Genomic DNA, 72,089 nt, shown 5'->3' with positions numbered 1-72,089 from the left:
ATGGATTTCCCTCTGGAGCCTTCAGAAAAATAATGCCACCTCGCTGACACTGTGATTTTTTTTTTTTACCCTATGAGAATGGTTTTGGACTTGTGACCTGCAGAACTCTAAATTCTTGTTGTTTTAAGCCACTAAATTAGTGGTGAGTGGTTATAGCAGCAATAGAAAATGAAGACAGTCTTTGTTCCCCAAAACTGAACTTTAGAAGCAACTCAAGAGAAACATAACATTGCTCTTTTGTCAAGTGCATTGCTGATTTTGTAACTACAGGAAAAGGATTTTCAATTAAAATTGCAATTGAGAAGTACACCTTCCCAAACTGACTCAGTTGTGAGTACTGAGAACTAGTCAAACTGAGCCCTCCGGGCAGTTTCCAATTCTCCCCTCATGTTTCTTTCGGGTGAGTTCTGTGTCCAAAACATGGGACTGTCTCGGGCCAGTCAGTTTCCAAAGTTTGCTGGGGTCGTGAAAGCCCTTTGTTTCCCTTTCCACACCAAATATCAATGACACTTGAAAAGATAGGGAATTCTATAAATCACCTATACTCAACCAAATATGTCAGACTTCAAAAAATATAAATACAGGGGAAGTGACAGTGCGGGGAATGGAGATAACTGTACTTAATAAAACATACATACATACATTATTTAAAAAGTAGTTTTCTGTAAGCAAGAAAAATAGTTGAAATAACCGTATGGCACTCATATTAAATATTATCCTTTAGCACAAGAATAAGAATCTTAAAGGCTGAAGAAAGAAGTGCATATGTAACTTACCTAAAGGATGCTCCGAAGAGTTCTGAACTATTTCTCTTCCACCAACGAAGAATGAAAATGGCAGGGGGAAGAAGAGAAGAGATGTGCGGATAGTAATGCAGTGAAGTTTAATATTAAAAAGGAGCTGTTTGGCCTTGACCACTGTAGTTCAGTTGGTTGGAATGCCATCCTGTAATTGAAAGGTCATGGGTTTGATTCCCAGTCAGGACACAAGGCTAGGTTGCAGGTTTGGTCTTCAATCAGTTGGGGTGCATACAAGAGGCAACCAATAGATGTTTCTCTCCCTCTCTCCATCCCTTCCCCTCCCTAAGCACGCCCTCTCTGTGGGTCCATTTCCTATTTTATATAAAAACTACCTTTCTAAATGACAGTTTCTATTCTGACATTACCCTCACTGTACGTTGCTCAGTAGCAGAGAAGTCATTTGTTCTTCTGTACTACTTGGTCATGATATGCTTTAAATATTCTCTTTGGTGTCCTTCCTTTTCTCTCATGGTTATTCTATGAGAGATGAGAAAAGATTCTTAAAACTGCATTAACTAAATACAAATCTCTGTTGCTTACTGCTTGCATACATTCTATAGGATAAGACCTCAACAGACCCACTGTGGAGAGAGGCAGTAACTGTCAAGTTCACCCATGGCATATTGTGTGCTGTTGGGAGGAACCAGAAGCAGCAGGGAACTCTGGGCCTCATGCCTCCCTGTACTGAGCACAGGCAGTAAGTCCCCTGCAGGCCCAAAGGTGATCAACACTGGGCCGACAAGGCAATAGTCACACAATGTTCTGTGGCCAGTTCTTGATTTAATAAAAATGCTCATATCAGTCTTGGAAAAGTTACCTTTTGGCTTCAAAAAAGTCTTATCTGAGTAGTTTAAGAACAGAAGAGAACCTTAAGCACAAACCCCTACCAGGGTCCGTATGCAGGCATTTTTGTTTTGATGATCTTTCCTGCCCTTTCAAAGTAATGGAGATTTTGCAAATCATGCTTTATTTTCTATTGATCTGTAAACTCCCTACTAATGGAAAGAGGGATACACGTAAGGATAAAGATGGCTCCTTTTTGGGGACACTGAAAAAGACCTTGAACAGAGTAAGTTGTCTCACATAGGTACATTCTCCTGTATTCCAAGCCATAAGCACACTGATTTTCCCATTTTTCATATCACAGTAATGTCTGAGTTCCATAATATGTCTGTCTAGCAATTTTGGACTCATTTAAAAACATCAGCAGGAAACCAGCAATAGCGCCTCAAATTTACCAAGGAAACAGGTCAACTCCAGTGTTTAAACAATAGTGAGAGAATCAAAATTCCTATGTCCAACCTTCATTAAGGGAGGAATTAAAACTTACTGTTACTTACTATAAATGTTTTACACATCGAAGGCTTCTGAACCTGAAGTGTGAATTAATGGGAGTGTTGGCTTCTCCCATTAGAACGTGATCTCCATGGAGGAAAAGATTCTGCTTACTTGGCCCTTTGCTGCTTCCCACCATTTAGCATACTGTCTGGCCAGAGGAGACAGCTGATAAATGCGAGTTGAATAGTTTAGAAAATTTTTCTTTAAGTCTGAAACATTTAAAAACTAATAAAGACTACGACAAATATAATTTTACTTACACTTAATGCAGACGTTATTGATTCTTGAGTACTTTATACCTAGATAAAATTTTTACTGTGGCTGAGATAAAATCTTGTGGCTGAGCTACAGCTTCGTGTGGTTATTATTCAGTATGCGCACTAGTGCACCTGCATTGAACTCCTGCTAAACGCATAAAAAAGTGTGCCTTTCAGTTGTATCAGCTTGCCCTCCACGTGCTCAGCATTTGTCCAACCTATGAATGTAAGGTAGGAGTGAAAATGTGGATGAGTAGCTTTTTGTATGTGCTAGATATTGTCCCTCTTACAGACCCACAAGAGTAAGATCTTAAGGCTTTTAGGGGTACCATCAGCTACCATACTTCCCTCTATACACTGTTGGTCAGTAGGGGGAGCTGTTGCCTACCTCTGCAGCGTGACTAGGTGCTAAATCATGTTCCGTGAGGACCTGTATGTCAGTGGTTACCTTGTACTGAAATAAAAACTGTAGATTTTGATTGCTAAATATGTCGATAGGCCAGTCAAACAAATTAAGACCCAGGAATAAGGAACATAAGACAGGTCATAGTATATATTATAGTTTTTTTAAAACAAAAAGTCAGTTATAATGATAGATAATAAATTGGGTCAATGGTAAGTCATTAGTACTTATGTACCACAGATGTTTATTCTTTTTTACCTTCTCTTCTTTACTCATAAACTCCATTTGTTTGGTTATTTGCCTTTATGTTGCATTTGGTACATGCCCTTTGCCATCTAAAAAAATTTCAGAGAAAAATGGAAAAACTAACAAGCAAAATAGAGACCAACTCACTGATAACAGGATGACAGGTTAGGGGATGAAGGGACTGAGCAAAAAGGGCCCCTAGACTTGGACAGCGGTGTGGTAATTGCAGGAGGAGGGGATAAAAGGGGACTAAATGGTAACGGAAAAAATACAATAAAATTAAAAAATAAGTTAATTAAAAATGTAGAGAAAAAAGCCCATAGGACATGCAAACCAACTTTTAAAAATGTTTTCAAGGTTCATCGCAAAAATTTTGATCCTTTATTATGTAGAGGTTCCTTCTCGAACACTTATCGGACATTTTCTTATTTAATTCTCAAAAAATCACCTTCATAATTGGTCCTACTAATCAAATATTAAAGGTGAGGGAATCACTGCTACTTCTGATGGCTTACACTACTAAGTGGTTAATTTGACATTTGAAACTTTGTCTTTTGACTTTAATTACCACATAATTATCTCTTCTCCTAAATTACTCCTCTGATCAGCTGTTTACCTAGTCTCTGGTACCTGCCAAGTGTATGAGATCATGCTCTCTTCAGAGATAAATTCCTCTTCCTCTCTCAAGGTCTATACTTAAGATAAAAATCTTTGCTGAATTCCACCTCGTGCTTAAACTGCTGATGTCACTCAAAGGATGGTCTCGCCTTTGAGTGGAACTTAATCAACAAAACAAACAAGCAAGCAAAATATAACTAGAGACATTGAAATTAAGAACAAACGACAGTAACCAGAGGGGAGATGGGAGGGGGTAATGGGGGCAAAACGGGAAGGGTTTTCAGGAACAACTATAAAGGACACATAGACAAAACCAAGGTGGAAGTGGGATCAGGGGAGGGGAGGAGGGGATGGCTGGGAGAGGGGGAATGGTGCGGGGACAATGCAGACACTGTACTTGAACAACAATAAAATAAAATAAAATTAAAAACAATAGTATAAGGAGAGTCTGTGCTCTGCTCTGAACTGATCTGGCCCGGCCTACTGCACAATGTTCTGGGACCCTCAGGTCAGTCAGTGGTTTGTCACCTGTCTGGAATACTGGGAAACTGCCAGAAGCTAAGAGTTGATTCATGAAGAAGGTGACTAGGGAACACTAAACAAGATCTACCTATGTGTCAGGGAGGACCTAAAAAACAGATTATCTTCTGGAGGGTGGGTACATTGTAGTACAGGCTTCCTCCCCCTAGGTGAGTGGTCTAGGAACCCATCTGTATCAGTGTACCAGCTGAGGCTGGTTATGAGAGGCTGCATTCAACTTCAGTGAATCTTTTTGAAGACTCTTTCAATGCGTTTGCCCATCATGATCAGCACTTTACAAGCGCACCTGCCCACACCTCGCTGAGTGTTCAGCAGTTTTTGACCAAAACAACAGGACCTCCATGCCCCACCCTCCCTATTCACCCAATCTCACCCCAAGTGACTCTGTTTTGTTTCCTCAGATGAAAAATATCTTCAAAGGGAAGTGTTTTCTAATGTGAAAGAGGTCAAAAACTGATTTGAGCAGTGGAAAAAGAAATCTTGATAGATATAGTGCATCGAATGGAGAGTACTTTGAAGGTGACTGAAGTTTAAACATGTAAGAATAAATACAAAACTTTTTACAAATAAATTCTGGAGTACCACCTCCTATCTCCACTGTGGTTTTGTTAATGATACTGATTCTGCATTTACTACACTGTCTGACACAATTAAAGTGCCTTATGATTGCATTTTGGGGTATAAGGAAAGACGTACTATGGCTAAACCTTTTATTAGTCAAGATTACCAGCAGTATATGCTATTTAAAAGCTAAGTTGTGTCTTACTTATCAACATTGTTATCAAAATGGGAAATTATTAAATAATTTCACTTGATTCTTGGAAATTGCCCACGAAATACATTTTAATAAGAAACATGCAACAGAAGCACAAGCCACTTAAATGAAGTCATTGTTCATGAGGTTTTTTTGTGTATATTTATATAACAAACTGATGTGAAAGATACTGCTATCTGTATTGGCAACTCTTGCATTTTGATTTTGTTTATTATGGGTGGATTCCCATCCTAATTTTAACATGTAATCTCTAAATTAGCACCATTCTAACTTCGTTCAACAGTTGTTGCTTAACCAGACCTATATCATGTCCAAAAAGCTAAACGACTGATTCTTTAAGGATCATTAAATAGTTATATTAATTTTATCATTTATTTAAAACTGCCTAACCACCACCTCTTCACATTCCTGTGGGATTGCCTTTCTGCCTCCACTTTGACTGGGGGTGTGATATGAAGTGAGCAGGAATGTGAGGCTGGGCATTGGAGGAATGAGGATCTAATCTAATAAATTGTGTCAATAGCGATTTAAAACATCAGGTGAGATTTCAATTTATATTAGATCATTTTTGAAATCGGATGGAGGCCATGTAGCATGCTGTTAAAGAGCATAGAGCTCAGAGATGGCTGAGTTGAGTTTAAATCCTAGCTCCCCAATGCTTACTAGCTGTGTGACCTTGGGTTGGCTGCTAAACGCTTCTGTTTTCTCCCTATCAAATGGGAATAAAAACAACACCTACTTAATAAGGTTGACAAGTTTAAATGAGTTGGTATAAGTAAAGCACCTAGAACTTGGACTGGCACAAAATGAGAGCTTCATTTGTACCTGCTGTGATTGTCTAATATGGCCCCAATATTTACAACTTTGTAAGATTCTGAGCAGCTTGGCAATTATTCCTTGAGCCTCTATGACATTCCAGGTGCTGCACTAAATTTAGAGCTAATCCATGACCAAAACAGACAAGGATTCCTGCTTTGGGTTTTTATTCACACCAGTATAAGGGTAGCTTCTATAATATTCCAATTTACTTAAAAAATATTTGCTAGTTCAACCTTATTTTTGCCTTTTAATCTTAGTTACTTATGTGTCTAGTTGCAGAAATTGATTACAATCCTAAACCCAATGCTCACTTTATACATTTTTGCCAAACACAGTGCCTAATGTACCAAATGCTTAGTTAATGCCAAATTCCTATATTATATAAAATTGATTGTCTCATGATCTACATTAAATATTTACATCAATTACGAGATGTATCCCAACTTAGAAAAAGTTAAAATGTGAAAGATAAAAGGCACTTTAGCACTGAGAAAATATAGTATTAATATTTTTATTTTTAAAGATTATATTATCAGCTCTGGCTGGTGTAGCTCGGTGGATTTAGTGCCAGCCTGCAAAGTAAAGGGTCACTGGTTCAATTCCCAGTCAGGGCAGATTCCTGGGTTGCAGGCCAGGTCCCCAGTAGGGGGCACGTGAGAAGCAACCACACATTGATGTTTCTCTCCCTCCCTTTCTTTCTGTCTAAAAACAAATAAATAAATTCATTTTAAAAAGATTATATTACCAACTGGGCATAAATATAATTTTTCATAATGTAATACAAAGCAAAGAATTTCTGTTGTCTATAGAGTCCTTTAATATAATAATTAACAAAACATAAATCAATATTTTGGGCCATCTCATAATGTATAATGAGTGAAAACATTTCATTTATATTAAATTTAAACTAAGCTAGAAAAAATATTTGATTTAACATATATTTACACTTTAATAAGATTTTGGATTTTTGGTTATTCTATTCAAAGTAACTATCTTTTTACAAATGACCCCAAATGTCTATAATCTGCAATAATGGCCTACAGGTTTGGTATATTGAACACATGTATTGTGTATTTAATTAGCTTGTTTGACTTCCTTGGCATATTCTCATTAACATTGGTTCCCTGTTTTCATTTACAAGCCAGCTGTTACATGGAACGATTCTAGAAAATTCTAGAAGGTGGTGTAGTGGTGTTCTTAAGTATTAAATTGCAAATGCCTCTGGATATCATGATTCTAAGATCCCACGACCTACTCCATAAACATGTACAGTGACAGGATAAGATAACCTGACTCATGAGACTATTATTACTTTTCTTCTAATAGAAAGATTCCTCACATCAATCACCAAAACATATATTTATCAACGTCTTTGTTACTGACACTAAGTTACTTGCCGGTACTGCCTAACCCATGAGGCGGCGACTCTGCTGACCGGGGCCACAGCCATCCTGGAGAGAGTGTATTACTTTACTAGTGGGTCTAGTACTTTCTTCTGCCAATGTGATTAAATGGTTAATATCTCACCACAGGAGGCTCAGTCACGAAGATCTTCTGAGATGGAAAAGTAATAAATCATTAAAGAATAAGAGTAACAAGTCATGGTGGGAAGTATTCAAGCCCAAGTCAGTACTCACTGATTTTCAGAGGACTAATCTTGTCTATCAATTATGAAATAAAAACAAAATGTGAGGTAGTGACATTATTTTAGAATATATTAAAAATCTTTGGAAGGATGAAAATTGCCTGTAATTTTAGTGGAGGGATTTACCAGATTGGAAAGAAAGATGTCATTTTTATCTAAATTCATTGACCTGTATTTTAAGAATATTTAGGGTATCATGAGTCTGGACCAAATCCCCCAAAGGAATATTTCAGTGTATCTTTGTTATTGGTCCTGATTTTACATATTTGCCAGATATTTGTAAGGGGAAACTCTTGCTGATAGTATTTGCATGAGTTTTTAAGTTAATTTTATAATATTGCATGATAATTCAATACATGAATGTTAAAGAATTGCTCATATTTCTGAGTTATCTGTATACATTTATGTGCATTTATTTTTACACAAATCAACAAAAATAAAACAAAACAAAATACATTTGCTAGACAGTTTCTTTTTGTGGAAAATTCACTTACCTTGGTGATATGAGATATAGCTAAAGTAATGAAATATAGGGCTGATTTCTTAGGAAGACATTTAGCTCAACTGATCTCTAGTTACCTTTATTAGTTACTCTCAAATTATTTTCATTGGCCACTGTTGATATATTAAAATGAACATAATAAAAGTTCTTTATATTATATTTCTTAGGTTTATTATAAACAAATACATAAGAAATACATAATTATAAATTTTTAGAAATTCAGAAATCACATTAGCAGTTTTTTTATTCTAGCATATTTTTTATTCAGAATTTTAATTAATTATTGCTTAAATAATAATATCTCCATTTGAAAAATAATCCACTAATCCATGATCAGTGAATTATACTTATATGCATTATTATGGTCATAATTATAAAGACCACAGAGAATCCTTCTAAGAATTCAAAATTCTTTCTACCTACTCTGCCTAACTTACATATCTGTGAATTAGAATTGGAATACATTACTGTAGAATTCACATAGCCTAAGATTTACGTCTTATGTATGAAAAAACAGAAGCCCAGAGAAGGTACATGATTTGCTCAAGACTCCAAAGACAATTAATGAAAAGTCAGGAAACAGAATTTGGTTTTTTTTTGACACTGACTTTCAGAAAATATTTTCACTAAATTAGTATTTTAAAAACATTTTCAATACTATGATTGAAAAAGCCTAACTTTGAGGGTTTATTTTTGTCACCTAGTATAGATAAAAGGGGTATCTCTGGCACATAATAAAATATTATGTTACTTATACATTTTTTTTGTAATTTATATCTTTCCACCATATAGTGGGCTAAATAGTGTTGCCCCAAAATTCGTGTCACCTGAAACCTCTGAATGTGACCTTATTTAGAAATAAGGTTTTGCAGATGTAATTAGTTAAAATGAAATCGTACTGGGTTCCCCTAAATCCAGGGGATCTGTGTCCTTACAAGGAGAGGAGTGGACACAGGGACAAGGGAAAACCATGTGGATACAGAGGCAGCGGTCAGAGTAATGCAGTTATAAGCTAAGAACTGTCACAGGCAGCGAGGAGCCGTCAGAAATTAAGAACAAGGGGGTAGGGGAGTCTATTTTTTCTTCTGTTTATTTATTTTTAAGTTTCCATTCAAAGAAGTAGAACTATTATTTATTGTTATGAATTAGCTATCTTTTGTACAGTGAGGGTATTTTTTTCATTTATCATCCTACTGTGAGTATTTTTACTTACAGATATACTCTTCACAAATTTTAATGGCTTCAAAACTTTTTCTATTATAAAAATGCTTCAATAAGCAGATATTTATAGGTAATTTCCATTCTTTTTTCACTATTTTCTTTGGGTACATTCTAAAGGTTGACAAGGAGAAATAATAGTAGTTAAGTAAATCAGCTTTGAAGTATTATACCTGAGTTCGGCTCCTAAGTCTACAACATCCAATCAGTTTGAGCTTCGGCAAATGATTGCTCCTTTCAGGGTACATTTTCTTCATTTTTAAATTGGTGAAAGCAACATCTACTGCTTAGGGCTGATGTGGGAATTAAACGGGATAGAGTAAAGTTAAAATATATATATAAGTATATATATGTATATATATGTATATATATACATATATATATATATATATTGGTGATGATAAACACATTTATGGTCTAGATTGTGGGGATGCTTTCACAAGTGTATAGTTACCCCCAACTCTGCAGGTTGTACTCATCACACAATGTTTTGTATGTTGGTCATCCCTCAATAAAATGATTTTTAAAAATAAAGAATGAAAATGTATCTGTTACCCAAAGTTTATTAAACTGTTCAATAAAAAGTAAATATTATCATCCTCATTATTATATTTAACTGTCTTACTGTATCAGTAGAATACCTCTTTGTGTATGATTTATTTATATTCTTACCATTGTAGACTATTTAAATTCTTGCCACATTTTGATTTTATCAATGCAAATCAAAAACATTTGTGAATACCCTCTGTAATAATAAGGAAATTGAAACATTATTGTGCTAGAATTAGTAAGAAGAATAGGCTAATTGTATGTTAGACATCTTGGTTTGGGTGTATTTTACCAAACTTGTTCTACAAGTTAATACAAATATTTGCATGTTGTGTAAGAAGATACCCTTTTCACAGCTGGATTCTTTTCTTCCCTCTAATGAGCCACCTGAAAACACTCAGCTTTCCGTTGATGCCAAGTTTACCATTTGGGGCACTCCCAGCTCTTCGACTTCGGAAGACAGGTAAACTCAGTTGAAAACACTCAGGGGAGTGTATCTGCAAGTGATCAAGGTCTGGCCTCAAATCAACCCTGAATGGCAGATGGAGCAATGGCAGATGTTATCCTCTCCCATCGTCACGAGCTATAAGAACCTGAGTAGTTTTTCTACCATCTCCTGGACCTACCACTGGAAACATAAGGGAAAGGTGGAGAAAGTACGGTAACAAAGATGTGGGCATGCCTTCACTGAGCTGCTGGCAAATGCCAACAGATGCTTATGTTCAGATTTCTTGTGAAATGAGAAAAGTACCTCTCTTGTTAAGCTCCTGTTAGACTATTTTCTGTCACTCCGAAGTGGAAGCATTTCCTGCTTAAATGTATGTCCTGATCCCAGCCTGTTATTGTGAGAATTTTCATGAAGTGATTGGCCATAGTGATCTCTCATTTTTTCCCCTATTGCTTTAATGTAGCAAAATGATATCTGGCTCACTGTATTTTTCTAGAAAATTGAAATATGTTTTAAAAGTCAGAATAATGTATGAGGCTGGTTAGTGTTTGGCCCACTCCAGCATTTTATTACTTTTAGGATGATCATGTTGAAAGAGAAAATGAGAGAAAGAGGGAGGGATTCTTTAATGTCTACTGAATCCTGTCTGAAAGAAAGCTTCCATTCATAACACATGGCCCAAGACCAAAAGTGCTCATCACCTACCCTGAAGACTCGCCGCTCAGAGTAGCCAACTTTGTCCCAATCTTCTCCATCAGTTTCTGAAATTTTCTTCAATGTCTTCCTTTAACCCAGCCCAACCTCTTACCTCTCCTGTTCCTGCCCTTTCAAACTTTTCCAGAAATAACTCCTGCCCTTGAGCAGTGAAAATTAATCAGATGTGTTGCAGCTCACTGTTTTTACAGTGAACAGAAACATTATTATTCCAGGCTGTGCAACCTCATTATTCCAGGCTGTGCAATCTCATTATTCCAGGCTGTGCAAACCTCTTTATTCCAGGCTGTACAACCGAGCCCCATATTATGGGGACAAAATAAATCCTCCTAGTACATAAGAGATGTTAGAAGTTCTGAACGTTCATCTGCCTTTTTTTGTATCATAGAAAAGTGGGCTATGTTTAAAAGACATGTGTATTTAAAAACAATTATTAAAGAAGTATAAACGAGGGGAGAAATGTTTTTATTATCAGTCACTGCATAAGAGAGGCCTTTAAGATTTCTCCTTTATGCTGCTTTGGGTGTTGAAAATTCCTAGGTTTGTAACAGTCCTATAAATTTAAAGTAGCACTTACACATTTTGTTTCACAGTGTTAGGGGCTTTGAAGGAGAGGACTTGAGAGTTTAGCAATGCTTTCTGGTAATCCATACTAAACTCTATAGCTAATTGCCCATTGCTTCTGATTCATTGCATGAGAAGGGAAAAGTGGCTTTCTTAGTCATAAACCTGACTTCTTGACGGAAACCAAAGGATTTAAAACTCAGAGCAAAATCAAAAATGCACTTCTGTGCTTTCTCTGACTGCCCATTTTCCAGTCATAAGTCTTGGCTGTCGCAAAGGGGAGGGCATCTGTCTCTCATTAAGTAATTTCAGACTATGTATAATTTATATTTATATTAAAATGTGCAGCGTTGTGAAAACTAGTTTTATGGCCTTGCTTCTGCTGGGAAAATCTAACATGAATTGTTTCCGGTCTTAGAGAGGGTCAAGCCCATTATACTTGTAATATCTGAAAACACATCTGAAGCCAACATATTTAAAAAAATGCCTTTTGTGTAGGAGTACAATCATGAGTCAGCAATTCTGTAATCTATATCATGTTCAATTAAAAAATATACCTGGAATTATTTTTGAAATGTCAGAATAGATGATAGGGAAGACCTGTTTTCATAAAATAACTGAGTCCATGGAAGTTCATTGTTTTTGATTGTGAGGAAACAGCCACTCTGGTCTATCATGAAAACATCTGTTGGCTGTCAATTAAAGACATTAGCTGGGTTTTTATAGATGCTGAAGGAAAAGTGAAAAAAATGGTTAGGGGTAAGATAAAATCTGTTCTTAGGAGAATTAGCTATTATATTTAAAATGTATCACTGCTTCTCAACTGTATAGACACATGTTGAACCACATAGCCTATGCTTGTTCCAGGAACCCTGTTACTTTTGGTTGTAGTACCCAATTTTCAACAATAGTATATTGGATTCTAGGAAACTGAGCTCTTCAGAACCCACTCCACTGGAGGGCTGAGTTCTGAAGCACTCATCTTCACTGCAGTATCTGTAAAGATAGGGCTGTTTTTTTTGGTTTTTTTTTGTGGAAACAAACTCCTAATCTCAAGACTCAGCAAATATAATGTTATTCCTCTCTTGTCCAGCCGAAAAGCCTTGTGTGGGCCCAGCTGCTCTGTAGGGTAGCTCCCTTCCAAACAGTGACTTAGGGACTGAGGTCAGTTTTTTGTGTATTTTATTTCATCTCACAGCTCTGTGGTTTGAGATTTTAGTCACACAGCCGGGGAGAGAAAGCTTGCAGAACACCTGCTGGCACTTAAAAGCCACTGCTGGCAGAAGTAGTCTGACTGTCCCAAACTCACAACTTGGGGACAGGGAGATGCAGGAAGGCGCAAGCAAGGACTGTTCTGTGAGTTCTGTGGTCTGTGCATTAGCAAAAGTGTCCCCTTTGAGCCTCAGTAGTGACAAGTCCAGGCGCAATCCCAGGTCTTTTCCTCACAGACACAGCTGTGCTGAAAAACCAAGAATTTCAAGGCAGATGTAGCATGAATGTCTGTGCTACTGTTGCCAGAGAAATATAGACTCCTGTGGTGTCACAAGAAAAGAGTTTCGGGAGCACACATGTAGGAGAAGTTTTAACATAGTGGCAAGATATGCTGGGGTGAAAAGAAATACTGTATTCTCGGGGATGTAGAGAAAGGGAAGCCTTTAGTAGCAACTGCCCGAGGTCCTTATTAATCCTCCATATATTTTTTTCTTGTTTTGGGGGACATGCAGGCTGCCTTTCAAACTATTCAACCACTTTTCTGATTTTTTCCCTGGGCCGTGCTGGGCCCTCCTCCTAACTGATCTGTTTCCTGTATCTTCCTGGGTTTTATGCCCTTATTGCTATTCAATCCTTTTCCCAGATTTTCCTTTTATGGCCACTATTTTGGCTCCTACTGTGCATGCCTCAAAGTTCTGCTTCATCATCTGGCTCCTACCGAGGGTGAATTCGGTAGAAGAACCTCCCCCTGCACCATCTTGGCTTCTTCTGCACATAAACCCAGCAAAGGAATTTCCCTTTTATTGTTTATTCTACTCCCTGCCCCCACCTCCCATAATCCAGCAAAGGGGCTGGTTGTTCCCTAGGGAGATTGGAAAGCTGGTCTTTCCCACCTGCCCAAGGTTAATGTCCTTTTGTCCCAGAGGACTTGGCTATCCCTGGGATGTCGGTGAAACTGTAGCTTCCTAGTTAATCCGGCTTAATTAGATGTCTGGCTCTCTCCTCTTGTTAACATCTAACTAGCTCCCTATTGTAACAGTACCACTGTGAAGGGCACAGCTCTAGAGGAAGAGCTACCAAATTATAACCAACATAAACTTTTACATATTCAGCTAGTGAGATTTCAAGGATCTCTTTATTACTGCAATATATCCTCTGCTACCCTGACTAATATAAGTGAATTGAGAATGTCTTCTGCCTTGCTTTGCTCATCCAAATCATCAATGTTGCACAAATTTTACCATTTCTATCATCAAATCACCCCTCAGTTTTGTCAGAAACTATTGCTACAACCTTGCTCTGAAGCTTTCTTGGCACTTGTCAGCTCAGTGCTCTCTGATGTTTTGACTTATATATGGGAACATGTTCTCCTGTTTGCTGGAGCAAAGCCGGAAAACATTTTAAACTACTTAACCCAGAGGAAGCTCTAACTGAATACTAGTATAATTAAATCTCATCAAAATTGTTCATGCTAGATGAATGTGACAACCTGGGAAAGTTTATACCTGATTAATTTAGAGTCTTTAACTTCTCTAGAATCATTGCTATTATTGAGTCAAAAGCTCACGAGTGGAAATTTTTAAGTAGGTAAAAGAATATATTTGCATAGGTGGTTTAAATATATAGTAAAATACCAGAGATATTTTTTTAAAAAATAATGAGCATTAAATACTGGGATTCCTGCACCTTTTAAATTAGTTTCATCACAATAACCAATTAATCATGGTTTACTCTCTCCATATTCTTCATTGCTTTCAATACCATTAGTCACACAGGGTGGATAAGTTTGCATTTCATCAGGAACAGTTCCGGGCAAAGGAGCATCGGGGACAATGACTACCTATTTCATGGCTCGATGACTATCCTTTTCAGGTAATTTTCAGATCCCTGAGACAGTCATTGAATTTCCTGGAGTGGCCAAGATTTTGTAAACAGGTTAATTTTTGATTATGTGTAAAGAAAATAAAATGTTTAAGTTTGAAAGTTCTTCAGAAATAGCCTGTCTGATTTTAACTTTATTTTGAATATTTGTATTAAATTCAATAAATAGGTATTGAGGTCCTAATATTTTCAGATCATTATGTTAGGCCCTCTGGGAGTTGGGTGAGTAAGGTAATACTTTAGGTATCTTTTCCTTAATGTACTCATATTATTATTGTTAAATATATGTTTTTTTTAATTTATCTTTTTAGTGTTTAGTTCTTACCTGTTTTGTTTTGTTTTTCATTTTATTGTATTATTTTTAGCTAGATTTAAACACACTTACAAAATGGCTCGTTAAAGTCATTAGGTAAAAAGTAGAAATTGTACCATGAGGAGGGGAAATTTTAACTATTCAATAAAATAACCCTTCTTATTCATTTAAATACATAGGTCGTACAAACTATGTAGTCATTGAGCTATAATATAGCGAAACATTTCCTTCCCATACTTTCACAAGGGGTGAGTCAGGTCCCATAATCTTCCTGCAGTCTCTGGTTGCAGGTCAGAGCAAGGACACCCTGTCTTTCTCACTCGGGAAATTGCTTTAGCTTTTGAGCAACACCTTAGTTTGATGACCGACTCAGGATGGCCTGAGGGGCAAGGATTAGACAACCTAAATGTATCCTGGTGAATTCTTGATTTGAGTTATTCCAATAAATGGTTTTGTGAGAACAAATGAGTAGGGAAAGATTTTCCAGAACTTTTACCCAACCAGGTAATGCAACTGAAGACCCCGCTAACATCATTCAACCAAAATACACCACCAGATTTTCATTTAATGTAACTGAATCCAGAGATGGTGTTCACAACATGGAACCTGTTTGCAGCTGAAATCTGACTTAGGTGCATGTGAGACACCTCTGGTGTCTTTACACTTTCATGGTCTTACTTCCTACCAGTCAAGTAGTGGGCCTATTGCCATCTTGATTTAGAAATAAAAAGGAAAATACTACTTAAATCTTCTTTCTATGGTCCCAGGTCAGTGAAATCTGAGTTATCTGGGGAATTTAAATAATATTTCTTATTTATAAAAATATCTAAAGGCCTGCTGGGGACCTTTATGAGTGGAATAAACAGGAATACAAATGGAATGGAACAATGCAATGTTTAACACAAGGTCACGTGAGCTTGTCATTCCTTTCCTTTGCTGCTATGTTACTACCAATATTTGTCCTGGCTTGACATGGGTTTCCCTTTTGAACCTGCTTTAGTAACTCTGTCTTCCCAATTTAATATAATTATTTTCTTCTCTAGATTTTCTCAGGTTACCATGTGAATGCTCATGCCTAGTCTGACTCAACAGTACCTTCTGAATTTGCATGAACGAAGGTAACATGAATTGCTAGGGACCTGTCTTCTATTTCCTAAACTTGCTATTTCCAGCTTCAAACAGACCCTCGCCTACCTTTGTACTCCCTGAAATTATCTCCAGATTCAACCACATCCTCTAATTCTGTTTCTTGACATGTTCTTGGAACATGCCAGTGGCTGCCTCAGGTTGGGTAAATTCTGACAAATTTCACTGAGAAATTAGATTGCTGACAAATACAAAAACAGGAAGATCTATTTATAAGTTTAGTGTAAGGAAAATGTTGCCTTCTGCGCCATTCTTACTCTTCAGTGTCATCTTACTCTTCCTTATCTCTTTCATGTCCTGCAATCCAATAAGCAACCCTATTTAGAAAGTGAATGTCCTTTGGCACCTCCACTGACCTAAATGCATTAGAAAGACTAAGAAAATAAAGTTCTAGTGGCTAGTTACTGGTAGAATATTGAGGTTTGGAAGATATTTTAGGGAAGTGTTATCTCCAGAAATCATATAATAAATTAAGCCAGCACCTCTCTCACTAAGAAACCAGACTTGTAGTAAAATATTATTTGTACTTGATGTTTAACCTTCTCACTTTTTTTGTTTGCAGGATTTGAAAAGTTAACTCATTCATTTAGTCAACAAATATTTATTCAGTGTGGATACTCTGGAACAAAAATAAGAACCAGATATGGATTCTTTCTTTAAGGACCTATACTCTACCAGGAGAGAGAAGGCAGGTCTACAAATAATAGTGCTGGAAGGTAGAAGGTAGAAAGCGATAAAGACGGAAAGGAAAGTAAGAGGAGAGAGGAAACGTCTTCTCCGCTGAAAGGATTATGAAGAAGAGACATGTGGAGGGAGTATGACTATGGGCCTTTTAGGGGCGAGGCACTGCAGGTAGACGAAAACTCAAAATTGAACAGTAAGAAGATTCAGAATGGTAAGTGTGTTTGTTTACTTACATCTATCATACCAATAAAAATATAACCTTGGTGAAGACAGGTATATGGACTTCTGTTCACTTTTACATCATTAGTACTGAAAATACTGCCTGGCTCAATTCATACTGGTTGCCCAGATGAGAAGGCAGGTAGCTAATCCTCTGAGCAGCTATTCTCAATCTGCTGCTTCGTGGGAGAGACTCAGAAATATTATGGGGTGTGGAATAAAGGAGGGGTTCTACAGGTCTGAGAAAATGAGGTGTAGGTTTAAATGAGATAGATAAGTATCTCATTTAAATGAGATAAGTAAGAGTAGGTTTACATGAGATAGTATTAGAATATATACTAACTTATGTTTTCACTAAATTGTTCTATCATCAGTTCCTAGTTTTTCCACTTATGCAAGAATTACCTGTATGTAACTTTTTTCCACCTTTCATCATGAGCTAATGATCCGTAAGCATGAAGTTATTCAGCTTTAAGAATTTTGTTTAATCCACTTTTTTCCTGAATGTACTTTTTGGAGGTTGACTATCTTGGGAGGTTAATGCTTTTGTCTATATTCTATTTATTGGCTTGAAATTACTAAGTTAGCTTTGTTCCCTGTGAAGAAAATTATCTCTTTATTTGTATTACAACAGAAGATTCTGCTGTTTTAATGAATATTTAAAAGGTAATTAACACTAAGCATGAATGAAACATTTGTGAAACTAATGTCAAAATAATTTTCCATATAGAACAACATGTAAGATTTATTTAGATGTTTATTTTAGCTCTGAAAATGCTGAAAATTTTTTCCATCAAAAGATGAGTTGTTTTGGAGTATTTTTCATTTTATGACTATAAACAATGCCACCGAATTGATTCATTCCTGCAGATAACCTATATATCACTCAGAGCACCACATGCAAATTTTAAATTTTTCTTATAAAAAATAGTGCTAAGTGATTTCACATTCATTTTCATTTTGCCAGAATCAAAAATATAATAGCTTAATTTTTGTAAAAATTTACACATAGTATTACTATTTTTTAAAAAATTACTATATCACATTTATCATTTTGTTTCTTTTTCTAAAATGAGAATTACATCTCTATATTCTTAAAAGTTGAATTATCTTATTGCAACATTTTTTAATGTATAATAAGAAAGGTATTTGATATACTAATTTGTGAGTCATAGATGCATAGTAAATCTTTTCTCCAGGCAATAAAGATATAAAATTACAGCCCCAAGTAAAGATAAAATTATACTAACAATAGAGTTATGATAAGGAATGACTAAAGTAAGATCATCTTTAATGTTACATTATATAGTAGAGTTCCAGTGCAATAAGACATTGTACTAATTAGATTTGGAAACATAAACGCATGTAAAGTCAGTCTTAACTTCATAGACTATAATGTGATTCTTATAATAAGTCCTTTACAGAAGCAAAAAGGTTCTGTCAATTGTGTGACTATTCAGTTTATTTTCCCATCTATACACAATTCCTCAAAGGTGGCTATGAATTTTGTATTTTTAGGACTGTGATGTAAATTCCTTGGATGTGCAGATATGAAAATAGTGTTTATGACATACTGAACTACGCAAAGACTTTTTATCAGTAATCAATCAACTAAGAGCTTCTCATTATATATTCTGGATTTTCCTCTCCTTAGTTAATTAACAATGTACCTGGTCTAGGTTGATCGCTTTGTGAAGTGACCTCTGTCTGCAACCTTAAAGACCTGTGCTCTTCTTGGCACCTTATCCTCATCTTACAGCAACTGCTGCATTTACCTGTTCAGTTATCAGCAGGGGTAGAAACAACAAGATGTAGTCAAATGAACATCCCTAGATCCAGAAATACTTGTTTCTGCCACCATTATGTAAAAGCAAGTCTAGGTAAAATTTTCAGAGTCCACACTGACAAGGTAGGTATATGCCACAGCCTTGGGTTCCAGGAGAACCCTTATCATGTCTAATGGAGCAAACAGTACAATGGCGGAGACAAGAAGCACAGGTTCTAGAAATGGTTCATTGGGAATGAAGGGGTAAGTCCAAAGCATACACCGTTAGTGGTCTCTCTGCTTTGCCTCAAATTCCTTTTCCACTCCTTGCACGCCTGCCCCCAGTGTGCTCTCATTTTTACAAGCCACACCTGTGTGCTTGTCAGTGGGTGCTGTACTGTATGAGCTTGCTGGGGTTGCCAAAACCAAATGCCACTTTTTCTGGAAGGTAAAAGTCCAAAATCAAGAGGTTGGCAAGTTTGGTTGCCAACTTAGATTTTCCAACTTAAATTGGTGGCTGTTCTTAATTTCCAAATAAGTCTCCTTCCTTTTTAAATTGCATAAATTACAAATTATAATATAGTTTGAAATTGTGTTTATTTTTCAAAGGAATTGTTTTAAACCCGTGGAAACATTAATTCTCTGTGTTGATATTTATCTGCCGTGATAGCATTAGCCTAACTAGACTCACTGCTAATCTACTGGTGAGGTACATGCTGCATATATATTTATAAAATTTCTAGTGGATGTTCTATATAAAAATGTGTCTTTGGTTTTTTTCGGCCTCTGTTTTACAAAAAGCAGAGGATTTTCCTAAGTTACTTCCTAGTTAATTATGTAATCCGGGTCTTCCAACTGCTTCGCCCTGTGACTGAGCGTTCTATAGAAAATTCATTAAAGATTGTTTTATTCTGTTGACTTCACAATTTTTTTCTGTCCCCAGAACTCCGTGGCTGTGTTGAGCAAAAGTTATCCTCAGTCCGATGCAGCTTGATAATAAACCCTTGATTGGTCTTCTTTCTACTGTATTTCTTCACGGGGCGGGGCCATGTACTAATAAATCACTTACACAAAAATTTCCACCACAGGGTTTGTCTTTGTGAAACTGTTTTGGGTCCACTTGTATCTTCCTGAAAGATATGTTGAAATCCTAACATATCAACATAACCTTATTTGGAAATAGGGTCTTTGTAGATGGACTCAAGTTAGGACAAGGTTTTTGCTTCATCAGGCTAGGCCCCAAATGCAACGAGTGTTGTCCTTAGCAGGAAGGAAAGTTGGACACAGAGTCAGAGACACAGGGAGAATGTCATGTGAAGACAGAGGCAGACATTAGGGTGCTGAAGAATCTATAAGCCAAGGGGAGCCAGTGATTGCCAATAAGAAGCCAGGGGCGAGACCTGGAACAGATTCTCTCACGGAGTGCCCAGAAGGAACCCGCGCTGCTAACATTTTGATTTTGGATTTCTAGCCTCCAAAAGTATGAGGCAGTAAATTCCTGTTGCTTTATGCCACCAAAGTTGTAATACTTTGTAATGGCAGTCTTAGGAAACCAGTGAGGAAACCCAACTGAAAATAGCTAATTGCAACAAGTGCTCCTAAGAAACATATCCTTAGAATGTGATTTTGTAATTAGATCACCTGCCATTTAGATAGCAGTAGAGATCCTATTGTTGGAGATAAAATATTAAAAACTTCCTGCTCACTCTAATATTACGAGTGCTGTAACTTTCACCAGTGGCGAGCTGGGAGGGGACACAGGTGACAGGAGATGCACTGACTTGTGTGCTGTACACAGACCACTTCAGAGATGTGCGGGGATTCATTATAAGGACTGAGTTGGCTGGTTGTTGCTGAGTGCTGCTGTTGCTTTGAAGAAGAAAACCGACAGGTTTAAACCTGTCCATTACCAACCTCGGGCCCTGTGTGAACATAGAAGGCCTCTGAGGAAGCATTTAAAGAGATTCCAAAATTTTTATAGATAGAAGGCAGACTGAACTGCAGATTGGCTGCTGCATTTTATTGAAAAAATAGTTGAACTATAAAAAAAAGCCAAATTCATCATTTTGGCTAGTCTTTAGTGCTAAAATCTGAACCCTGATATGGAAGGAGTAGGGCTATATTGAATGGGGACACATGGATGGATATGCATAAGACCATGGGATCCCCAGATTCCTCTGAACTCTGAGGCTTCCACGCATGGCCAACTTGGTTTTGCTGGATTAGCAGCCTTCTCTCACCAGAAGATCATGGCAAAACCTCAACTAAGATCAATCTTGGAGGAAAATAATTTTGCTCTTGTAGTTCTGACCTCACCTCCTCTAATGTCTTCTTGTCCTGTAACCAAGGTCTAGTCTCAGTATGGGCGAAGTAGGGAAGTGCTTCCCCACTAGAGATAAAAAAGGGATTATACATAAAAAGAACTTCAAAGCAATTGGGGAAGAAAATGCCAAGAAGTAGAACTTGATGGGGTTTGACTGGAGTGGGAGGGGTGTAAAAAAAGTTCAATAAAAGGGCACCGGCCAATAGGGAAGCATTCTCCCAGAACTGAAAACTCCCTGGCAAGGGCATCTGAACATGGTCCTAATATACTGCTGGAATGTGGGGGACAAAGGTATCACGTTAAATTAAATTCAAATGATAGAACTGCCTTGGCAGAGTTTTGAGGAAGGTTTGGAAAGTCTCAGAGAAGTGAGCATGCTAGAATGACTCTATTGTATGACACTGGAGATCCTACCAACTGGCTACGCTTTTGGAAGGGCCAGAAAATGCTCTCATCACTAAGCTCATAAGAAATGTGCTAGTGGTGGAAGTACCAGCCTATTTGAGAAGCTCAGTGGCAGCTGCGCCAGGGTTGATGATAAGCAATGGACCCCCTGTTGTCAATGGGCATGATAGGATCCCAGAAGAGCAGAAGTCTAGTGACAATGCTACACCACTAGGAGTCTAGGGGGGCGGCTAACACCCCAAAGTGCTTCTAGAGGAAAAATAGACGGACAAACAACAAGAGCATGATTCGAGATGCATAATAAGAAATTATTAAACCAAAGGAGCAAAAGCCTGATATTAGTATCCATGGAATGTTATTTCCTTATTTAGTTTAAAAACCTAAGCTAGTCTTCACACCCACAGAATGGCCCTGTAATGAAACAGGTATATACTGTAGACATTTTTGTTACTTAATTTTACATAATTTGCATGTAATTCATTTATCATTTAAAGTTATAATCAGCGAGCCCACTATTCACAGTCTAGCCTCTTTGTATTGGCTAACGAGACTTCTCATCTCCGGAACACACTTCTGTACCTTTTCTCTCTGTGTGCTACTCCTTTAAGGCTTCCGCAACGCCTCTCCCAGTGACCTCCATCTCTCCGTGGTGATCCCTTCCTCTGAACAGCTATCCCGTTTACTGAACATTTGCTTTATTTATACTTGACTGGTTGCTGAAATTTCAATATATAAAGAAAGGTCCCTTAGATCCTTGCAAACAGAATCAATCTTTTACCTCAGAACTTAGTACAATGCTCTATGTTTAACAAATTCCTGATTAGCATTTTTCATTTAGCATTAATTCTTTCCTTTTTCTGAACTAGGAACCTGTTTATCACAGTTTATAAAAATGAAAATATTATTATGTCCATATATTTATCTTTGACTTATGGGCAGAATTGCTTGAAATCATCGAGATAAACTTAGATAGGACTAGTTAACATGGAGTGCTTAACTTGGGTATAATGTAAATTACATTCAGAGTTTTTGTAAGGTGGAATTGTCAGTTTTCAACACCAGATGAGTCAAAGGAAAATGAATAGCCACTGTGGGAGAGATACACAGTCTCACAATTTGGGCCCCTTGTAACCCTGTCATTTATTAATTCATGATGACTAAAGAGCCCCAGTTGCTATCACAGAATCTTTCCATAATTTATCAGGCCAAAAGGGGAAACGTGGCTGTTTTCTAATTGCTGAAAATTGTCAGGCCTTGAACCAGAGACACTGGATGAAAGATATGCTTATCTTCGGTTTCTTGATTAAAATCGGTCCTTCCCTTGCCCCTGGCCCTTACCTCCTGTTCCCCTCAGCCTTTGCTGATGACTCTGAGGACGGCAGCAAACTGCCCTCACCACTGGTTTGTTGTGGTTGAACTGCGAAATATTTCTACATTTTCAATTCAAATAACGATGGGCTTTTGTTTTTCATTTTATCTCCTTTTCAATCCTGGGGACTTTAGAACAAACACTCAAAAATCACAGCATTTCTGCTTTAACATCCATCTGCTTGGCAGCCTCAGAGTTCTGTGGTGTAATTATTTCTATAGCAACCAGCTGAGGAAGTGCCTTGGCAGCACACACACTCCAACGTGCGCTGGCAGCTGAGAGACCCACCGCAGGGCTTCCTGCCTCCTGGTTTCCAGCACCAGCACTGCAGCTGCAGAAGTCCTTGCCCGTTGTCCTCTCCTTGGTTTCTTGTCTTAGCAGTATCTCTGATCTCACTTTTTCCTGACATGCTGCTTCTTTGTCTTCAGTGTTTTTCATTGGATAGCTTATAACACTCCCCTTGTACCTATTTTACAACGTACAGTCTTCTGATAATAAAATAATACACATGCTGCTTGTTCTCAATGGCAGCTCATAAACACAATTAGAACAAATGAAATAAGTAATTCACTTGTTTTCTTTCAACTTCTTAAGATTTCTTTTAATCTATTTTTCTGAGGCACCAAACTCTCAGGGACATTGAGTCATATGTCTTTTAAAATGCAGAGAGAAGTTCAGAGAATATTTAAAATGTACCCCCTAAATAATTCAATTCTTCAAAATAACTTCATTTTCAATACAATAGAAAACCTAATCTTATTTTATTTTAAAACTCACTCTTACCTTAGAAAATAATTTTTCTTAATATGGTCTAATTAGGGCAGGGAGTCAAACTCATTTTCACCAGGGGCCACATCAGCCTCGCGGCTGTCTTCGAAGGGCCGAATGTAATTTCAACTGCTTAACAGTTAAGGAGCAGTTACAGTTATACAGTCCTAAAATCATCTCGGTCCCCTGAAGGGATCTGCAAGGCTGATGTAGCTTCCATTGGAAATGAGTTTGACACCCCTGAATTAGGGCCACTTTTTGTTCTTCTTTATGGTCTAGTCCTTAGTTCATTTGTTGTGAGGAAACAAAAGCAAATCTTTATTAAGAAATGTCTATTTACTAGACATTTTACTAAGCTTTCTACACAGACTGTCCCATGTGATCCGCTGACAAATATATGGAATAGTAATTGTTACATGTGTTTCACAGATGGAAAAATGAGCCTCACATTCAGGACTCTGGCCAGCCTCCGGCTTGTGTTTGCACTTTGTGTGTGATGTGGTTCCTTCTTGGTTGACTGTGATGGCCCCACCCTGATGAGCCAGTTGTAGCAAGCTCCGCCACTTGTACTCAGAGTATGTTCTGCCTCTTGCTTACAAAAGCAGCATTCCTCTGTGCGTGACACCTGAGAAAACCGTCTGGTTCCACACAGGTCCTGTCATGTGCTCAAAGAGGACTCAGGTCATGCTACTGTCAGCCGTACACCAGGTGAGAGAGCACAGAATGTTTCCTGGAACATTTAATTGCACTGCTCCTCTGCTTGGAACTGTGCTGGAATGCAAACCAGTGACAAAGCTCCCGCAGAAAAAACAAATCTCTCATTAGAGAGTGATGAACTCATGGTAGATTGGTGGTGTATTTTCTTTTCCTAATTTATTTCTTTAAGAAAAAATATGGGTTTTCTTAAATTTTGCTGGTTTCTTTAAAATTACTGCTATAATTTAAGCCCAGAATCTGTAGATTTTGAGTTTTTTTAAAGTTGTTTTTCTTTTTGAATCATCATATTGATGATTTTTAAAATATAATATTAGTAGTTTGAGAAATATAACAATAAAATAATTCATTTTTTCTCTTCAATCATTAGCAAGGTCTTCAAGATGGGATTTTTTTATTTCTTCTCCCAAATTATATCTTTAATGTCATTGATATAAGAATTTTACATTAAATTTTTTTAATTTCTAGAAGAATAAATAAACATGAATTCCAATCAATAGTGTTATCAGTCATTTAAATATATAGCAGATATAGAGTGACAAAGTATTAAGAAGTTCATTAACTGGATTACTCTCCAACATAAAGGGAGATCAGAGTAAAGCATATCTATCTGACTTAGTTCATGCTTTAGTATTTTTCTGTTTTTTTTTAAGATGGAATAATGACATTTGTATTACATTTGGTTTAATCAACAGAATTTATTCTGGTAATTTTGTAGGGGTATACCTTACTCAAAACCAATAATACAAATAAAGTTGTGTGGAGAGTCAGCTTATTTATTTATTTTTCTGAAGAACACTAAGAAAATGGGAATATTTTTAATAAGCATTTAAAAATGCTTATTAAATATAAGCATTTAATTACACTTAATGATTTCAGTGAATAGAGGCAAAAATAATAAACACTTAGGAACTGAAGGGTAAAAGTTAATTCAGGGATAAAAGAATTTCCAAGTCAAAGGCAATTTTGAAAAACCGTAGAATTCAAGAACAGTCAACCCAGAGAAAAGATCTTGAGTGGACAATCACTGGGCATGCGCGATAGCTGCGCGCTCTTTTCCTTTTGTTGCAAAGACAATGAATAAATCAAACCGTCTCATTATTCCGTCACTGAGCTTTGTTTCAGCTGTCAGGTATGAAAAATTACTGAGAATCACAAAAGTTTCAAAAAGAAAGAAAACTTTGAAAAGCATGAACACGCCATGAATGCTAACTCCTGAAAAGCTTGTTTTTCAAGAATCATCCAGGAAATTAAAATAATGATGTACCTGTCAGAAACATAGTGTTCTTTTGAGGTTCCCACACCCTCCCCAAAAAAGGAGAGCAACTGAATGCCTGTGGTTCTATGTACTCTGGGGACAGGACTATAGATCCAAGACTTTATTGGATGACTTCTCAGTTTTAAAAGGTAGCTACATGTATAGGTTCATGGTCACTAACATCATCATATTCTGATCTCATTTCTGTATTTTATTGTTAATCCATAATTTTGCCTTCTATAATGTTTTGTCAATCTACAACTTAGAATTTTAGATAACTAGAGTAGAGGTTTAAGGAGTAAAACATTTCTGCTGCGGTAAGGTGGATCGCTCAGTGTAAGAATCTGAGAGAATGACATGTGCTTTACCAGGGACAGAAATGTGGCTGCTGACATCCCTCTTTACCTGCCTTGGCTTTCATTTCCCTTTTTGAGGAAAGTTCAAGCTTGCCTCGGGAATCTCAATATGTGCCCGAGTACACTAGTTGGTGAGATCTGTTGAGTTTCTATCTTAAATCACAACGAGTCAGCTAGTCAACCATAAAAAAAAAACACAGTCACATCATTACCTTGCTACCTTGCCACCTACCCACCTAGGCACAAGGCCTTGCAAGGTTTCATGTTTCCAAGTCATGGATAGATAAAGACAGTGGACTGATGGAGAGCTCCGGCACATCAACAATAGGCAGAGAGTTAAAGAAACCAAGAGTGTTATGCCAGGTTTACCATGATGGATTGAATTCCCTCCTTCCTGATTTAATTTCAAAGAGTTCTGCCCTGGTCCCATGTAGACTATTTATTTATTCAGCAGCTTATCAAAGGTAGGCAGGTAACAACAGCGCTTTTTTATCTTTGATTTTCTTCCCTGAACCCTGAATATGTTCCTCTCCACCCCCGACTTCCCAATCCTATGTTTTTAAATTATAGTCAGAGAATACTTATTTTTCTTTACAATGAGCTCATTCTAAATCCCATTCTGTTCACTCCAAATTTTGTTAGTTAATATGTCTACAATGGGTTATTAAACAAGAAAGCCATTCTTCATTATTGTCATCTTTTCGTTAACAGTGAAGGATTTCATTTTGAGATGAAAGGGAGAATAAAAGGCAGAATCAGAAACTGAAACTAGAATTGATTTCACAGGTATAAATGTCTGTTGTTGCTGAATCACAGGACCTGTGTTTCATTATGTAACAGGTCAGTATCGACTCACCTTTATCCTGTGCAAGCACTCCTAGTTGATTTCCTCCATTGTGAGAGCATATTATCAGCTTCCCAATAGTGGAGGATGTGTCAGATTGTCCATCTGATTGCTTAGTAAAGAATTTCTTGAACAAATGAGCTCACTCTAGTAGAAAGAGATCTCATCATTTATTATTCATGTGACAAGTATTTATTAAGCACCTCCTACATGCCATGCATAGTGTTAGGAAAGGAAACTAACAAGAAATAAATCAAGAAATTTAGTTTGTTGGGGGACCACAAAAGTGTATATCATACCAAAATCACTAAAAAGTAGTTTAGCATAATCAACCTCTTAAGTCATAATTATAATTTTCTAATTTTATTCATTTATTTTTTAGAGAGGGAGGAGGGAGGGAGAGAGAGAAATAAAAACTTCCACGTGCAAGAGAAACAGTGATCAGCTGCCTCTCACGCAACCTTAGTTGGGGACCTGGTCCCCAACCCAGACGTGCTCTGACCAGGGATCAAACCAGTGATCTTTCAGTTTGCAGGATGACACTCACCCCACTGAGCCACACTACTCAGAATATAAAGTTTTCTAATTTTTCCTTCTGATTATGAATCACAGTGTGTGAATAAGAGTTCATCTAAACACTTGCTGTGTTTTGAGCCTGCTTCTATGGGGTAGGTAGATGTGTCAGGATAGTCTGAAACAAACTGACCAGAGGTCAAATATCACCACTTCATTCGCTTTTCCTTTAAGAAAAAAAGTCTGAGATTCTGTATGGTTCATCTTATTTTTTTTCACAGAAAAGTGGAGTGGGAATAATTTCTAACAGGTTTAAATCAAAAAGACATTGAAATCACAACGGATGATCTGAGTTTGTAAGATGATAGGACTATTAAGTATTAATGTAAACACAAATATGATTGAATAGTCAAAAGATTGAACTAGAAAGTTAAGGAGTATATTGTAGCTGGACTTTAGAGAATATAAAGATTTTGGGGGAAAGGGAGAGTGTCTTCATCAGGAAGTGGTAGAGATACCGGTCTTGTTAGGCTGAGCATACATGTGAAGAGGATGTGAGAAGTCACTACGGTTGTAGCTTTTAACTGCGGGATAAGAAGGCAAAAAACAGAACAAAATAAAGCAAAAAAGTTTGACCATTATTATCTTCCCATTTTTAGTTTAGTTTTTTTCAGAATTAAGGCAAGAGCTAGTCTTACCTTATAAAAATGTGTTGTATGTTTTTCCTCAGAAATGATATTAAGGGAAAGAGTTTCTCCCTTAACATGCAAAATAATATTTCAGTGGAAGGATAGGACAGTAGGCTCTTATTGAACATTGTACTTCCTTAAACTGATCAGTTAGAAATAGGAATGATTTTATTGTTTCACCGTACATATTTTTATATTCATTCTCAGCATTGATGGGATATACAGTATAATGTATATTCACATATACACATCTCTTTTCTCTCATAGAGTTCTACCTAAAACCATCATTTTTCTTTATAATAGTGCAGTTACCATCTATAAATGTGTGGGAAAGAGGATCACTATTTCAGACATCAAAAAAAAACCACCTTGAAAAGATGAACAGTTAGGAGAAAAATAGATTTTAAAATGATGGATGATGGTTAATGTTTCCAGTATATACAGAGAGAACATAAGGCAAGGACCAATCTTCACTAAAAAAAACAATCACTTTCTTATTTAGTAGAACAATATCTTCTTTTCTGTTGTTGGTAAAACAAAGTCTATGTTTTTGACTTAGACTTTATTTTTCTTTTAAAGGAAATCTAAATGTAATATTGCATACCAAGCTTCCAAGTCTTTGGGCACTTGCTCTACATTTTTCAAGACCTGGATCAAACTCTCTTCTGGACCCACCAATGACATGCATATTATTTAGAGTTATAACTATAAAATAATTTGAGTTAGCTCCTTTGGTAAATACACCATTGACTTACGTGTGGATCCCAAGAACTCATCTGAACTTATGTTCAGTTTCCATATGAAAAGTGGTGCTTTTCCTAAGTGTAAAATGATGGACATTCCTAAGTACTCTATGGCTGTGCCATCAGGACGGGTCTTCCAGATTTTGGGGTAGATTGTAAACCTTAACTGGATACTTCTCATTCCCTTTGATGACAAATGGACCTCTGAGCTGAGTAGCAAATGGGTAGATATTGGGGGCATTACAATTCAGTCATAAAGTTTCTAATAGGGTATGCTTTTTTAACAGGTTCTCATTATCTCAAATTTGCCACTTTTGAGGGCACTGAAGTTGAGTGTACATCTTATAGAAGGTCATAAAAATTCAGTCTAATCTTCATTTTATTTCTATCTAAACCTATACAACAAAGCACACCTTATTCAAAGTTGATCAATCTCTAGCAAAAGACTATTATACATTACGTTGGATTGAGCTGGACTAAATCATGAATAAATGAGAGAATTATACAATAGAACTTTGTAAATAGTGAAATTCTATATAAATGAAAAAATTATGATCAGAGTAATAAAAATTACAGAACAACAAAGATATCATATTGGTGGACTTGGCTGGCGAATTGATATGGACCATATTTGCCACATCTTCACAATATTTCAGCAAAATAAAAACCAAATGAAAGGAGGTTCTATGACAATTGTCAAAAGAAAATAGGCCTTATTTATATGTTTCCAAATTCTGTCACTTTATTGCTGTTCATAACAAGTGGCTACAGAATTTATATCACTCTTGCAAAAACATCAAATACATAAGGCATTAAACTAAGTAACTTTGATGCTAGAATAATGAGATGATATTGATACTGAAAGTGGGATTTTACTTTTTTTCAGATTAAGTTACTACCGAGGAAAAATTTATGCCTTGCCTGGTGTTCCATGACAAGAGCACATATAAAATATTGTAATACTTTTAAAATTCCATATGATTCCTAAATCACTGTAAGATCACAGAGGACTTGCTTCAACTAAAGCAAAAGGAAAACAAAGGCTAATCTTAGAAGATTAAGCACTTCCAGATAATACTTAATACTCAGTACTTAGAAGCTTAAACACTTCAAACATTTTCAGATAATAAAAGTAGAAGCACTGAGGAAAACAGTGGACTCTGTTGCTGAAAGAAGGTTGGGGACATTTGCTTTTTTGGCTAAGAAGCATTCCTCCCGTTGCTAAGAACAACCCTATCTTCTACTGGGTAAAACCAGGCAGCCAGTTCTAATAAGGTCTTCCAATCATAGCACACCATTTCTCTTTCGACGATGGACTGTTTTACAGATTGGCCAGCAATCCAAGCTAGGCCAAGCAGAACACTTCTTCAGGATATTTCCCCCCCAAAAAGGAAAAGAAACAAGGCTTCTCTAGTAGAGAAGTGGTGAGAAATGTGAAGGACAATGATTTTGGTTGTCATGTTTCCTACCATTCAGAGAAAAACTAGATGGATTAATGCAGACATAAGAAAAAAAGAAACTTCTAACAATATTCAAACTGCTAAGAGCCTGAGGGCCGCATCTATACTTGAGTTACAAAAGACACCCTGTATCTTTCTTGTGCAATTCCGTCTTTCTGACGAGTCTTGTTAGAGTCCAGGGTCTACACTAGTAATCCTGACTAACTCAGGGACTTATATATTAAAAGCGCAAGTCACCAATACCACAAATATTATTCATATTAAGGAGAGGTTAATTAACTTGTAAAATGATGACAAGCTAGTTGAAAAGCTTCCCTCGGTCCTAATGCTCTTTCCCCTTGGTGGTTTGCTGGGGATCGGGAAATGCTTACCTTGCCAAGATCTTCCCTGTCTGTCTTGAATCTATTCCTCTCCCCGCCTCCTATCATCTAGCCCAGTGCAAGAGCTCAGTCAACATTAGTAATTACTTGTTACCATCCATCCCATACTAGTTCTTTACCTAGAATTTGAAGACTCTGGCTTTCTGACACTCTACCTTTGAGAGCTACTATACCTGCCTTTATTTAACCGATTTGTCTACTGATCCTCCTCCTGTGTACCTGCTTTTATTGGCCCATTCTTCCTGAATTTGACTTTCACCCCCAGAAACAATGCTGAAATGGCTTTCTCAAGGTCCCTATTCTCACAGCCTTTTTCCGACACTCACTATGGTGGGGTAGATGTGATATCATCTCGGCAAGTCCACAAGAGCGGAGAATTGTATTTCAGTGCCTTCAGAGGTTTAACTATCATTGCCTTATGTTATTAACCTACTCTACTTTTTTAAAAATGAAGATATTGGCTATCCTTATAAGAGAATGACCTAAGTCATCAATCTTCCATTTATGATATGTTGACTGCAATCACCTCATAAGAAAAAAGTGCAATTTCAAAGCCTGCACTATTTATGTGTAGACTATTTGGAAATTCCACAGGGAGCAAAAAGGTAAGCTTTCTCTTTTCATTGTAGATTCGCTGACACATTGAAACAACTTGCATTGTTATAATGTACATTCTGTGAGGAAGGTAGATATTTTTGTCCTATTTTTAACTGCATTCCCCAGTGCCTAGAATAGTACTTATATGCATGATGGCTAACACTTTCAGGAGAGCTAACACATAGAGATTAGGTACAGCTGAACCATTTTGCTAAATAATTGAATAACTGTTTCATTTTGTGTGTATGTGTGTGAAGCCCTGTGGACAGTTTTGGTGTAAGAATGCATCTTGAAGAAATTTAGTCTCTAGAGGAAGGGGTGAAAGACAAAATAAAAATGGGTATATTAAAATTCACATTAAATGAATCTGTGTTTCAGATCTAGCCAATATGCTGCTTGCTTCCCAGAGAAGCAACACTCCTTTCTACAGAGACTTGAAGTTAGGCTGTAAAAATGGATTGGCTTTTGAGCTGGATTGTAAAACATGAATAGGATTTCAACAGAGGGGAATTCAAAGTCAGAAAATGCCTTGCCCTAGAAATTAGTCTTAAAGTCTTTTCTAAGCCTCCATGAGATCATCAGAAATAAAGAATAATATGTTTAAATAGCTAAAATAATTTTATTGTAATTAATATATTAAGAACTGCAGTGTCACCCTGGCTGGTGTGGCTCAGTGGATTGAGCGCTGGCCTGTGAACCAAAGGGTCGTTGGTTTTGTTCCCAGACAGGGCACATGCCTGGGTTGTGGGCCAGGTCCCCAGTAGGGGGTGTGCGAGAGGCAACCGCACATTGATGTTTCTCTCCCTTTCTTTCTTCCTTCCATTACCTCTGTCTAAAAATAAATTAAAAAAATTTAAAAATAAAAGTATTTTCTATGTCTCCTTAAAAAAAAACCAAAACACAACAGTGGTGTCTTTAAGATTCAAGTATTTTAAGCAGTTCTGAGTGCCTTCCAATGTGGAAAACTGTGTTTTTTCTACCACTTCTCCTTAAAGAGAAATGAGTCATTGTTTAAAAAAACTCTCTATTTTTTGTGTTTTTTTAATTTTTGAGTTTGCATTTTAGTTTTAAGCATCTGCCATGTTAAAACTGAACTGCCTGTGGGGGGCGGAAATATAGGTATTTCAAGAAAAGGAATGGTATTATCTTCCCATTACTTAGCTTTTGAAGGGACTGTGAAAAGCTCCCTCTCCCTCTCCCTCTTCCTCTTCATCTTCCTCACTCTGGGGCAAATGCTAAAGTCATGACTCATTAAACCGCAGTTAAGACACTCTGAATGTTGGTAACCCCTGCAAAACAAGTTTGTTCACAAAATGGATTCTTCATTAATTTTCTCAGAAAGCCTCTGTCATTGTAGTGACATTCGCTATACACTAGTTATCCTTGCAGGTACTTGTTTTCACAAACCCTCATCTACAGCATCTTTAAAAATATCTATAGTGATATTAAACTTCAGACACTCAAGCTGCATAAAAATGTAACTTAGATGTTTCAGTTTAAAGCAAGTTTAAGAGACATTGCCTTTTAAGAAGTCCATGAGACCATGGACTTCTGATCTGCATTTCATTTTCATATTGCAAATATCAAATGCTATACAGAATATTTGCCTAACCCATCATTTCTAATCCCAATGAGTTTTTGTGTGCTCCCTCTTCATCCAACTAAGCCTTTATTCTCTTTACACTTAGAATACTTTAAGCAAATTTACCTGTGTCCACAGCAAATACAACCCAGCTCCAGGCAGCTGACTTCTTGTTCACCCAGATGGAAATTAAACTGATATATGCGTATTGCAAGCACCTGCCAAAGCCTTTTAAAATGCAAAACCTTGCAGGTGACAGTATATAAGGATATAGTTTCAAATAGAAAGAAGAGCTGCCGATGAAATCTAAGGATCTTTAATTCTCTGGATTGCCATTGTAAATCCATTAGCTAAATGTATATTTCTTAGGGTTCTTCTTCACTGAGCTATCACATGTAGAATTTAGAATTGTTTCTTTTCACATTTTCCTTATTTTTAGTCTCTCCAAAAGACTCCCAGTTATGTAGCAGATTTAGGGAAAATGTTAGAATTTGCATGTTTGGCTTTGAGCTTAAAGATGATCTTGGTTATAAAAAGTGCTGCTTACCCTCTCTTTTTTATCTTATATTTTGATGCTTATTTTGTGACAGTTTCACAACCTCCCATATATATAAGGATGTATAAGTATAAAATATCTTAAAAATTAATAAAATTATTTTATATTCTAGTTACACAGCAGTCACGATTATACAATCATGGCATTGCAAGACATTTCAAATCATTCATTGTTAAAATTGGTCTTAAATTCCAAGCCATCATTATGCATGTAGAAAAAAATGTGTTGTGTTGCTGTAAAACTCAAGTATTTGTTACCCTTAAACTACAGTTACATCCGTCTTGAAAAATAGAGATAACCACATACTCTAGACAGAGTATTTAAAAAACTCCTCAAAGTAACAAGTATGTCAAGACATTATAAGCCAAAGATCAGTTAAAGGTTTATTCTACTATCTGTCTGCTCTTTATCCAAAATAGTGCAGACCAAATTTGTCCTTAGCCTCTACTGGTGAGATAAATTTCTTTTTTAACTGCAAGTTGTTCTGGACCTGCACAATGAGAGGCTGGTTGATGATCTTTATCTACAGTTCCATAGGCCGGACATGCCACTGCCTCTGTGGGGCAGGCATTCGGACCCACCCACTGCCTCCCCTGAGGCCACGTGAACTTCTAGTCCCACCTCTGTTACATCATGGAGGGAGGGTCAATGGAGGGCCAGTGTAGGAGGCAAAGAGGGATACTTGTTGGCCAAAGAGAGATTCTTCACACAATTCCATCATACATTACATCTTCTCTGTATTATAATATATGTATATTTTATCTCTGGGAACTGGGCCTACAAAATCAGTGGAAATTACAAAAAAAACAGTGACCAACACTTACAATTTACTAGTTCATTTTATTCTCTGCAGGCAAAAATTATTCATAATGTGGGGAGTGTTGGGCACTAAGTGCAAGAGCATTTAGCCAAGCGTGTCTTTAATGAATAATAAGTCTGTATTAGTTTTCTAGGGCTGCATGATGCTAGACCACAGAGTGGAAGGCTTAACCAATAGAAATTTAATTTCTCACAGTTTAGGAATGTAGAAGTCCAAAATCAAAATGTTGGCCGGGTTGGTTTCTTCTGATGCTTATGAGGAAAAGGCCTGTTCCAGACTTGGTTCTCCTTGGCTTGAAGATGGCTGTCTTCTCCCTGTGTCTTCACATTGTCTTTCCTTTGAACGCAGGTAAGGTTTCTCGCCAGTGCTTTTCCATCTCTGATCCTTGGAACCACCACGTTTGCTCCGCCTGAGGACTAGGTGTTCTCCTTCCTCCCATCAGCTCTTCAACTAGCGGAGAAAAACATAAGGAGATTCCAGACGAAAGGAAATTTCTCAGCCCTAAGGCTAGTAACGCTCTGCACTCATTTTTCTGTCTTCCCAATCTCCTGGAAGCTTATTCCATTAACTATCCTGTTTTTTCCTCTACCTTCACCACTCTTTCTTTAACATATATCATATCCTACCTCACGGTTAATACCGAATTGCTCTCCATTTGATGAAAGTGTGTGTGTATGTCCAAGAGTTGCCTGTGCTTAACAACAATTTCTCATTTCCCATGCTCATCTCAAACCCCTTTCTCTCCACTCTCCTTTGAAACTCTTATCCTTAAAGCCATCATCTCCCTATTAATTTCTAAATTCAAACCAATTTTTAAGCCTCATTCTAAAAACCATTCTGTAGTCCTGGCAATGCATTGTAGTTTTCACATCTTCCTCCCTAAAAATGTCTCTGTTTTTGCATCATCGGAATTATTTTCCCTTGGTTTGCTTTTGCCCAACTGAACTATCCCCTTCCGTATCAAATTTCTTTTCATAATTGTTGCCAGATTGCTTTCCAAACAATCAGGCACCAGCATGTACCCTTTCTAAAAGTCTCACCAACTGCTGTGATCCCTGTGACTAAGTTGGTTGGGCATCTTCCCACAAAGCAAAAGGTTCAGTTCTTTGTCAGGGCACCTAGCTAGGTTGCGTGTCAGATACCTGTTTGGGGCATGTGAAAGAGGCAGTTGATCAATGTTTTTTACTCTGTTTCTCCCTCTTATCCCCTCTCTCTAAAAAAAAAAGAAACAATTTTTTAAAAAAGTCTTGCCAATTAAGATATTACAGAAAATTTAAAACCTGATGAACTTGATACCTGATAAACTTCCAGACTGCTGAGAGTGTAGCAGTCTGATGGCTATATAGAGATTTTTTTTTTTTCAAAAAGTATTTTCCTCACTTTTGTGATGGGGAACTCTTCCTTTTCTTTGGCCATTGGACTTGCTTCTTTGAATCTTCATATTTTTCACCCATTTTTGTTGTTGTTTAGGTTACTTGCTTTGCTCCCTCCCCCCGTTCAAAAATGTAATAAAGCTCCTGGCATAATGTAGCTAAATTTTGAACTTTTAGTGAGGACCTAGTGATTGTTTATATTTTTATATGTGGATTTTTATTTGTGTATATTAAAAACATATTTCTTTTAATTATGGTTAGCAGTCTCCCAAACGAAGATTATATATCTTATTTCCAGGACGTCTTTAAAAGTTTTTCTTTTTTTATATATTAAAATCTTACATCTAACAAGACATACTTGTATTTTTTCATATGGTATAAAATAGAGGTTTATATTTCTAATTATTTCCATTTTAAAAATTGTTTTAGATTGCTTTTTAAATCTATTGGTTGTGAACAGAAGCTGAAAATACCATCATTACTGAATTTAAGGATGTCCTCATTGTTCATGCTATAAACCCATGGGAGTTAAAAATGCTAATGTGAAGATTTGGTGTGTTTTAGAAGAGTCATGTGACTTTTTTGGTCTTGATTGTGTAATACTTTTTGAAGTAGCCCATCACTCTTAGAAATTATATATTTAACTTATTTTATTAATATAATTTTTAGCTCGGTTCAAGGTTTACAGAAAAATTGAGCTGAAAGTACAAATAGTTCCCATATAGTCTCCCTTCCCCTGGCCTCAGTTTCCCTATTAGTAGTATCTTGAATTGGTGTGATACATTTGTTATAACTGGTGAACAAATATCGATACATTATTATGAATTAATGCCATAATTTACATTAGGGCTCAGTCTTCACATTGTATAGTTCTGTGGATTTTGCCAAATGCATAATGTCATGAACGTAACATCATATCATCATAGAAAATAGTTTTCTGTCCTAAAAATCCCTTGTGCCCCAACTATTTATGTCCTCTTCCCTCTCCCAAAGCCATGGAAACTGCTGATCTCTTTTTCTATAGTAACAATTTTCAACCATTTTTATGTCATCGTATATATCAACTAATGACTAAAATTCTGTGCCACATCAAAAAACATGTTATTTTTTTTGCCGATCTGACAAAAATAGGTATAATTTTAATTCATTCACACAGGATGGCTATTGTGTTGGCTGTTGACATAATTTACTTGATAAACTAAGGAAAAAGAGGTCAGAGCTCCTGACTAAATAATCAGGCGTTGGTCGCATGCTTTAAAAATTCTTGCAGCACACTGGCGCACGTGCTGTAGCACTCGATTTAAAATCGCAGCCCTAGAGTATGTCTTTTCCAGAATGTCATATAGATGAAATGATACATTCCACAGTGTAGCTTTTTTTTACTGGCTTGTTTCACTTAGCAATGCACATGTAAGATTGCCCCCTTGTCTTTTTTCGTTGAATTTTTATTGTTATTATTTTTTTAATTAAAAAAAATAAATTTTATTAATTATGCCATTACAGTTGTTCTATCTCCCCCCTTCATTCCCCTCCACCTTGCACACCCCTCCTCCACCATTCCCCCCTTTAGTTTATGACCATGTGTCTCAAGTCCTTTAGATTCTATACTTTCCATACTATTCTTGCCCTCCCCCTATCTATTTTCTACCTACCATCTATGCTACTTATTTTCTGTACCTTCTCCCCCCTTCTCCTTCTCCCACTCCCCTGTTGCTAACACTCCATGTGATCTTCATTTCTATGGTTCTGCTCCTGATCTAGCTGTCCTCTTAGTTTGCTTTTGTTTTAGGTGTGGTTGTTAATAACTGTGAGTTTGCTGTCCTTTCACTGTTCATCTTTTTTATCTTCTTTTTCTTAGGTAAGTCTCTTTAACATTTCATATAATAAGGGCTTGGTGATGATGAACTCCTTGAATTTTATTGTTATTTTTTATTGTTGAATAAAATTTCATTGTAAGCACATACAATTTGTTTATCCAGTCACTTTGTATTTATTGATTTCTATTTTTTATGGTTAACACTGTTACAGATGTCCCCCTTTTCCTCCCACTACCCCCTGCACTCAGCCCCCCGCTGGCGCAGCCTTCACACATTGTGGCCTGTGTCCACGGGCTACGTGTATATGCATACGTATTCTTTGGCTAATCTCTTCCTGTCCCCCACAATCCCTCTGCTCTGAGTCTGCCAGTCTGTTCCATGTACCCAATGCCTATAGTTTTATTTTGTTGGTCAGTTTACTTTTTTCATTGGATTCAAGTCTTGAAGAACATCTTGGTTGCTTCCTGTTGTTGGCCAATTGTAAATAAAGTTGCTATAATCATTTGTGTGCAGATCTTTGTGTAGCCGTAAGTTCGCCAGCTTATTTGAGTACCTTGGAGGGCAATCGCTGGATCGTGTTATAAGACTATGTTTAATTCTGTCAGGAACCACCAGGCCGGGCCGTTTTGTTTTCCTACTAGCAGTAAAAGAGTGTTCCCATCACCTGGACTCTTGACTACATAGTATCTCTTAAACAAATACACTCATGAGATGAGTTTATTATATATTCTTTTCTCGTCAAAATGTTTTGCTACAAGTAGGTTGACATAGAATGAAAAAGCACAGTGCTAACACAAATTACTAAGGGTTCAAAAAGAATCTGCGTACAGAATGTATGGTAATTAAACTGGTATTGGGAAACCTGAAATTTCACAACTTGGGATTTAAATAGCTTGCTTGCTTTCCTCAGAACTAGAAAGCAGAGTTTGACCTCTTGACCTTAATGTACATCTTAATTTCCTTTCCCAAACTTCCTGAAAATTTATTGATATAAAATTACTTGTAATAGCCAATACAACAGCTTTATTCTTTTTTTACAATATGATATAGAGAGGAATGGGATACCGTATTCAAGCATAAGAAAGAGGTGTGAAACATTAAATTACTAATCCCAGCATAATCTTGATGGTAGGAGTGTAATAATTGACTCACCAAATCATTCACTGACTTTTCCTAAATCACACCGGAATAGATACTAAGCATCATTGAAGCTGAGTTTCTATCTTATTACCCAAGATTTCTCACCCACAAAAGACAGGTAGAGAGATAAGATCTTAGCCCAAGTATATTAGCTGTTTTTGCTTGGTAGCTATTGGAATTATAACAGTAGTATGGAAGAAGTATCACATTCCTTTCCATTATAAATGAAATGAGCATTTACCTCAAAGCTCATGCCCTAATAATAGCATTAAGTTCAGTATGGCTGAGTTTTCAGAATTTTTTCTTTCATCCTTGGGTCACAGCAGAAAACAAGGTTTCAGAAAATCTGTAGAAGTAAGAAAGAGCACCACCTCACTTTTAATTCCAGTCCTCTCCATTGCTGATGGCCAGCTCAGAGCAGCGCCCTGGCCCAGGGCAGTGGTGACGTCCCATGAAGTCAGCCCCTGAAAATCAGCTGCTTCTGTCACCACACTGACTTGGAGGCATTTGAGCAGTTTCTAGTAGACTCTATGCCATGGAGTAGCCAAAGCTCTGATTTTCTATTCAGGATTAACCACGTCTCCAGATCTGGCCCATTGTTTTGTGCATAGTGTGTGTGTGTGTGTGTGTGTGTGTGTGTGTGTGTGTGTATAAATAGATTTATTGAAAATTAAAATATTTTTGAAAGTAAAATTGATATGTTTTTCTGTTTGTGAACATTATACAAAGAATCCAGAACATATACAGAACTCCTATGGATCAACAAGGAATAAGCAGATGACCAATTAGAAAAATGAGTAAAATACTTAAATTGGCAGTCTAAGTAAGGAAAAATTTCAGTGACCAATATGTGTGTTAAAAAGGCAGTCAACTTCATTGGTCAGTGGAAAAATGCATTTTAAAACTTTACAATGCCAGAATTGTTAAAATAAAAAAGACATTGCCAAACATTGCGAAGGATGAGGGATAACTGGACTTCTCATGGGCAGCTGTTTTGGAGAGTAACTGGTACCACTGTGGAAAGTCTGTGGCTGTACTGACTAAAGGGGAATGGATGTATACCTGCCATGAGACCAGCAAAAGTACCAGAAGTATCATCTGGGTAAGAATGTTTATAGAGCGTAGTTTTGTAATCACCAGCAATTAAAAGTATTTCCAATATGTGATTAGAGAAGAATGGATAAAAAATTGTGATATAGTTATACAATTAAATACCATAGAGCAATGAGAATAAAGAAAAGATAATAATACTTAAAATAATAATATACACAAAATATGGATGAAACTCATAAATATATTAAATAAAAAAGTCAGACACAATGTCTTATTTCTTTTTCACATACAAGTTTGAAATTTTTGAACATATAACAAGTTCCAGAGAAGACCATAATAAACATCTTTGTACCTAACACTCAAGTTTAATGAATATTACTTATGTCAGAACGCTTGTTAAAAAAGAAATAAAAAGACATAGGCATGTTAAAATACATATACTCCATACCATTGACCATTTTCTCTTCTCGGGTTTAACCTTTATCACATTTACTATGTATCCTCAATCATGCTGATTATAATATTATTTCATATGTGAACATTTCTACTACATATACTATTGTTTTGATGTTTAGTCATTTTTCCTAAGTGGCGTTATGCTAATTCCTTGACACTGCTAACCCTTTTTTATTCATTCCTCTGTTAATGGATAACTGAGTTGTTTTCAAGTTTTTATAGTAGGAGCAATACTACCAGCATATGTATACCTGACTGCTGACGATACAATTGCATTCCCTGCACTTTATGACTGGGAAGGCATGGCATTGTCCGCCTTTCTTGGGTGCATCTACTTTAATATCATCCTCAGTCTTTTTTCACTTTTCTAAGCACAACATTCAGCTGAGATACATTTATATCTTCATACTATACCTTCACACACACATGCAAACACAAAATGCTGTGAGCCAAGATTTCACAAAATAATATACCTAATAATATGTGAAATACTCCAACAGGTTCCATATTGTTCCATTTTGTTCTATTTATTTTTATTCTATTATTGCTATTTTATTTTTTAAGTGTTGGTCAGAACATAGCAAATTAACTCCATAATTCACTGATGTTTTTGACCTAAAAAAGTGAAACACATTGCTCCACATGTGTCTGGACCTTCAAAACCAAACACTTGTCTTACTGAGGCCTGACCTGGCAGGAAACTTTTGTTACCCTCCCAAAGTTCAAAGTTCCTAGGAATAAAAAATGTCCAGTATCAGTGAATTCCAATCTTTGTTTAGTCCTTTGGTGGACAGGGTGATATCTTTTCCTTTGTTGAGTTCACACACAGGAGCAAGATAATTTATCAAAATGTTAATTTTTTTATATTCTCAATCCCCTCCCCCATGTGTTAAGAAATGAAGTTGGCTCCTTCTTTTGTTACACACAGATAATTGTGTCCATTTTTTAAGTGAAGTCCAATGAGGATGCCTTCCTTTGACCTTCGCTCTCCACTTGCTCATTTCATTAACTTCATCAATTTGAAAACAATGTATTTGTCTATGGATTGTTGGGGGTAACTGAGTAATGATAATAATAATATTTTCAGTAATTCAGTGTGTATGTGTGTGCATGTGTGAGAGATGATTATTTGATTAATCTAGAGGTAAAGAGAAAACCATTTAGAACGCTATTTCTCAAGATGCTTTAATTAAACTGAGAATGTACTAGAAATACAAACTAAAACAATGATTTTATTGTCTGTGGCTTAGTGGGCATAAAATCGTGCAGAGATTTGGGGATTTCAGTGAAAGGCTGGTTTTTTGATTCTTCATATACATCTTCTTCTATTATGAAAAGTACCTAAATGGAGCCTAACATGAAGAAGTGGGGAAAACACCTTACTAAAAAATCAGATGTTTTGCTAGAGTCTCGTGCAAGACCTGTCCTCTGTGAAGATACAAAATGTGTAAGAGACTCCGTATGTCACCTTCCTGGTTTGTTTTCTCTTCCTTCCCAGGTCTGCGTTAAAGGAGTAGAAGTAAATATGATGTGAAAATGTAACACATAATGGTTGCTTTTAACCATCTTTTTTTCTTCCCTTCTCTTCCTTTACTTTCTTTGCTCTCTCTGTACAGGAAATGGAGCTTATGAGTCATCATCTTCTAGCAACAAGAGCAGTGAGTCATTTCTCTGGAGCCGTAGGGAGTATAGTGTATGGCATTTCAAGCACATAAGGCGTTTAACCCGTGATTGCCCCTTAGCCATTTATGGTAACATATATGGTGTTTTATTTTCACAAATCCACTTGACATTATTGTTGTGTGGGAAAAAAACATTCCAACAGATTATTCACAACAACATTCGTATATAATTAGTGACATTCTTTTCTTTTTACATTTGGGGATTTCATTTGCCTTTAGAGTTACAACTAGAATTTTTGGGAAAAGATGTTTTCCTAACTTTATTTCCTTAATTCCCCCAGAAATACCGCTTCTATTGTTGCTATAATAGGTTTACCAATGCATTACAGATTCAAATATATAAAGCAGTTCCTCTGGGTTTATTGTCCTGTTAACCACGAAAACAAAACAAAATGAGACTATGTGTTTATTTTAGATAGTTATATTGTTTGAAAGGTACATGGGCTTTTTAAATTTATTTCATAAGAATGTTACTTGGTAGAAATGTTCCATTTCATCATCAAAGTTAAGAACACAGATACAAATTGAGAAATTTTGTGTAATTATCATTTTCTTTCTCACCTGACAAAATTAATGTGGTATTAGAAAGCTGGTTTACATCTGTCAATACTAATTTGTAACAATATCAATCAATTCATTAGTTAGTAGCTGATCAGTTCCACACATATGGTAGATGCCAAAAATATAGACATTTTCTTAAATATTCAGATTAGTGAGCACCCTACTTCAAGATAAGTTGATTTCGTTGAATTTAGCATTGAGAATTTAGAGGATATTATTAAAAAACCTGACAATCTAATCTTAAGAAAGTATTTTCACTGATTTTTCTAAACCTAACATATATATAAATACCTGAGACATCTATGAGAAAAAGAGGAAGAGAACTTCTCACTGAAGTGGAGCCTGGACTGAAATAGATGCTGAGGGAGAGGCCATACTTGTTCAATGGGAACATCGTAGAATATTTTGTAAGATTTCCTGAAGAATAAAAATGAATCACCATTGAGATTATTAGAACATATTTCCTTTCCTTGCACCAGGTGGGAAATTTCTTATAGTACCTGTTCTGTAATGGTTACTAGTCCATAAATTCTTTCAATTTATAGTTTTAGTTTAGTGTTTAGTGTTTAGTTTAGTGTTTAGTTTAGTGTCCCTGAGAATGTCAAGGATCTGTTTGTATCAAAGTTTATATAAAATTGTTTCCTACAAATGAATTACTGTAAGTAGACCTTCCTACAGTGCCAATACTTATTTTGAATATCATAATAATCACATTTTGAGCAATCACTTTTTTCAAAATTGTGGGTCAATCTAGAGTTTCATTTCTTTTGTATTTCTTGTTTATATCAACAACCTATATCTAAGCACTAAATGTCTTATTTTAAAGCCAGGAAAAATGCTAGCGAAATATAAATAGAAAATTATTCAGCACTGTGTAGCATTAGAATTTATAAATATACATTATTTCTAAACTGTCACAAGAACTTCAGTAGCTAGGCAGCCTGGAGTATATTATCCCCACTTTACAAAAGTAGAAATAGGCTCAGAAAAATTAAAGACGTTTGTCCCCAAGATCACATAATAATAAATGATGGAACTGAGATGCCAACTAAAAGGGTTTTTTAAAAAGTTTTGCTCTGGGTTGTTTTGTTTTGAAGTTTAAACATTTTTCATTTAAAATCTATTTAACTAAAAATAAAGTGTCAATCATTGGTATCAGGATTGGAGCACACAGTACTGCAGACTTTAAAACCCACTGCATTCTACACCATCTGGAGGAAAAACTACAGACGGAAAAAGAAAATCTGTCCCTCTGCTTCCTTCCCTTTAGGCTGTCAACTATGAGTAGTTTTGCAAGACTTGTTTCACTTTGTTTTTTTGGACAAGGCTGAGCCACGTATTGCAAACAAAAGTCAGCCAATTACTTAACTGCTGGTTGCTGGGTGTGGTCTCCTTTCAACTTCTATAAAATCAGAAGCCCAAGGCTTCAGTTCTGCCGAGAAACTTTCAGAGAAGAATCTCTCTTTAGTTCTTTGGAAGAGGTGGGAAAAAAAGGTAAGTCTTGGTTTGCCTTTGAGTTAGTTTTGGTTGTTTTGAAAACTTTTCCCAACATGATGTTACATGTTACTGCTTCTGTAGGATTTATCACTAGTAGTGCTTAATATGTTTTGATAAATCTTTCTGTAAAATTGCGCTGTATATTTGTATTTTGGGAATCACAAATTGTAGTGTTTCGTTTCACATAATTAAGATATATGATTTTAAAAAATAATAAGTTTGCTTAGTAATTAATACTGGCTTGTTGTACTGTTGGTGAGTTACCATGGAGAAGAAGGGAAGAATGTGTTTTCCTCTTATAAGTCATGAGTTTCCAGGAGCTGTGTGCCCCACATGGAACACATGAAGTAGGGGGTGCCTGTGGGGGAGCCAGGCCAGGGTGGTTTTAAGGGAACTGTTTCCAAATAGCATGGTTGACATCCTTCATTTTCTCTTGTAAGGACAACCAAATAGATTCAGACCTGATAGTGGTATCATGCCCTTTGTAATTAACACTTTGAAATTAATGTTATTTTTACTTATGCTATGGAAATAAATAAGAGGATCTGTTAATTAATCATTTAATTTAAAGAGGGTGTGGACACCTTCTTATTTCTGTAGTCTCTGTGTCATCAGCAGACTTTTCAAGTGCTGATGTGCAAACCTAGGGCAAGGCAACAGTTTCTGAGGGCGTCAGATAAGTCACCCTTGGGAATGCCGGATGAGTCATCTGAAAGTCATTCTGAGAAGCGTCTTGATTGTTGAATGAGGTAATGGCCATAAGACTCCTTAGAAAAGTGCAGAGCAAGTTTAAAGTAGAGTTTTTACGGGTGTTGGGTATTTGCCAAGGTAAAAGATTTTGAATCATAACCATATACCTGACTATTGTGCATTGCAAATGTCCCTTCAAGAATTTTTCTCTTAGCCCATTTTGAATGTTAAATCCGATGGCTTAATTATAACTTTTCAATGCTAGCTAATTAGGACAGATGTGTTTTTCTCTTGCCTTGTTTATGTCTGAAATTATGCATAGACTTTGAAAAAGTAATATTCCCCTGTCTTCATGAATGTATTTTGGTGGCCGGAGGAGAAGGCACATTGCAAAATGATTCAAATGTGGCGAAACGCTGGTTTCATAATTCTGAAATGGCCTCTTCTCCGGAAGTTTGATACCACCCAAGCCCTGGGTGGTAACCATAGCTGGCAGCTAGCCAGCATTGGACTGATGTTGTCAAAATAGTCAGCTAGAGTCTCATGCTTATTAAATACTTTTTAAATCAGAAGATCTGCAAGCGGTGATTTCTGTATGTGACGTTAGCTTGCTGAGCTAGTTGTTCTTAATTTTCTCTAGACCCATTAATTTATGACTTACTTTAACAATTGGAGCTAAAGCAATGAACCTATTATTTTTCAATGATAAAAGCAGTTTTTGGAGTAAATGAGTTCCTCTGTCTATAAAATGGGGCAGATTTTTATCAGAAAGATCAGAACAGGTACAATTTATATAATACCTTCATGGTGCTGATTTTCTCCACTTCCATTCACTTGAGGCGAGATTTAAGTTTGGCACTTCAGAGCTAACATGCATTTTTGATACTATCTATTCCAATGGTCTTCTGTTTACAAATGAAGACCCCTAGAGAAGATAAATGTTTTCTAGAGGTCATACAATCAGTCAAAGAGAATCGAAATAGGGCTTATTTTTGTATCCTATAGTTATGGGTAGAAACATTTATTAAATTAGCATAGATTTTTTTCCCTGAATAATTAGCACTCATACACTGTTTATTCATTCAGTAATGCTTGTTAACATTCTAAATACCAGGCATTTTGCCAGGGTTTGGAGGGACAGGATGCATTGTACATCAGCATTGCCTTCATGGAAGGCTGCTGTAAACACAGCTACTCAAAGTGTTAGTGCAGAATCGTAGGGGCTGTCTTAGGGCTAAAGGCCGGGTGTTTTGGGAGAGCCCAGAAGGTCACCCAATCCAGAGCTGAACTAATGAAGGCTTTCTGGGGGACATAAAGAGGTCTGTGCTGAGTCCTCACTCAGAAGCAATAGTTAGACAAAGGGCCATGGGGGCGGAGGAGAAAACAGCATTCCGGGCAAAGGGAACACCCTATTCAAAGGCCTAGAACAAAAACGGTTATGGGACTACTTTTCATAATGTGGTTCTTCACAAGCTATGCCATTGTATAGCCTAATTGACTTCTCTCCCACGAGTAGGTGTGAAAGGAGCTTGTGAAATATATATTCGAGGAAAAAAACTGTGCCAAGACAAAGCACTGAAATACAAACTCCCTCCGGCTGTGGCAAAACTGCCACAGCGTGTGTGGATTGGCTGTGAATGCATTTGATTCTCAACTGTGAGCTGTTAGAAATAACAGTGATCTTGTCACGGTGCTTTTGCTCACTAGTTTAAAAGAATGTACAATATTTTGGAATCAAAAGGTAGGAATTTATGTACGCTTTGATGCTTGCAGCTGGTATCTAGAAAACTTCCCGAAAATAACACCATTTTCTCAGGTAGAAAACTGCAGTCATGACATTGTCCTATGCAAAGAGGAATCAGAGCCGCCACCAGGGTAGAGCTCTGACCCTTCAGCGGGCCATCAGGAAGGCAGGATAGGCCACAGAACTCGGCTTCCTCTGTCACTAATTCTGGAAGTAGCCTTTCATGAGGCTGGCAGAGATAGAAATAGAGATTTAAAAAAGCAAACTTTTCTTTTATGGTAATTTCAAACCTTCAGAAAGTTAATCAACAAATTAATGCAACAAGCCTGGTGTTCTCAAACTGTTCAGTTGGTGCTATTGATAATGTATCACTTCTGGGAATACCTTTTTCTTACATTTAGCAAACACGGACCCCTCTCTAACATCTCGGGCACACTTTTTGTGCATACTTAGCTTGTTGAATTCCTTGCTCAGTGAGATGGAGAGAGCTTTCTTATGACACATGAATATACCAAAAAAATGTTCATGTCTAGAAAGCTACCCATTTATCCACTGATAAATGAGATTGGTAGGCAGTGTGAGAGTACAAACAATTCATTAACCAGAAGAAATCTGGAATATTGTTAATTCCCATGTAGGTCAGCTTATGGCCAACTTCCTCTCCAAATGAGCTGATGTTAAGGGCTGAGATAAACTTGGTTTCAGAACTATTTAGTAGCCAGATTAAATATATATATTGAACCAAGGTAAGTTATTAAAATAAACCCTTAAATACTTAGCATAAGTTCTAAACATTGTAACTCAAAAAAAGACAGAAGAAAAGGAAATCTTTTGTGAACTCATAGACTTATTTAAATTATTTTTCGATTGTACAAGCCTATTTTCTGGACCAGACCCTTCTTCGAATAATAATACTGTCTGACATTTGTGTAACATTTGGCAGTTAGTAAAACCCTTTTGCGTGCATCATATATTTACAATTAAGCAAGTGCCACTCCAAATGACTGAATGTGTTCTGTCAAGTACAAAATGCTGGTTTTCATGTGGAAGGTAGATACTGAACAGACAGAATGGTTTGACAGCAGTTTTGGGGCAAAATATTTTGCTTTGGAATTTCGAAGGAGTGTCGTAACTGCTGAGAGTTTCTGTTAAAACATGCAGTTCACTTTGGGCATTTAACTAACAGTACCTGACAATTCCTAAAATTCCTTTAGAGCAGTTTCTGACATCTGGCAAAAACTCTTGTTTCTTTAAGATTTGTTAAAAGCTAGTGAATCTAATTTGGCTTAGTTGAGATCCCCTTTTCCTCTGATTGCTTCTCCGAGATACATTCCACCTGGGCTGCTTTTCTCTTCCAGGCCACACCAACGGCTTCAGACTGAAGTCTAGGTGCTCAGGCTGTGTTCCAAAGCTGTCTCCTCTGCGGACACTGTTATGACAAATAAATTATTCAATTGCTCTGTTTTTTCATTTTTGTGTTATGTAATTAATAGATGATAACATTTTCTAAGGCTTTCTCAAATTTATTTTTTAAGAAAGTGATGCCTATGTCAGGATTTTCTTAGAAGTGAAAAAAATAGGTGAGGTATGGGAAAGTTCTCATGAAATTTTTTTGAAGTTATGAGTCTCATTTTTGAAATTATATTTGACCTAATTCTTAATCCTTTATCTCTTTCAAAGTTTTTATTTTCTAATTGAAAAGAGTGGAGATACTTGAACACATATTTCTATAACTGTGGAAAAGTACTTTTTCGAGGATTCATGAGTGATCACATTGCCCATTTTGAGAATTCCACTTCATAAAAGGCATGGATGAGATGATAAAGATGGAAATTTCAAATACTTGAAACCTTGCCAAAATTGCTAGAGATTTTGGATGTGCCAATTAAGCAATAGAAAAATGAAATTCTCTGCATGCCAATGGCAATTACACCCAATTATGTCTGCAATAGGAAGTAAAACCTTGTGCAAAATTGTACATCATGACTTTACCTTAGGAAACAACTTTAAACTTTTCAGTTGCTGGGGTTGGAAGAGATGAAATAAGTGTACAATGTATTAGTTCTTTTCACAGATGACAGAATAGTAGTAGTTTGGACTATCCGCATAATAATTAAGTAGAGAAAGTTTCTGCTTTAGATAGTATTTCCCTCCTGTATTTAATCTTATTACCTGCAATTGCTGTTATTTTTCAGCAGGTATGGATTGAAATACATTGTCTGAACAAGCTGTAAAAAATCTGGTTACAGGTTTCACTTCTCATGAGTCTTTTAGCTTCCCGTCAAAATCTGAAATGGGCTAGATTATCCTTCCATTTTCCCCCAGTTGTATTCATGAGAAGAGTCTCCAGAGGGGAAAACGAGAGGATCTGGAGAGATAATCAGTCTAGATGTTGAGCATAGGCTCCTAAAAACACACCCTGAGACAGAAAGGATCACTGGCAGCTTCTTTTGTACATAACACACTTCAGGTTTCCCAAAATATACATGGTTGATTCCGTAAAATCACTCCTGAACTATGGTAGCAAATCAAGAAATTTCCTTTAACATAGAGTTTACCAAAAAAAGGGAAGCCATATTGCAATTGTACCCTAATGCTTCCTGTTGGGGCCAAGCACCTGCTATAAAATAATCCATTTACCAGTTTTTTGTGTTGGGTGGAAAAACATGTAGGCCTGGTATTTTGAACAGCTCAGATAGGAAGAAATGGGAGCACTCTAAGTGCTAAAATAATTTTGTACCAAGGAATGAAAAAAGATACTGAATTATTTGGTGGGGAAACAGCACCTGGATCTCTTTTTATGAATAGAGTTTTAAGTCTAAATCAACTCCTGCAGATTGTCTCAGATTACTTTACCTTACAAATGTAAATATTATGCTTTTTTTTTGTTTCTGATTCCAATCTATGGATCCTACGTAGATTCTCTAGTGGCTTTACTAAATATTTCTAATCTTCCATCTTGCCCTCTCTTAGGCATTCTCTGTGATAGAGGATGGGTACTATTTTTGGCATATAAATGGAATCATATTGCTTTCTTTTTAAAAATTTACTAATGTTTTCCCAAAGCTTTAGTCGGGGACACATTTAAACTTCTAGGTTGGAGCTTCTGTCAACACTTTGTGTTCCAGTGAACTTCTTTCAGCTCCCCAAATATGAAGTGTCCCTTTGTTTTGTTCTAACTTTTCTGCCTGGTTAATCCGGATTCATTTCAAGAGAGGCTCAGATCAGCCAGAATCTCCTTTAAAAAGTTTCCTTAGCTTTTGTGTTTTCCCACCGAGAGCACACATGAACTTATGTTCATGGGAGCAAGGGAGGAGGTTTTGATGTTTTTTGCACCCCTCAGTGCTTGGCATATAGTAAATGATCTGTAAATTTGGAGCAGTGAAGTGAATCACCAGCTTCTCTCTTCAGCCTATATGCTTTGTAGTAGTCATCTGATCCCTGAAAGTCCGGACTGAACATGCCAAAGAAAGATCCAGATTTCTGAGTGGAGGCTCTAGGTTTCTGTTCAAGGGTAAGACTCTCCTTTTAAAAAGACTTACATCCAGCATTTTATTATGCTTCTAAGAGTAACATCCTGGAAAGTAAATTCAAGGCTACTCTATGTCTTGTGTATGTGAAGGAATGGAGTGGTGTATATGTGTGGTGGATTTATGGTTTGTAAAAGCATCTGTTTTCTTTCCAGAAACTCCTTTAAAAATGGCAATGGTAAATGAATTCCTCAAGCAGGCCTGGTTTATTGAAAATGAAGAGCAGGAATATATCGTAAGTCAAATGATAATAAAATAACTTGGTTAAATATTAAAAGAGAAATTAGTAGGAGTGAATGGACATTAATTTTTTTTCTCTCTCATCCACAGAATACTGTGAAAGGATCCAAAGGTGGTCCTGGGTCTGCAGTGAGCCCCTATCCCAGCTTCAATCCATCCTCGGATGTTGCCGCCCTGCAGAAAGCAATAATGGTTAAAGGTGATCACATCTTTCCCAGACAATCCCCTCCTGCACGTTTCAGAATGGCTGTTTGAATGGCTATTGAAAAACAGTCATGGGCAGTGGAAAAAGTCTGTTTCATCTTGAAGATAAAAGGACTTTTTGTCCGACAAAGCTATATATCTTTTCTTATCATTTAAAAAATTTTGGTTGACTTTGTAGACTCTCTGCTTCTACAACAGCTCATTTCTACCATAAACTCAATGCTGAAACCAATACCTCTGCTCACATTTCAGGTTTGAACTAAGATCAAACACTCTGACACTGAGGTCCTGGGACAGTTTCCTCTTCCTTTTGCATTCAAATAGGAAGAGTGTCATCCCAAGCACTTCCCTTTGATATGTACTGTTGCATCTATGTAATTCATATTTCTTGGTTTGTTAAGGACTTCATTCAGAACATCTTGATAATGAATCATTTAATGTCAGTTACTGATGAAGAAAAAAGTTGATTTTAAGTGGCAAGCTGCTGCCCTGACCAGATAGCTCAGTTGGTTAGAGTGTCTTCCTAACACACCAAGGTTGTAGGGTTCGATCTTCAGACAGGGCACATAAAAGAAAAAACCACAAAATGCATAACTAAATGGAACAACAAAAATCAATGTCTCTCCCTCTCTCTCTTTCTCTCTCTTAAATCAATAAATTAAATAAATAAAATACAAGGCAAGCCACCCTTTATTTCCAGGTGTGGATGAAGCAACCATCATCGACATTCTAACTAAGAGAAACAATGCGCAGCGTCAGCAGATCAAAGCAGCTTACCTCCAGGAGACCGGAAAGGTGGGTTGGAGTGGGAAATTTAGATGTTTAGTTTTAGATGTATTTGTATTAAATATGGATTTCCAAGCATGGTTACTTAGTTCTTTCAGTTTCTAACACCATTTTCCCATTACAAGTAAGACTGGGATTGCAGTATTTATCCACTTGGTTTCAATCAAATCAGTTCTGGCAAGTTTACTGATTTCATACATTGGTTGTATTGGTGTAAATTCTTGGTAGATGTGGTGTTCTCTATTGAGATGTCTTTGATTTCAACATAACAAATATCGAGATTATTATTGGCAATAAGGAATGTGTTCTGATTGAAACATGTTCTGATTGAAATGTGTCTTCTGCTAAAATTTCAAATGAGTTTTTGAATTTAAAGTTTATATATATATAAACTTCACATTTATATATATTTGTGTGTGTATGTATATATATATGTGTATATGCATATGTATATGTGTATATATATACTTCTGCAATTGACATAAGAAATGTCAGAACCTGTAGGGAATTTTTATTAGTTTATCTGAACCAAACTAACAACAATTACCAGGAAGCAAAATCTCAACAGTTTTGCAGCTTATTTTATATTAGAATTGAAGAAGAAGGTATAAGGAGGGTTACATGAAATTCAGTGGTTTAAGGGGGCAGAAGAAGGCAAAACAGGGAAATCTCTGGGACTGGATAAAAAGTAGAATGAAGAGACAGACCTCTTTTTCACTGGTGGGCAGAGAATAGTTAACTCACATTTACAGCACATAGAGATGTTATGCTGGGGAATGAGATAACTATGAGGGGTCCCGTGATCTAGTGCTCTGTGCGGGGAGGTTGTGCCCTGAGGGGTCTGGAAGAGGAGATTATTGTGACATTTCCTAGGTATGTTATCTTAGATGCAAAAGTCATTACACAGGCTACTTTAGGTCAAGACTGACCTTAGTCCAGGAAGTTAAAGCCTAGGTCCTGACTACCTGCCCTGACCTGTTGGTAGTTAGGAATTCTTATGTTCGGACCACCCTATGTGCTTACTTTCTGCCTCTGAGTGTGTAGGGCTGTCTATGCAGGCCTCACCTGAACTTATCAGGTTTAGTATGTGGCCTTTTTTTTTGGTCTACATTACTTTAAAAGTAAGCTTTATTTCTTTTTCATACCAAATATGGTTAGTGGTTTTTTAAAAATACAATGAAAAAACTATGTCAATGTCTGATAAGAGTGCTATTTGAACAGTACAAACCTCAAAGTTTGGAGAAATTGTTAATACATTATGTATTTTTTCAGTATTCTTACCATTGTTTTTATTAATAGACAACCCTGTGGTTTGAGCTTTGTGGCTTCTCCCCCTTATAAAATATTGAGAACCCTGTTCTTGAAGAAGTTATCAATGAATTCAGGCAAATATTCTAATTACTCTAAAAGATAAAGATAACGTTCTAACTATCTGGTCCCTTTTATATGCAAAAGGAGCAGCTCTAAAGATGGTTGGGTTTAGGAATCAGCAATAAGATTATCTAAAGGTCAGGTAACCCTGCAGTGCTGTGTAAGCTAGCGTGTTAATTATTATGAGTTCTGATTCTACTTTCTTTGTTATAGCCCTTGGATGAAACTCTGAGAAAAGCCCTTACAGGTCACCTCGAGGAGGTCGTTTTGGCTCTATTAAAAACTCCAGCCCAGTTTGATGCTGATGAGCTCCGTGCTGCCATGAAGGTAAATCACCTGATTTAAGCAAAACTCTTTTATTGAAAAGAATGTGTAGGTCAAGTCCACTAGTATCCTCAACGTCTAGTACAGGATAAGACTGTCCCGTCTAGTACTGCCAATTAATGGGAATAAGATGCATGAATAAGTTAATTAATGAATGTTGGCATTCATAGCTGTGTTATTTCTGCCTTCATCAACGTGTCACAACATCTCACTTTTTAAAAAATAGTTTATTATTTTATTTTTTAAAGATTTTATTTATTTATTTTTGGAGGGCAAGGGAGGGAGAAAGAGCGGGAGAGAAACATCAATGTGTGGTTGCTTCTCTTGTGCTCCCTACTGGGAACCTGGCCTGCAACCCAGGCACGTGCCCTGACTGGGAATTGAGCCAGCCACCCTTTGCCTTGCAGACTGACTCAATCCACTGAGCCACACCGGCCAGGACATATATCTCATATATCTCAGGGCATGTATCTGTATCTTTGTTAAAAATATTGGCTTTAAACCCATTTTGTTTCTAGAGTAATATACTAATAGAGCTAAGTGTAGTTACTAAATATTGTGGGAAATTTACTAAATGCCAGATTCACACGAATGTTGGGACACATAAACTAGTTAATGCTCTCAGAAAAATATTTTCCTACATTTCTTCTTTTCTTCTCTTTCAATCCAGGGTCTTGGAACTGATGAAGACACTCTGAATGAAATTTTGGCCTCAAGAACTAACAGAGAAATCAGAGAAATTAACAGAGTCTACAGAGATGGTAAGTTCTAATGTCCAGCAGCCCAAGTGCCTTAGTTGACAAAGGAAATCTGATATGCTTTTCTTAAAATTGAATGTGAATTTAATTATGGGGGCTTTGGAAACTCTGCATTCTAAAATATTTCTTTATTGTTTGGCACGAGTCTACTGTAATCACACACTGTTACCATATAGCATTCAAGCTGCTAATATGCTGATAAGGGAGATGATGTCCAACCCTCATCAATTTGTCCTTCAATCAAAAATGTCTAAGGCAAATGGCCATGGTGTTATTGTAATGGAAAACTCAATTCAAGGCATTGAATTCAAAGAATTTTCTAAAAATATTTTCTAAAAACATGTTCTATTAAACTGAGATTTATTTCATTAAAAAATTCTGTTGCTTTTATTTTATAAAGATAAAAAATAAAAAGCTTCCAAAACAAACAAAAAACACTCTCCATTTGTCCTTGAAAAACTAAAGAGCTAGGTGCTTATAATCCTATGATGGAAACTTTTACTATTATGAAATTTGCCATTATGAACATAAATGACTCACTTATTCTTTACCTCTAGTTGGATCCATAGGGATGAAAGGCCAGCCGTGGTTCATTTTATCTATTCAGTGAAATATCTCATTTAAGTGACATGCTCAACACTGTAAAGCGGCTGTTAGTGGGTCCGAGCAGCGCTGGGTCTTTCACTGTGGTTCTTTTCTAGTTTCCCAAGCAGATATGTGGCTCCACAGGGGGCCTTTCTGCTTGATTTTCATCCCAAGCACAGAGAATAAAACATCCCTTGCATATTGTTTTCAGAGCAATTTAATACAAGAATCAGAGTAAAGAAGCTTTCAACCTCATTTTCTGCACTTATTACCAGTATTTATCTTAGATCTGTTTATGAATGATAATAATTGAGAGGGGACTTATTTTTAGTGTTTTGTTCAATAAAACATAATTTGTGGAGGTAAATATCCATATTTCCCCATTCTACCCAAGATACAGTCCAATGATAGTTTATTAAATTGCCCCATCTTCCAATTAATTATAAATTTGGTTAATTTTTTCCTAATAGAGCATTATTTTGCATAGTTAAGTAAGCGTATTTACAGAAATAAAATGTTAAATTTATATATGCATATGTATGTACACACATAATTAAATTATATTACATATATATGATTTTTTAAAGTAAATAAATAATCTGTGTTTAAACAAATACCTCTGGTTTGTTCTTATACATAAGTGTTCATCTATTCATCACCTTGCTGAAATTCTGGCATGTTTATTCAGAATTAGTTATTTAATACTTATGTTATATTCATATTATATTAACAAAAGTTGTATGAATGTAGGTTTTTATTCACAGTATTATGTAAATTGCTTTTATTGCCCTAGAGGATACAAATTTGATGATCTAAAGTTTTACTTGCTTCAATATCACTATTTTTATTTTAAAAAGATAATATTTTGAAATGTATTTCATAAGTCATTGAACATCTGACATTACAAATTTTAAGCCAATGCATATAGAAATATCAGATATTATAATTATCACTATTATTTATCATTAATTTACTGAAAAGATATACTTCTCTTATTTTTCAGAATTGAAGAGAGATCTGGCTAAGGACATCACCTCAGATACTTCTGGAGATTATCAAAAGGCTTTGCTCTTTCTTGCTAAGGTAAAACTCAGATGGTTCAGAAAATGCCTCTTCTCTTATGAAGAGTAAGATTTTAAATTTCCTCTCACTCAAGAAATGAGCAATTAACTCTTTCTCAAAGAATATTACTTACTTGATTTTAAGTCAGTTAAGCAAATCATGTGGTCACATAGTAGAAAACAACTTACCAAGACGATGGGATTTTTTTTCAGGGTGACAGAGATGAAGATCTCAGCGTAAATGAAGCCTTGGTTGATTCAGATGCCAGGGTAAGCAATCCTCCTCAATCACCTTCCTACCTCTGACAGTCCTACCTCCGGTGAGGTTACCACTGGATGACCACATGCAGGGAAGTCTAAAATGCTTCAAGAGGCCAGGGACACCTATTGTTTCTTCTATGAATGTTGTGCACTATTCTGTTCTTGAGCAGTCTAAGACAAAACTGTAGTCTTGTTGTTTTCTATAGATCCATAATCTACACATTATTCACAAGGTTGAGAGGATTAAGAGAGAACAATGAGAATTTGATTTGTAATCACTAAGAATTGTTATGTTGAGAAAACTCTGATTTTTTATTTTACTAGGAAGGGAAATGTATTTTTTATTAAGTCAAGTGAAAAGAGTAAGCACATTTAACATTCTTTTAACAGAGAACATTGGAATAGTTTGTTTATAAAAGTTTATGTTGTAAAAGTACTATGACAATGATATTATGATTATAGAAAAATTATAATAACATTTATATACTTTTAAGTATATTTTTATATAATGTCAGTGAGTTTGCTGGTTATTAATACACCAATCCACTGGTAACATTAGAAAAAGTGTGCCATTTTGGGTCAGGAATTTCTGTTCAGAAAAAGATTATTTTCATATGCCTTCCTTTTGGAATAGCATCTTTCTATAAATTCATCACACTGAGTCAGTAAGAATAGAAACTTATTTCTCCATCCCCACTCTCTTCACTGTAACAGTACATTTTCTGTGTTATCTTGCACATAAAATAGGCATTCATTAACTTTTTTGCTGAATAAACACATATATATCAAATAAGTTTGCTTAAAAAGTCTAAAATAAATTCTTATGTCCATTGGAAGTTTCATTGTTTTAATAGAAATTAGGCAAACATACAAAAAAGTATTTGAATAATTGTCCATAAAAAAATGTCTTATTTGCTTGTGACATTTCTGAATCTGCTTCTCATGTGAAGACTATCAGAGCTCTTAGATGTATATTTATGGCAGCTACATGGATTAGTGTCACTGAAGAGGATGTTAGCAATTAAGGTTTCAAAGTTAACAGACCAACTTGTGACAATAAGGAGGGGATTATGTTTTTCACTTAGAAAAGAGGAAAATCTATACTTTAATAAAGTTAAATTGTTTATTTAAGATTACAGTGTTATTAAGTTGCAGAGTCAAAATTTAAATCTAGAAATTCTAACATCAAAATTCAAGACATAGGTTATGGTTGAGTTATTGATTTTTTAATACCATTTGTTAATAAGTACTTGAACAATTAAAAGAAAATCAGAAAGGCCCTTGGAGTTGTTTTAGTACAGAATATATTCTTAAAGCCATTGAATTCATCAAACATTTGTTTTTCAAAGATGTATTCAGTCTCTAATGTTTGCCAGGTACTTTGAGTGGCACTGTGGAAGATACTTGACAAACAAAATAAAGTCCCTATCTTTAAGGAACTTTGGGTCTTAGCATTGTCTACTCTGATCCTATTGGATACCAAGCAGCTGCCTAGGAAAGCTTTGAAGAAATCTAACATTCTTGTGCAGACATCAAGTCAGCAGGTAATCAAGTGTTTATTTTCGTTTCTTGACAGGCATTGTATGAAGCAGGAGAAAAGAGAAAAGGGGTCGATGTGAACGTGTTCCACACCATTCTTACCACCAGAGGCTACCCCCACCTTCGCAGAGGTGAGGAGACAAAAGTGTGTCCTGGAACTTGTTCATAGAAGATGCAATTTTTTAAGATAAATAAGAGAAAGGAAAGAGAACAGTCTTAATCAGCAGCATCACTTCTACACCAAATGAATATCACAGAGTGCCCCTGGCCCCTTAATAATCCTTGTGCATTTGTTCAACCTTGTGTAATGATCATTTTATACTATTTGAAACATCTTTTTGTGACTTTGGTATGTAGAACATTATTTCATTATTTTTACTATTTCTACTCCCCCCAAATATTTGGAGCAGATGTGACAAAATCTACACATACAACAGGACAAAGGAAATTATGATGAAGAGAAACAAACAACTCAGGACTAAGTGAAAAAGTGTATTTAGATGCTCCAGAAACAAACAAAAAGGAGTTCTTGCCTTTGAGGGCAAGATTTAGCTCTGAGCAGCTAGAAGCCATAGAAAATGAAAAGTCATGATGATTTTAAGACACAGTTCATTATCTTATAATAACATCCTGATTTCTAATGTTAAAATTAAGAGAAACTTAAAGCACAGATTTTTATATAAGGGAAGATCTATTTGCTATGGCCCTTAGCTCCAATGTGCCAGGTGTTATGATTGTCAATCATACGCCATTTCTAATAAATGTCAACACTTGCAAAAACTTCCCCAAAATATACAAGAGTGCCAGAGTAGCGATGTGAGCTACATTGCTAGGGGAAAATAAAGTTTCTGAGATATGCTCAGTTGATTAAGTAGTTTTAAAATTAGTGTTCTGAAGTTCAGGCATCCCAACGAGTTCTTTGAGTCAGTTCCCCGACTTTACTAATGTTTGCTAAAGAATAAGTTGCATTCTGCACGTCTCAGTTTAAATGTCATATTCAGTGTTTCAGAGATACACCAAGTACAGTCAGCACGACATGAACAAAGTTCTGGAACTGGAGATGAAAGGTGACATCGAGAAATGCTTCGTAACAATCGGTATGTAGTCCCAGAGAGAGAAGAATTTTCTATATGAAAATTGCATCATCATTGCTGTCCCATTATTTAAAAAACAAAATAGAACAAGACAAAAAACAAAACTCAGATATAGTTTATCTATGCTTCAGACAGAGGCAGCATGTAAGATAATGGCAATGTAAGATAACTAGCTAAATGACCTTAACTAGATAGCATTTCCTTTTTAAACAAGGTAGGCAGGTGGAAAATGCTTTCTCTGCCCCTACTTATGCCAAGTGATGCACCAGGCTGGACATAGCATAGGGGACAGTCAGCATGGTCATTAAGAACATGGGATTTGGAATGAAAGACAGAATCAAATCCTGGTCTGTCACTTGACAATTGAATAATTTTAGGCAACACCAGAGAATTTGATTCAGTAGTTCTCTGCTAGCTTCTGACAATGCCTTTAAAATGAAAAGATATCAAAGCTCTCTTACATTATTCAGATGCCCAGTTCGGGCTGGGAACCTGCACTCTAAGGCAATGCTTCTCAAATGATAATGCGCATGTGGAACCCTTGGAAATTTTGTTAAAATGCAGCTCTGATTTTACTAGGTAGGATGTGGAGCCTGGGATTCTGCATTTCTAACTAGCCCCCAGCTAATGCCCATTTTTTTGTCCATGGATCACACTTTGAGTAGCAAACTGGAGAAGCTTACTAATTGATACACCTGTTAGTGTTGAATTTGGCAATTGCCTTTTACAACCTGTGCTATCGCACTTAATTTTTTTTCTTACTACAACATGAAAAATGTATTATATGCCAACATGGCCTTTAATACCAACTGATTTCCCTATTTCCAAGAAGAGTACCCTCAGGGTAGAATGAACTGTGGAAGCTGCTACTGTTTGTATTTAAGATAAAAGGAGATAGGTGTTGGTGTCTGGGGAAAGAACATTCAAAACCACCATCTTATACATCAAATATCCCATACTGAGAAGGGGGGGTGGGAAATGGGTGGAAAATAGAATCTTGTTTGCCAAACTCTAAATCTCCTATTTCTTTCATATGCATTTTTCTTCCTTTGTGGTAAATATATCAACTAAAATGTGTCTCTCTTGCAGCGAAGTGTGCCACAAGCAAACCAATGTTCTTCGCTGAGAAGCTTCATCAGGCCATGAAGGTAAGATTCTGCTTACATAATTTGTTTAGGGAAAGATTATTGTCAGTGGGGAGACCATAAAGCCTCAGATTGTTTGAGAATTATACAAATATTAATACTGGGTTGGCCAAAATGTTCATTTGTTTTCTCCATCAGATGGCTCTCACTGCACTTAGTTGTCTTTTACTTCATTCAAAACAATTTTGTTAAATTGTATTGTGACATCTGTCGTATCAGTGCACATTTAAAAAAAATCCCACCAAAATCGGTGAATTTTTGTGTAGCCATTTTAATATTGAAGATGGAAGAAAATAAGCAATGTTTTTGGCATATTATGCTTTATTATTTCGAGAAAGGCAAATGAAACACAAAGAGATTTGTGCAGTGTCTGGAGAAGGTGCTGTGATCTATCGAATGTGTCAGAAGTGATTTGTGAAGTTTCATGCTGGAGATTTCTCTCTGGAGATGCTCCATGGTCAGGTAGACCAGCTGAAGTTGATAGCGATAAAATTGAGACATTAATTGAGAACAATCAACATTCCACCACATGGGAAATAGCTGACATACTCAAAATATCCACATCAATAAAGTTATTAGTGAAAATGAAAAATATATCTTTTATTTTATGCAGAAAAAACATATGGATTTTTTGGCCATCCCAATATTTTCCCATTAAAAGAATCACTGTTTCATTCAATGCAAGAGGCTAGTACACTTCCTTATTAGAACAAAATGATTAGATTTGTTATATTTTTATAGCCAAGATGGTAAGGTGAGCTTGTAGGTAATTTGTGTTACTCATGATTTACATAAAACCTGAGTCAGCACAGGAAGGGTGGCATAATTTCTCTTTAAATGTGTGATTTTGGTAACCTGCTTCTGCTAAGGTTGTAAGTTTCACTATCTCCCCCTTTTAAAGTTTCATTTGTGTTTTATTATTCTGTCTTCCATGCCATGCATTAATATATCATTCTAAGCTTGTGAAATGTTCCAAGACTAGTGAACTGGAAGGTGTTATTAAGCTATATTGAGATACACTTCAACCAATTTAACTTTATCCTCTAGCTCTCATTGTATATTATACACCTGTATACTTGTACTGTGAAGGTTAGGAAGTTGTCTTTTTTATTCCCTTAGCAACTCCAAAATAAGGAAGTCTTTAGAGAGAGATATATCTATTCAATTAAGAGGAAAGAGTCTTTATGAAATGATAGGCATTGTGCTATTATGTAGTAGGCAGTACAGTCCCTTAACCCATGTCTGCTCTTATTTAATGGACTAATTCAAGGGGTAATGATGAATACTTAGTAATGTCAAAGAGTAGAAGAGTGTCCAGTATCCCAGACTTTGGATATCAGTGTAGCCTTGTTCTCAGCTAAACTAAGACCTGTGAGTGAACAGGAACTTACCTGATGAGAGCAGGGGCAGAAGAGATGGAGGAATAAAGGAAGGTTGAGAAGACTCTTGAAGGATTTTAAATAGATGAATTAGGTGATCAGATTTACAACTTAGATAGTTCACTTTATTAGTAATTATTGCATAGAGGAAGGAAAAACTGGATGGTGGAAAGCCAAGTTGGAGATTGTAAAATCTCTTAACATACCACCGATATAGCAACTGGGTTCTTGACATTTTATTACCACCCATGTAAAGTGCATCTGTGTGTGTGTGTGTGTGTGTGTGTGTGTGTGTGTGTGTGTGTATTTTAATGTAGAGATATTTTCTCTATAGAGGCTCTATTGGTGGACAAAAAAGCTTCACATTCAGACCCGTATCCTGCTTTATTAAGAGTACACTCTGAATATGAGACACTTAACCCTCATTTTTTTTTTGGACAGGGTTTGGGAACACGTCATAAGACGTTGATCAGGATCATGGTTTCCCGTTCTGAAATTGACATGAATGATATCAAAGCGTGCTATCAGAAGCTGTATGGCATCTCCCTCTGCCAGGCCATCCTGGTATGTTGTGATTTTCATTATGCTACCCTCCATAAATAATAATTCTTTTTGCAACTTAAAGGGAAGCCGTTCTCTTTAAAGGGAAAGGCTGACTTACTACATCTATCAATTTCATATGTAAAATTAATTTGTTATATTAGGATATATAATTTAGAAGTAAATTTTACTTTCACTGGTAAAATCTACTAGTCAGTTCTGTACTGAAAAAATACTCAAATTATTCAGCAGTCATAGAAACATTAAGTTTCTCATACATAATTTTAGCAACCAAAATATTTTTACTAGGAAGATACAGTAACTTGTTTTGTACTAAATATTGATCAGCAGGTTAAACACTTATTAGTCTAAGTATTTTCTTAATTTTGTCATGTAAAAGAGATAAAATGCATGTTCATGTGATCTTATTATAATGTTAAGAAATAAAAATAAAGTCAAGTCAGGGTTTTAAGGTTATCGAAAGATAGGTGACTATCTCAAAGCAATTTGTTCTTTATAATGAGTAACTAAAATCTATTGAGGAAATCACAAGTTTCTACCTTTCTCTGGCAAGTGAGTCAGATGTTCCTCAGGAATGCTGTGCCCTCCTCACTCGACTCTGCGTGGCATCTCATTCTTGGACGCATAACACAGTCAACTCAGAGAAGTTTACGATCTGAATTTTGACGGGTGTTACTCTTCTATAGTAATCAATATACAAATATCAGTTATCTGCCATATGAATTATATTATTTAATTAAATAGATAATATTCTTATCAAAAATCCTAGATACTTGACATACTGTGATGTATGTTCTACAACTCTTAAGCCCATTGATGTAATAATTATTCTATAATTTAAAAATACTTTATATTGATTGTGGTTTCAGGTAGCATTAAATATCTCTGTTTTTAATCAACAGGATGAAACCAAAGGAGATTACGAAAAAATCCTGGTGGCCCTCTGTGGAGGACAGTAACTATTCCTGTGATGATGTCAAGCTTTTTGATCAGGAGATTTTTTAAGTCATATCTTCTCATGCCATATTATAGATTTCAATAGGAAAGTTGAAAGCAGGGGTAGTCTAGCTAACTGCTTTCTGAAAACTGTAGCCTATAAGTCATTTTTGTATCACAACTCTGTATAACAGAGATAAGCTTTAAAAATATATGTTTACCTTAAACTGTAAAACCCCATAAATAGGTTGCTCTGGTAATATTACCTAAGAAATATGTTTATGTAACAGAAAATAAAATGATTTTACAGGACTCTTGGTATGTTACTGGTTTTCTCTTCTGATTTTCTTCTGTGTGTAATGCAGTAATTTAATTTGCTATCGAGGGACAGGAGATGAAAGGCTAAATTATAATCGTTTAATGAAATAGATATTATATATTAAATTAAAGAAAATAAAGAGTTAGAAAATAGACTCCTTACATTTTATTATTTTGGTACAGATTATTGAGAGGGTTGCTGTCTAATAATGGACTTATTGCCTTAGCATTATAACAATTTGACATTCTGCTGTGTTTTGTGAATCAGTATAAAGGCAAAATGGCAACAGCAATAAAAATTTCTCACTTTTTAAAAATGATTGCACATTTAGTTTCTTAAGAAAATGTCAACATGTTTTCCAGAGAGGCTATACCATTTTACTTCATTCACAATAAGCATACAAGTGAGCTACTTTCTCCACAATGTCACCAGCATTTATTATTGTTGCTATTTTGTAGTTTGCCACTGTTTTTTATTGTTGAGTTTTGAGAATTCTTCCTACATCCTAGATACTAGTGCTGTGTCAAATATGTGGTTTTCAACATTTTCTCTCAGTATGTAGCATGTCAGAGCCAGCATATTAAATTTTAATGAGGTCCAAGGTTTCCATATTTTCTTTTATTGATTGGGCCTTTGGTGTCCTATCTACAGACTCCTTACCTAATCATAGTTCCTGAAAATTTTTCTCTGGTTTATTTTCCTAAAAACTTTATAGTTTTCCATTTTACCTTTAGGTTGTAATCCATTTGAACTAATTCTTTGTGTAAAGTGTGACACTTAAGTCATAGTTCTTTCATTATTGTTGTTTTTGGCTTATGGATGTCCAATTGCTCTTGCACCACTTGTTGAATGGGCTGTCCTTCCTACATTGAATTGCTTCTGCACTTTTGTCCAAAAAAATCAGCTATTTTCCTCTGCAAGTATTCTGACCACATAGGTAGCAGTCGAATTCGTTCATCTTGACAGTGTTCAGTTGGGGACTAGAATTTCTGGCTATCTTCAGCTGCACCCACTTGTAAGTTCATTTGCCTTGATCACTGCCCTCTACTTTCTTCCACATCCCCCTGTTCCATGCAGCCTATGGAAGAATGATGATGACTTGACCCATACATAGTACATGAGCCAAAGAGGCTGGCAGATACACTGCTTATTATGGTCATATATTTTTTAGTTCTTTTGTTGTTACATGAGATACCTCCTTCGTGGGCTTGTTTGAGAAGAAGCATGTGAGTGGTCACTCAGAAGGACCCTGGGGTTGGAACATCCAGACAAGAGGGATTTATCAATAAATTTTTATCATTGCTATTCCAAAAGTGGGGTCAAGGTGGTGCAAATATCTCTGCCAGTCAACATTGCAGTCATGCCTCTTTTTTCTCAATTAATTTCTTTGTTAAACTGCCAATGTGAGTGAGTCTCTCTGCTGTCCTTTCCATCCCTGTGAATGGTCCGTTCTTTTCTGTTCTCCTGTGGAAGGAGGCTTCTGAAGACTTCACCATAAAGGCTCTCCTGGGAGCCCAAGGGAGGACATGGGAGCAGATGGGACATCTGAAGGAGGTATTCCTTCTACTTCTTCCCTGATTCTACAGATTTGTCAGCATTCATGTTTCTACAAATGTAATTTCTTGTCAGTGGTTCCAGCTCTCAATGCTTTTTTCTATCCTTTGCTCCTTGGTCCCTAGGATTCCTGCTGCTACTGTTGCTTGGGTGCTACAACGTTCTATGTTGGTTCCTTTAACCAGCTCACACCTCCTATATAAGTCTCTTGATTTAGGGGTCCCCAACCCTTGGGCCACTGATCAGTTCCAGACTCTGGCCTGTTAGGAACCGAGCCGCACAGCGGAAGGTGAGCAGCAGGTGAGCGAGTGATGCTCCATCAGTATTTACAGCCGCTTCCCATCGCCTGAATTACCTGAGCTCCACCTGTCGTATCAGTGGTGGCATTAGATTCTCATAGGAGCACCGTACCGTGAACTACCCATGCCAGGGATCTAGGTTGCCCACTCCATATGAGAATATAATACTTGATGATCTGAGGTGGAGCTGAGGCAGTGTTGCTAGCGCTGAGCAGCGGCTGCGCATACAGATGATCATGAGCAGAAGGGTTTGACTGCACAGAGACCATAATAAATCAGTTACCTACAGCCTCATGTCAATCCCCATCAGTAAGTGGCAAGGGTCAATTAAGCTGCATCTGGTGGTGGGCTATACAGTGGTAAGGGAGTTAATGTACTTTAATTAAACAGCTGCATCTGGTGACAGGCTTTAAGTCAGAATCTGACACTTATTTTAGTCCATGTGTGGCCCACCCATTATTTTATTTACCACCTCTGTCCACACCTCTTTCCCTGACTGCTCACTTGTCTCAGTCACGGTTTTGGGAAGCCCACATGCTAGCCCTGGCAAGTGGAGAGTTGTATAATTATTTCATTACGTATACAATGTAATAATAATAATAGAAAGAAAATGCACAATAAAGGTAGTGTACTTGAATTATCCTGAAATCCACCGCCCCTCCCCTCAGTCTGGAAAAATCATGTTCCACAAAACCAGTCTCTGGTGCCAAAAAGGTTGGGGACCACTGCCTTGATTAAAACTATCATCAAAACTTTCATCTTGGTGTGCCAAGATTTTTTTTTGCTAAAACCCTGTCTGATAATAATTTGAAAAAGTGCTAAACTACTTATTTTATCCAAAACTACTTGAGAGACTCCTAACTAAATCTCAGACACTGGGATAAATAAGTGGATACTCAATTGAACAGAAGAGTAGTAAGCAGTGATATAAAAATTTTAGAATATAAAAATACACAGCACTCCATGATCCATGAAAAATTGTTAAACTTCATTAAAACAAAAAAAAATTGCTCTGTAAAAGATACTGCAAAGAGAATAGAAGACAAGCCACAAACTGGGAGAAAAATCTTTGCAAAACAAATATTTGATAAAAGACTAGTATCCAGTATATACAAAGAACACTTAAAATCGATCAATAAGAAAACAAACCTTTTGTAAAAAATGAGCAAAACATCTGAACAGGCACCTCACTACAGATATTCAGATGGAAAATACACATTTAAAAGGATACTCAACAGTACCCTTTACTGTTGAGTAAAGGAAATTTTACTCATTAGGGAACTACAAATTAAAGCACCAATCTGATACAACTACACACCTGTTAGAATGACAAAAATTCATTTAATTTGGAGTAACGAGACCTCATTTATTACTCATAAGAATGTAAAATGACACAGCCATTTGGAAAGACAGTTTGCAGTTTTTTACAAAGTTAAAGTCACTGCACAATTCAGCAATCACACTGCTAAGTATTTACTCAAGTGAGATGAAAAGTTAAATCCACACAAAACCTTGCGCACAAAAGATTTTATCACTTTTATTCATATCCCAAATTTGGAGGCAACCAAGATGTCCCTCAGTAGGTAAATAGATAAACAAATTGTGGTACAGACAGATAATGGAATATTTATTATTCACCAATAAGAAGAAATGAAGTATCAAGAGATGAGGAATCTGAAATGCATATTGCTGAATGAAAAGAGCCAATCTGAAAAGGCTCCGTGTTGTACGATTTCAACTATGTAACGTTCTGAAACTGGCAAAGCTAAGCAGATAGCAAAAAGAGGAGGAGTTACCAGGTGTTGGTGGGGGGGGTGGTGGAAGGGATGAATAAGTGAAGCACAGAACATTTTTAGGGTAATTAAATTATTTTGTAAATATCGTAATGGTGGATACATGTGTTACCCTTTGTCAAACCTACAGAATTGTACAAATACAAGGAGTGAACCCTATATAAATTATAAATTTTGTTAATAATGTAGCTATATTGGTTCATCAATACTTCTGGCACATTATTTTGCTTACAAGCAGATCAAAAGACTTCTCAAATTTAAAAGGAGTATAAATACATTTCACCTCTTAAAGGTCCTAGATGGTTTGGGAAAGTATAGAGATATATGACAACCATTTTTGTAATTTATAATACATAGGACAATAGCATGTCAGTACATTCCCTGTAACATTTATTACAGTATCTTTTATGGAATGTCTATGCAAGTTCACAAATTGTGTTTGCTTTTCAAAAGAAAGCCCTGGTTATCCTAGTTATTTAAATAAGAGAAATAGATACTACATTTTCCCATGTATATTGCACATCCTTATTTTTCCCTAAAAAATTTGGGCAATAAACTGCACATTATACATGGCAAAATACCAAAGTATCTTGGGAAATATTTTTATGGGACTGCTAAAAATCATGTTCAATTTATTGGCATACCTACATGTTAATTCAAAAGATCACAGTCGGTAAATGAGAGTTAAGACTTAGTTTTTTTCTCTTTGTGGAAGTCACGGTATATTACTAGCAAAGAAGAGAAAGAAGACAAGACATTTGTGAATTTTTGCTGGCAAAGTGGTACAGAGCATAGTGACTTGGGAGCCAGAGAGATCTGAGTTTTGTTTTGTTTCTTTTTAAGATTTTTTAAACTTATTTTTAGACAGAGGGGAAGAAAGGGAAAAATAGGCAGAGAAACAACATGTGGTTGCCTCTCACCTGGTTTCACCTGGTTCTCACAGGTCTCACCTGTGGTTTTTTTAAAATATTTTTTTATTTTATTGATTATGCCATTACATTTGTTCTATTTCCCGACCTTCATTCCCCTCCACCCTGCACACCTCTCCCCCGCCATTCCCCCCTTTAGTTCATGACCACGTGTCTCAAGTTCTTTAGATTCTATATTTCCCATACTATTCTTATCCTCCCCCTATCTATTTTCTATCTACTGTCTATGCTATTTATTTTCTGTACCTTCTCCCCCCTTCTTCTTCTCCCACTCCCCTGTTGCTAACCCTCCATGTGATCTTCATTTCTATGGTTCACTCCTGATCTAGCTGTCCTCTTAGTTTGCTTTTGTTTTAGGTGTGGTTGTTAATAACTGTGAGTTTGCTGTCCTTTCGCTGTTCATATTTTTTATCTTCTTTTTCTTAGGTAAGTCCCTTTAAGATTTCATATAATAAGGGCTTGGTGATGATGAGTTTTTAATCAAGCTTCTACCACTTACTAAGTTACCCTGAACATAGTAACTACCTTTTCTAAGCTACAGTTTTTCATCAGTATAATACTACTACTGTTACTACCACTATTAATTCTACAATGACAACCTGCTTTGTAGAGTTCCTATAAAGACTGGAATTAATGGAGGTAAAGTGACTGACACAATTGTTGCATAAGAAAGTAGAGGGGCAACTAAACATTAAATAACCCAAGAGAAAAATTAAAAAGATCAGTGCTTCCAAATACTAAAATATTTGCCAGTGGTAGGTTAATCAATCAACATGATGGAACGATATTTTATTTTTTTCTCTCTTTTGGAATAGACAACATAAATCCTGTGGTGATTAAATATAGATTAAGCTAATTCTTAGCTCCAAACTGAAATGTGTTTAAAAAAATTGAACGATATGAAAACAAAATCTTGCACCAGGGTCTGTGTAGCTGCTTCAGGCTGAGCCAGAAATACAGGAAGACCAAGAGTTTTTCGTATCCTGAAACTCAAAATGCAGTCAAGTGGAAATGATCCTTTCTTTAGCTTTAACAGTAGAAACTCTGAATATCAACTTCGTAGCCAAAGTGACCCACCTTCCAAATCCTTTCTTTACCTTTGAAATGGAAACAATGACTTTCTTGCAATTATCACCACTGTTTACTCCAGAATGACTCAAAGAAGATAATGCCTGCCTAACCCTGGTTCTGAATTAGTCAGGCTGCTCCATTCAAATCCGTGCCCCAGCACTGACCTGCTGTGGGGTGCGGTCCTCTGACCTTCTCCTGCCTCCTCACCTTGTTCATTTTAAAATGAGGACATGGATGGCAGTGAGGGAAAGTAGAGTTTGTCACCCCAAAATATGTCTGTTTGGGAATATTATTTTAAGTTAGTTTTTTTTTTAAGAAAAAAAAAAAGACTGAGGAAGAGCCTCCGATGTCCCCTTCAAGTTCCTAAAACAAAGTAGGAGAACTATGGTGTCATGTGTGCCAGGTGGGGCAGCCTGGGAGCAACTCACCGAGACTGACCTTTGGATGCCCTGCTGTGCCCCATTGTTTCTGAGTGGCCCAACAAAACTGTTTGCCAAGGCTTGTTTGGCCTCATGCACCTGTGAATTGCCTACCTTCCCTGTGCGGTGAGCACTGCCGCCCTCTTTCTACTCAGCTGCAAATGGAATGGAAGCCTCAGGCGCCCGTTTTCTTCCAGAACCCCTGCACATGCAGAGGTAATTAAGTGTGGATGTTTTTGTCCTGTTAATCTGTCTCCTGTCGATTTGATTATTAGACCAGTCAGAAGAAGGAAAAGGAAAAGGGAAAATTTTCCTCTCTCCCTCAGTTGCAATGAAAACTAAATGAGATACTCAGCAACCAGCACACGTAAAGAACTCAATACATATTAATTGATAGTAACAGTAGCTACTACGAGGAGCTTGCAATGCATTTCTACCAAAGAAACCTTCCTTTGATATGATAATGCATTATAATATGTCCTATAATATCAGAAAGATCAGATCATTTATAGCTATGGTAAAGATAAATAAAGTGAGATTTCTCACATGTCATTAACTAAGTAATGGATTATATTCTTTAGATTCTTGTCTCACTGCAGAATATTAACTTCAATAGTGTCAGCCTTTGAAGTAGTGGAAAGCTTATTTATTGACTATTTTTTTCTGTGACTGTGGAACTACAAAGGGGTCTAAGTTAAAGGAGGGAGAAATAAGTACCTGTGAAAACGAGCAGAGTAGAATGCAGAAAATCAGACATGAGATTAAAAAAGGAAATGAAAATGACTTGACTATATCTGCACATCAAGAATTTCATTGTCTCTGTGTCTGTGTCTCTTTATTTTTGTCTGGTAAAACAAAAAAAAAACTTTGATGGAAACCTTTTCCCAAACACAGGATTTGTTGAGACTAGGTCCAGGAGCGTGAAATCTCAACCCCCAGCGGCAGCACCTAGTGGAACAGACAAATGAGTTCCCTGTCCTGGAGTTGATGGGCACTTTGATACATTATGTTTTGGGGAAGAAAGATGTAAGTTGTTTCGAAAGAATTTCCATTAGCTACAGATAACGAAGGGTGGAGAAAGGTGAAGCTGGGCATGTGTATGGTAGGTGCACCTCTGTAAGGAGGAAAGATTTACTGCCTGTGGTTGGACCGACAGCAGTCCCGGAAGTTCCTGAGGATGCTGGGTGCTGGGGTGTCTGGTGGTCACTGCAGAGGCAGATTGACAGCTTTAACATGCATTCGGGAGTGTGAGCAGTTCATGGTTAGCTACCTCGCGGCTGTTAACTGGTTAAATGCTCCTGTCTCTTTCACTCTCCTGCCCACCATAAGTTAATTTAGGACATCTCAGAATATCAGGCCCCACCCCAGGAGTCCATAGAAATCCCAAGCTGAGTCATCAACCATAACCCAGGCGGATGGAAAGGAGGCCGTCTGGGCTTGGCCAGTCTGATGGAAATAAATGTCTTGCCTCCAACCGGAAACAATTACTGTCATTCCATTGCCATGAAGATTGTGGCCACTGGAACGTTTCTGTTGTCAGAATGCAAACCAACTCTAGACTTCACATTTCTCAGCTTTCGTACTTTACACGTTTTATTCTGATTTATTTAGCATCTCTGTATTTTCTTTTTAAATTCTCTAGGTTCCGATTTCCAGTTTAGTTTTTCTAAGTCTGTTACCAGGGTGCGGGTGGGGAATCAGAGAAACACACACTTCTCTACATAGTCATACAGTGAAACCAACTACTATGTTAATTTTCAAATTAGGAGAAGAAAAAAAAAAGAAAGAAAACATATTGGCATGTCTCTAGTAAAAATTAAGAAAATGCAGTTGTATCATAATTTGAAGGAGTGGAGAAAATACAGCCACGCCCGGCTATGTGACAAAACAAACGTGTGTGTGGGGTCCTTGTCGGAAAGCGACAGGGAGTTCCAGGACGGTGGGGCGGAGCTGTAATCGGACCACCGGCCTTTTCCGAACCAGGCCCCTGGGCTACTGCTCAAGCTGCGTCCCCGTGAAGCCGACCTGTAATGTAACTTTGTGATGTTGTCTAAAAATAACCCATTCTTCCTCAGAAGCCGAGCTAAGGAGAGGAAAAATAAACTTTTAGTGCCATCTGGTGTGAATTTTAGTCTTGTTTAACAGGCTACTTTTAGATGCTCCTTCAAGTGTCTAGAAACAAAAGGCTTAGCTTCTCAGTCTCTCCCCGACGTCTTCCCCTGGCTGGGCTCTAAACATTTTCGGAGGGTTTCAGGGGGCAGTGTGTCATTACACCGGGAGTGACTGAGGTCTCTGGCTCGGGGTCGTGGCCTTGTTCTTACTGTCTGCGGGCTCACACCTCTCTCCTATTTGGGGGAAGTCGACATTGCAGGTTAATTTGGGGTGTGAGAGACTGCCTATTTGTTCCGTGGAGGAAGTCATTACTGGATTTTAAACAAGATTGCTTCCAAGTTACTTTTTTTCTTCCAGTGTTTGGGAACTTGGGAAAAAGACTTTATTAACTAATGACAAAATAAGAGGGTTTATTTACATTTGCTGCAAATTTAAGGTAAAACTCATGTGATATTTATGAGATAATCATGTATGATAGTTTTTCATAAATTTGTTCTTTTTAATTTACAAGTAAATATTGGTTTATGTTTTAGGTGAGTTTTGTGTCTCTTTCTGAAATTAAAAAAATTAGCAAACAAAAACACCCTACTTACACATAAAAACAGAAGTTTGACTTATTTAAAGGAACACTACAGTAAAATCATTTATTAAATAATGATTTTTTTAAAAAAATGAATACAGTTAGTTTATTATTTCTCCTGGTTTCCCAGTGTTTTGATGGATTCCATGAAAAGATATATAAATGCATTCCACAGTGAGGCACTGATACTTCATGGGACTCATTATCGCTTACTTCTATTTATTTCAAATTATTTTCTTTACTGGTTCTTTTCTATCTTTATTTTTAAGATTCATAAAGTTTCCATCTTAAAAGACAAAATGAAATAAAAAGAAAAATGCAAAAAAAAGTAAAAGAAAAACAAAACCAAAAACTGGTCTATTATATGCCCCTGGCACCTGGTGCCAAAATGAGCATAAGCTACTGACTTCAATTAAGTAACGGGTGAGTCCCTGCAGGGGCTGCTTAGTGGGAAGTGCCATCGGACAGAGCCCAGAGGGGGGCAGAGCCCGGAGGGGGACAGAGCCCAGAGGGGGGCAGAGCCCAGAGGGGGGCAGAGCCCAGAGGGGGGCAGAGCCCAGAGGGGGACAGAGCCCAGAGGGGGACAGAGCCCAGAGGGGGATGTGTGAACCTCTGGGCCTTCCCCCAAGTCATCCTGCTTCTGTGACACTTGCTTGGAGGCGAGTATGTCCATGTTGGGATCACGGGGTGCCTTGGTCTCTTTCCATAGGACACAAATAGTGTTGTTTAGGGTGCAAAGCTTTCATAACAAACATGTTTTATCTTCACTGTTCCCATTATGCAAGGAAGAGAAATGGTAAATATTAATAAGTTAAAGATAGCAAAGAATATTATAACTTTCCTAAAATAAACTGCTGTCCAAAAAGGAACTGTGAAATTATTTTAAGTTTAAAAAATGCCATTAAATATCATGAGAACTATTATCCACTGTTCTAATATTATGATATATTTTGTATTAATCCACTGTTTCAGAAATATGAAGAAAATGTTAGAGTAAAAAATGCTAAAATACTAAATGAAAAAAGTTCTCTACTCATTGAGGGAGTATATGTTTTTTTGACAGAAAGCACAGAACTGGACTTTATGGTTTAGGCGTGATTGTCATATTGTATAGTTTATCTCAAGGGCATTGTGAAGGGCATGATTGTCACACAAAGAGGCACATCATCGCTCATTTGTAATTTTTAACTGGT

General features: G+C 36.6%; 1 protein-coding gene across 2 annotated transcripts; it reads left to right on the top strand.

Annotated features, from left to right (window-relative positions):
* Positions 1-30,151: 30,151 nt before the first annotated feature.
* ANXA1 (annexin A1) lies at positions 30,152-62,132 on the top strand. 2 transcript variants are annotated; one of them, XM_053656530.1, is made up of 13 exons: positions 30,152-30,162; positions 49,740-49,811; positions 49,907-50,015; positions 50,721-50,815; positions 52,391-52,504; positions 53,172-53,262; positions 54,848-54,927; positions 55,119-55,175; positions 56,743-56,836; positions 57,707-57,802; positions 58,889-58,947; positions 60,765-60,887; positions 61,787-62,132. In XM_053656530.1, exons 2-13 carry the CDS (start codon positions 49,746-49,748, stop codon positions 61,841-61,843), a joined length of 1,041 nt encoding a protein of 346 aa, XP_053512505.1. In that variant the 5' UTR covers positions 30,152-30,162; positions 49,740-49,745; the 3' UTR covers positions 61,844-62,132. The 2 variants fall into 2 exon arrangements, with proteins under 2 accessions (XP_053512505.1, XP_053512504.1); XM_053656529.1 differs by lacking the exon at positions 30,152-30,162 and having other exon boundaries at positions 49,707-49,811.
* Positions 62,133-72,089: the final 9,957 nt, after the last annotated feature.

The sequence above is a fragment of the Artibeus jamaicensis genome, unplaced genomic scaffold (assembly GCF_021234435.1).
Source record: "Artibeus jamaicensis isolate MK-2021 breed Jamaican fruit bat unplaced genomic scaffold, CSHL_Jam_final scaffold_1964, whole genome shotgun sequence".
Lineage (NCBI taxonomy): Eukaryota > Metazoa > Chordata > Mammalia > Chiroptera > Phyllostomidae > Artibeus > Artibeus jamaicensis.
Note: the sequence above shows the minus strand (reverse complement) of the source record. Positions and strands in the feature narration are given on the sequence as shown.

Coding starts and splice junctions, on each gene's coding strand:
- ANXA1 (XM_053656530.1), top strand. CDS start 49,746: ATGGCAATGGTAAATGAATTCCTCAAGCAGGCCTGGTTTATTGAAAAT. Junction 54,928..55,118: donor CTTTGCTCTTTCTTGCTAAG/GTAAAACTCAGA, acceptor ATTTTTTTTCAG/GGTGACAGAGATGAAGATCT. Junction 57,803..58,888: donor GAAATGCTTCGTAACAATCG/GTATGTAGTCCC, acceptor TCTCTCTTGCAG/CGAAGTGTGCCACAAGCAAA.